The 58,214-nt window shown below is 43.6% G+C and overlaps 1 long non-coding RNA gene across 1 annotated transcript; it reads right to left on the bottom strand.

The window, feature by feature from the left end:
- Positions 1 to 14,549: 14,549 nt before the first annotated feature.
- LOC122544372 (uncharacterized) lies at positions 14,550 to 30,139 on the bottom strand. Its single transcript, XR_006310329.2, has 3 exons — positions 29,944 to 30,139; positions 15,695 to 15,846; positions 14,550 to 14,656 (listed from the first exon to the last, which is right to left on the bottom strand). It is a non-coding gene; the product is annotated as an uncharacterized LOC122544372 (long non-coding RNA).
- Between the last annotated feature and the right edge of the window lie 28,075 nt (positions 30,140 to 58,214).

Here is a 58,214-nt window from a genome sequence, read left to right as displayed (position 1 = left end):
TGGGTACTGGTTGATGTGTTGGTGTTCCCTACTCCAGTAAACCAACCTGAATCAATTGGAGGATCCATTATCTTCAAAAGTGGATCAAATCTGGAGGGGATCATTTGATATGTATGGAATGGTGTAGAAAGGGAGCAGTCATCTGTAGCGGGGTGCTGGCTGTGAATGGGGAGCTCAATTTTCTTTTATTTATTGCATGGGTTTGGGTTTCACTGGTTATGACAACATCACCACACTTCCCTAATTTCCCAGAGTGCAGGTAAGAGTCAACCAGTTTGTTGTGGTTCTGGAGTCAGTTGCAAGCAAGCCAAGATAAAGAGGATAATTTCGTACCTAAAGGACACTAGTGAGTGAGAGTTGTTTTCCATTGACAACTGATCACTCATCATTATTTGAAATCAGATATCTACATTATTAGTGAATTGAATTTCCAACATCAGAAATTGTGGACATCAAACTCAGCTCCCAAGAACATTATCGACAGCTCCTAATTAATAGTGATTTATCCATTGGCGAATGTCTCCTCTAATCTTTGGCACTGGCCTGAATCTACAGAAGCAGGTCTTGTGACCAAGCCACAGTACATACTTGGGTGTCCTCAAAAAGCTGTGTTACAATTCTCATGATCTCCACGGCGAGTTCTGGGTAAAATATGGGGATTTTTATCCCCAGCTTGTACTCTATATCTGGGAGGGGAGGGGTCTCTGTACAGAAGGAGATGGCCTCGGTGAGGAAACATGAGCCTGGACATCAGGCAGGAAACTTTGCTTAATCCCAGGTAAAGTGTGTAACTTCCAAACCATCTATTTGCAATGACAAATCCTGCATGGATTCAGATTTCATTTGGGTGGGGTCTGCAGTGTATAGTCTTGGACAAGTGGGGGTGTCTGTACCAAACTTTGAATTTCTTTTGATTGTGGTGTTTATCCAACCTGGGATATGGCAGTTGCATTCACTGCTGAATACTTCCATGGAACAGATTGTTAGGATGTTCAATTCTGTAGGAGAATGTGACGATTGCAAATGCTGGAGATCAGAGTCGAGAATAGATTTCTGGAAAAGCACAGTAGGTTAAGCAGCATCCAAGAAGCAGAGAATCGACGCTTTGGGCATGAGCCCTTCATCACACGAGGATAATCTCTTTTTTTATATTGTGCAGGACATCTATTCCTGAACATTGTGGATTGATTCAGTGGCCTGTACTGTAGTTGATATCATGTCGATATACTCTTCTGGATTAATCTGAGCAGTGGCGACTCCTTAACAAATTACAGGAATTGTGCAATCAATGTCAATATTATGTGTCTCCCATTCTTTGTTTTATTGATCCGTGGTGTCTTTGTGAGGATGTTGTGGTCTTATGGGAAACTCCAGCCAGTCACAGTAAATTATAAAGCAGGTGGAATAAACAGCTGCGGACCCTAATTAAGCACTGAGTACATGACCATGTTTCTCGGAGTAATCTGCTGATCATGTTCTTCCCTCTGTCTGTTAAAAGTGCAAATAATTCATTCAGAGAGAGTTTGCTGCTAAGGTTTAGAATTTTGAAACTTCGTTTGATATGGAATAGCAATTTTCACTTACTTTCTGGACTCAGGCACAGAGCTTATCTAAATTGTAACTTCAAGTTCTTTTTACTTTCTCTTACAGTTATTCTAGTGGCGATTGTATTCTTGACTGGGGGAAAGTGTGCACTTTCGAAATGCACCACTTGCTATCTGTTGGCCATGACATTGTCTGATCTGCTGTTCATTACTTTTGATGCTATACTTCATCGATTTCGTTACTATTATTATCCAACATGTTTCCTGGACATCACTCCTGTCTGTAGTATTATCTCTGTATTGAGCCTCTTGACCGTTGATTGTTCTGTCTGGTTCACTGCTGCTTTTTCGTTTGATCAATTTGTTGCCATTTGTTTTCATCAGATGAAAGCTAAATATTGCACAAAGAAAACTGCAATGAAAGTTGTAGCAACAATCTGCATTATCTTTTCTATAAAGAACATTCCCAACTACTTTCGATATAAACCTGGAAAGTTCATCAATAAAGTTCCGTGGTTCTGCTATATCAGGTCCAGTTATTACCGTGACCATCGGTGGGCAAGTTTTAAATATTTTGAACATTTTTTAACACCATTTGTGCCTTTCATTTTTGTTCTTTTTATCAACCTTCTGATTGTCAGGCATATATTTGAAGCCATTAAGATGCAAAAAGGGCTCAGGGGTCAGAGAAAAACAGTGAATGACCCAGAGGCAGAGACCAGACGGAATTCTAAAATTTTATTATTTTCCATATCCGCCAGTTTCCTATTTTTCTGGTTGATGTATATTTTATATAGCTTTCAAGCTGGTTATTCCTTGGATTCTGCTGCTTTGCACCTCTTTGAACAAGTCACATATATGCTGCGGGACTTAGGCTACTGCTCAAATGCACTTATTTGTGTGGTGACACAGAAAGCTTTCAGAGAACAGTTAAAATATACGATGAAAAGTCCAGTTATAAAAATAATTCAATTGATGAATATAAAATCCAAGTAACACCTGAAAGTCAACAATTAAATGCAGCAGATAATGGAGCGAACAGTCCACAAGAGGAATGGACCGAAAGGAAAATGAGTAGTAGCAACTTGGCAACATCCATTCCATGTGGGCAAGGAATGACTCAACCTGTTGAGTCTACCCTCTCTGACCCACTAAGCATATCCAGTTTTCTTCATTTTTATTTCACAGAACAGATTCCACTAAGTAAATAGTCGGAACAAAATTAATGTCAGACCACATCAGGAACACCTGTGCTCTCCATAGTTTCTTTATAAAATAATTCATTTGAGGGACTTGAGTGTCTCTGGCTGGCCAGCATTGATAGCCCATTCCTATTTGCCCTTGGGAAGGTGGTGGTGAGAGGTCTTCTTGAATCATTGTTGCCCACTAGCTGTGGTTTAACCCACAATGCTGCTAGGGAGGGAAATCCAGGACTTCACAAGTCAGTGTGGTGTGGCTTGGAGGGGAACTCGCAGGTAATGGTGTTCCCACATACCTGCTACCCTTGTCCTTCCAGATTGAATTAGTTGTGGGTTTGCAAAGTGCTGTCTATGGGTCTTTGGTGATTTTCTGCAGGGCATCTTACAGATAGTACATACTGCTACTACTGACAACTGGTGGTGGAGGGAATGAATGTTTGTGGATGTGGTGCCATAAAAGCACGCTGGTGTCAAGCTTCTTGAGTGTTGTTGGAGCTGCACCCATCCAGGCAAGTGGGGAGTATTCCATCACACTCCTGACGTATGCCTTGTTGATGGTGAATAGACTTTGGGGTGTCAGGAGGTGACTTACTGGCCGCAGTATCCCTAGTCTCTGACCCTGCTCTTGCAGCCACATGTAGGTAGCTTGCTCAGCATCACAGTCACAAGCATCCCCTGTCTCCACCGCCGACACTCAGCAACAACAGTGTTGACAATGGACAAGTTACACTGCAGAAACTCACCAAGTTACAGCACAGCTTCCAGACACACGGAATGATCGATTTGGTTCGGGTAAACCCACCGTGATGTAAGAGAAGGAGTTCCAAGATTTTCAACCAATGCCACTTCCATTTCACTTCCATCATTGTGAGTTTACCTGCCCCAAGTGGATAGCAACAGTTCAGGAAGGCAGCTCACTGACACTTCCTCCAGATCAGCTGTTTATGGGCAACAAATGCTGGCCCAGCCAGAAATGCCACAATCCCATGAATGAGTATAAATATAATATAATTCATAACTCTATATAACTGTGTCTGATATTTTATAAATTTATATGTATAAGTGTAATAAGTGATCAAAACTCTGAAAGGGTTTCAGCATATTGTCAGACCTGAAGACAGTGATTCTCGTTCTCGATCCAGAAGCAGCAAGAAGCCTTTCTCTCTATCCCAAAAGTGTCCATTCTTTTCTTTAAAATCTCAATTATTGCAACGTTTGTGAAGGTTTGTAGCTCTGGTTGAGGTTTAGGGTGTATGTTTGCTCGCTGAGCTGTAGGTTTGATATCCAGATGTTTAATTACCTGGCTAGGTCACATCATCAGTGGTGACCTCCAAGTGAAGCGAAGCTGTTGTCTCCTGTTTTTGATTTATATGTTTGTCCTGGATGGGGTTCCTGGGATTTGCGGTGATGTCATTTCCTGTTTTCTGAGGGGTTGATAGATAGTATCTAAATCTATGCGTTTGTTTATGGCGTTGTGGTTGGAGTGCCAGGCCTCTAGGAATTCTCTGGCATAGATAGATGTGTTGTCCCAGTCGAAATACCTGGAACACCAACTTATAGACTGGCCAAAGAACTACGTGCAAGACTGAAATACCTAGTACAAGAATCACAGCACTCCATCCACTCCAACCAGGAATTCCTAAAAATCATCAAAAACATCAAAATAGAGGAAGATGAAACAATGATCTCATTTGACGTAAGAGCACTGTTCACCTCCATGAACATCGACCTGGCAAAGGAAACACTTACCACACTTTTAGAAGCGACCACCACACACACCCCAACCACCATCAATCACATTACCAACGAAAACATCATGAAGCTAGTGGACCTGTGCCTCACCACCCACTTCACCTTCAACAACATAATCTACAAACAAACCAACGGCACACCCGTGGGATCTCCGCTATCTGGATTCATAGCAGAAGCGGTAATGCAAAGACTGGAACAAACAGCTCTACCAACCATCAAACCAAAAATCTGGGTCCGCTACGTAGATGACACCTGTGTCATCACAAAACAAAACAAGGTAGAAGAGACATTTAACATCATCAACAACACCCTCACAGGCATAAAGTTCACCAAGGAGGAAGAAATTGACAACAAACTCGCATTCCTGGACGTCACAGTCGAAAGAAAGGATAACGGAGAACTACAAACCTGCGTATACAGAAATCCGACAAACACTGACCAGCAACCATCCCAACACACACAAACGAAGCTGTATCAGAACACTATTCCAATGAGGCAGCACACACTGCAGCACAGACGAACTACGGAAAACAGAGGAGAACCACCTATACAACGTATTCATGAAGAATGGACACTCAAAAAATACAGTCCCCAGATTCCTCAAGAATAAACCACGACAAGCAGACCAAACACAGCCAAAAACCCTAACCAGCTTACCATAACTCAAAGAAGTTTCAGAAATGACAGCCAGACTACTAAAACCCCTCAGAATCCTAATAGCACACAAACCCACCAATACTCTCAAACAAAAACTAACAAACTTAAAAGACCCAGTACAGCCCATGGACAAAATCAACGTCGTCTGCAAAATTCCATGCAAGGACTGCCACAAACACTACGTAGGACAAACAGGAAGAAAGTTAGCCACCAGGATACACGAACACCAGCTAGCCACAAAAAGACATGACCCTCTCTCCCTCGTAGCCCTACACACAGATGAAAAAAAAACACCATTTCAATTGGGACAACACATCTATCCTGGGACAGGCTAAGCAAAGACATGCCAGAGAATTCCTAGAGGCCTGGCACTCCAACGACACCGCCATAAACAAACACATAGATCTAGATACCATCTATCAACCCCTCAGAAAACAAACAGGAAATGACATCACCACAAACCCCAGGAAACCCATCCAGGATAAACATATAAATAGAAAGCAGGAGACAACAGTTTCGCTTCACTTGGAGGTCGCCACTGATGATGTTACCGTGCCAGGTAAAGAAACGTCTGAATATCAAACCTACAGCTCAGCGAGCAAACCTACACCCTAGACCTGAATTATTTCAGATCCTTCTAAATTTCAGGAATACAAACCTGGGTGTGTGCCATTCACTCCGTCGCCATTGAACCCTTGCTGCCAGTTATCATTCTGGTGGATCCACACTTCACTCCAATTCGAGCAGACTCCCAACTCCCCACATTCTTTCTTGCTTTTCCCTATTTATAAAGTTAACGTCAGTGATGTGCTAACATGAAAGGCTGCCGTGAACAAACTTCCAACGGCTGACTGACTGACACCTTCTGAATCTTTCGTTTTGGCTTTTGAGGTTAAAACACAGCTAACACATTTTACATTATCATCTTGCAACTTCCTGCAGATTTAATACAGTGGTGATGTGAATATATGCTTTCTGGATGTTAAACTAATGATGGAAAATATAAACAAAATTTTACAATGTTAAACTAAGTGCAGGAACAGAAAAGGTCTAAATTTGACTCGAATTCTGTCAGCACAGGAGAGGGACAATTGTATTAAAAATTGTTTTCATTCAGATATTCTTACATTGCAGAAATGTCAAATTTGCTTTGCAAAAGCAGGGTATGGAAACTCTGTTCAAAAGGATATGCAAGTTTTAATTGATTAAGATGCAAATTCCAGAATCTTTTTAATGCTACTGCCCCTAGATAATTAAGTATTTCCAGCAGTACCTAACTTTCAAACATCAAACTGGCAGAAATATACAAAAGGTGACATTTCAGTCAGCTACTGAATGGTAATTGTGAGGTCTGGTTAGTCACAGAGATGTACAGCATGGAAACAGACCCTTCGGGCCAACCCGCCAACCTGATATCCCGACCCAATCTACTTCCACCTGAAGGCACCCGGCCCATATCCGTCCAAACTCTTCCTATTCATATACCCATCCAAATGCCTCTTAAATGTTGCAATTGTACCAGCCTTCACCACTTCCTCCGGCAGCTCATTCCATAGACGTATCACCCTCTGTGTGAAAAAGTTGCCCCTTAGGTCTCTTTTAAATCTTTTCCCTCTCAACCTAAACCTATGGCCTCTAGTTCTGGACTCCCCGACCCCAGGGAAAAAAACTCTGTCTACTTATGCTATTCATGCCCCTCATAATTTTGTAAACCTCTATAAGGTCACCCCTCAGCCTCCGATGCTCCAGCGAAAATAATCTCAGCCTGTTTTACTCCCTCCCTATAGCTCAAACCCTCCAACCCTGGCAACATCCTTGTAAATCTTTTCTGAACCCTTTCAAGTTTCACATCTTTCCGATAGGAAGGAGACCAGAAATGCAAGCAATATTCCAATACTGGCCTAACCAATGTCCTGTACAGCCACAACATGACCTCCCAACTCTTGTACTCAGTATAATGATCAAAAATGGAAAGCATACCAAACGCCTTCTTCACTATCCTATCTACCTGCGACTCCACTTTTAAGGAGCTGTGATCCTGCACTCCAAAGTCTCTTTGTTCACCAACCCTCCGAGGACCTCACCATTAAGTGTATAAGTTCTGCTAAGATTTGCTTTCCCAAAATGCGGCACCTCGTATTTATCTGAATTAAACTCCATCTGCCACTTCTCAGCCCACTGGCCCATCTGATCAAGATCCTGTTGTAATCTGAGGTAACCTCCTTCGCTGTCCATTATACCTCCAATTTTGGTGTCAGCTACAAACTTACTAACTATACCTCTTTTGCTTGCAGTAATCTGTTTCAGATATTTATCCTGGAGTCATCACGAAAACAGGAATTTATAAAATGTCACATTTTCCTACTGGGAAATGTTGTGTGCTGTCTGCAATTTTAAAAGAAAGTATATTAGTAATAAAACACACCTGAATGGAATGATTCACCATATAGTTTGTGTGTGTGAGAGTGAGTGTGTGTTTTTGAGAGTGTGTGGCTGTGTGTGTGTATACAATGTAGGATTTTGTATGCGTCTGCAAAAGGAAAGAGATGTATTCTTCTCTAAAGTGGATTCACGAAAAGAATATTTGAATTTTAGTGCGTACTTGTGTGGGTGTGCTTCTGTCCGTGTGAAAATATGAGTACATGCATGTGTGAGTGCATGACTGAGGGTGCTTGTGGGTGTGAGCTTTTATGTGTCAGTTTCTGAGATTTAGTGTTTGTGTGTGAGTGATTGTGATTGAGATTGGTGTGTGAAAGGTTGACTGAATCTTTGTACGACAGTGTGACTACGTGTTACACTCTCTTCAATACCTTCAGTGAAATCTATACCTGACCTAGAGTGATTCAGAGCAAGAAGTCCTCACGTTCCTAATACAAGCTCCTGGAAATAACTGACAATGTATTATTTGCCCTCTGATTTGTTGGCTCTACCACTACGTTAACTACCTGATTTTTGTGTACAAGATCAGCCAAACCCTGGACAATACGGTTTCATATTGTCTCACAATTTTACACAGCAACATTCTCGTCTAACTTCAAAGAACCATACAACACAGGAACAGGCCTTATATCCCACCAAGCTTGTGCTGATTTTGAATATTTATTTAGACACGTTCCTTTCTCCCCATGCACTGTTTCTATCCCTCTGTTCGCCTCCCGTTCATGTGTCTATCAAATACACCTTAATCTTTGCTAACATGCCTACTTCAACCACCTCCCCTACCAGTGCGTTCCAGGTACCTTCCACCTTCTTTGTGAAAAATGTTTCCCACACTTTACCTCTAAATGTCCCGCCTCAACTTGAACCTGTGCCCTCTTACAGTCAGACAGCATAGCAACATATCCTTTTATCCAACTAGTCCATGCTGAAAATATCCCAAACTAAACTAGTCCTGTCTGTCTGCTCCTGGCTCAGATCCCTCCAACCTTTTCCAATTCTTGTACTTATCCCAATGTCTTTTAAACGCTGTAACTGTGCCCAGATCCACCACTTCCACAGGAAGTTCCTTCCACATGCGAACCACCCTCTGTGTAATAAAAAACAATTGTCCCCATTTCTTTTTGAATCTCTCTTTAAAAATGTGGCCCCTCGTCTTGGAATTCCCCATCCTGCGCCTCTGTCTGTGAAATCAGTCCACGTTTAAGCAACCTCTCCTCAGAACTAAAAGTCTTCAGACCTGGCAACATCATGGTAAATCTTCTCTGCGCCTTCTCCAATTTATCCACATCCTTCTAGCAATGTGGCGAGCACAACTGCACACAATATTCTAAATGTAACCGAACTGAAGTTTTGTAAAGTGGTAACATAAATTGGCAACTTTTACATTCGATGCTTGGGTCAATGAAAGCAAACGTCTGTGTGCTTTCTTGACCACCTTGTTGCCACTTTCAGTAATCTGTGGACCTGTATGCCCAGATCCCTCGGTATGTCAATGCTCCTTCGGGTCTGCCATTTATTGTATAATTCGCACCTGAATTTGATTGTCCAAATGCATCATGTCCCATTTGCGTAAATTAAACTCCATCCACCCTTCTTTTGTCCAAATCTGCAATCTATCTATTTCCGTGATATGTTTTGCCAGTCCACCAATTTTGGTGTCATCTGCAAACTTACAAATCAGCCAAATTACATTTTCCTCCACATCATTGATATGTATTACAATCAACAAAGTTACTAACACTGATCCCTCTGGAACATCGACTGGCTACTGAACCCCATTCGGTACAAAACCATTTCACTGGTATTCGCTGTCTTCTGTGACCAAGTCAGTTCTATATTCATCTGGCCAACATACCCCGGATCCCATGAGACTCGACGTCCTGCACCAGCTTGCCATGAGGCACTTTCTCAAATTCTTTGCTAATGCCCATCTCGATAGCACCTAGCATGAATTACATCACCGTGTTAGTTTCAGTCTGACAGTGTTTGAAATATACTTCAAACGATATAGACAGCCAAAATGATGGTATGATGGAATGTAGCAAAGTCTGTTACACTCAGTATCTTAATGCTGCAGTGTAGTAATATCTCGTCAGAAAACTGTGCTCCCTCAGTGTCAAAATTTCACTGGGTCTAGAAATTTGGTAAGGGCAGGTAACATGATGTTTAATTGCTCACTGAGTTAGTATGGAAATCTCTCCTGCAAAGGAATATTTCTCGACATTACACTCCATCTGCTAATTAGTTGACAACTCAGTGAAGCTCTCCATATCGGTACACAGCCTCTTTAGTCGTCCCCACAGTTTTCTCTCCAAACCAATGTGGGTCTTGGTCAGTGAACCTGGGGAAATCCCAAATAAAGATAGGTCATTTGGCCCCTCGAGCATGTCCTGTTATCCAAAATAATCAAGGCTAATCATCAAGCTTAAATCCTGAAACCCACCCTCCTTCCCATATCCCCTGGTCCCATGGGACACCAGAAGGGCATCTAGAACGTGTATGAGAGAGATCGATTTCGTGGGATTGTGCAAGAGATTCAATAGGATTGTGTGAGAGAGATAATGGAATTATGCAAGAGAGATAGCGGGATTTGTGAGACAGAGATAGCGAGATTCCACATGAGAGAGGTAGGGAGTTTGTGTATGAGACAGGGATAGCAAGAGTGTGTGTGAGAGAGAGAGACAGCAAGAGTGTGTGTGAGAGAGAGAGAGACAGCAAGAGTCAGTATGAGAGAGATTAACTGTAAGAGATGGCGAGATTTTCCATGTCCCTCTCATGTACAGATTGTATGAGTTTGAGAGATGGTGAGATTGAGTATGAAGGAGAGGATGAGTGTGTCTCTATGTGTCACGTGTGTCCCTTCATATGTGTGTGTTTATATATATGTGCATCTGTTTGCTTGATTGTGCGTCTGTGTATCTGAATCTGTGTGGATCTGTGTTTGCTCCTGGATTGCAGTGAGTTTCTCTGTATCTGTCTTTCGCTGTGTGTGTGTGAAAACATGTATGTATCTGCTCGTGTGTCTCTGTATGTGTATTACTGTGTTTCTCTCTGTGTCTGTGTCTCTGTGCAATGGGATCCCGGCTGTCTTCAGTGTTGTGTCGATTGAAATTGTGCTTTAAAAACCCTCTATTTCGTTCCCTCTCAGTCCTTCCTCTGTTTACATTGATACAACGTCGTTGGTCATGTTCATGTGTGTCTCTGAGTCTGTGCGTTTGTGTGTTTGCACACACACACGGGCGTGTGTGCAACTATCTTATTCCACAATGTGATACAGTATGTTCAAGAGTGTAGGCTGAAGGAATATATGATTGAATTTGAAAAGGTGACGAACCAATTCCTCGAACTGTCTCTGTGCCTATCCCTCTTGTGTTTAATGTGATACAATTCAACCCTCTGCTGGCCTCCCTGTGCCACAGAAAAATAGGCAGTTCATTTTTCTGGGACAATTTGCTCCTGCCTGCTAGCCACTCTATTATTTATTAACTGCAGTCACTGTTCCCAGTCCAAAAATAGTGAATGGAAATACAGATGGATATATACAGATTGCTTTATCTCTCTGAGTGTGTATAAAATTTTAGCCTAGTTCTATGAACTGTGAAAAGATGTGGTTTATTTTCTTAAGTGTTCTGAGCAATCACACGATCCATCAATAATAAAGAGAAAGCAAGTTCATGATCACTAAACATACTGTCACATTGCTTCCAATTTCTGCTTGTTCATGTCACATGAAAGCTACCGTTTATGCAAAAATTTGCTCATGTCTTTTTTAAATCTCTCTCCTTTCTCCTTAAAAGTGTGTCCCATTCTCTTGGAATTGCCCATCCTCGGTAACAGATAACTACCATTAACTCTATCTATACCTCTTATCACTTTATAAACTTATATCAGATCGCCTCTCAAACTCCTACGCTACAGTGGAAAAACGATTTCAGACAATCCACACTTCTTTATATGTTGAGGGCTGTTATGGTGCAGTGATAGTGTGCTTACCTCTGAGACAGGAGATCCTGGTTCAGGACCCACCTGTTCCAGAGGTGTGCTCTTAAATCTCTATTTAGGGGCGGCTCAGTGGTTATCAACGCAGCCTCACAGCACCAGGGACCCAGGTTCGAGTCCAGCCTCGGGTTACTGTCTGTATGGAGTTTGTACATTCTCCCTGTGTCTGCGTCGGGTTCCTCTGGGTCCTCCAGTTTCCTTCCACAGTCCAAAGATGTGCAGGTCAGGTGGATTGGCCATGCTAAATTGCCCATAGTGTTAGGTGCATCAGTCAGAGGGGAATGGGTGCGGGTGGGTTACTCTTCGGAGGATCAGTGTGGATTTGATGTGCCAAACGGCCTGATTCCACATTGTAGGGAATCTAATCTAACCATAACACAAGCCTTCCATTTCTGGTAACATCCTGGTAAATTTCTTCTAGACCATCTCAGCTTAATAATATCCTTCCTATAACTAGGCGCTGGCCACTTCGAAGCTCCTGTTTTTGAACTATATTTTGAGCTTTTGTGGATATGATATTTCAATACTCCCATAACCTCTATCCAAATAAGCTTTTGGAAATGCTTAGCTATTATTTTGGTTTTCAGTGTAAGCTGCGTCTAGCTGCTTAAACAGAACAATTCCTGTGAAGGAATCCTGAAACCCTGCATTTACCATGGCCAAGCCACCCAGTGTGCACATCCCTGGATGGTGTGCGAATATTAATGTTAAATGTTTTCATCCTTCAGTGGTTCCTAAAACTTAGTCATTTCCTGTCTTGTAGCACTGAAGTAATTAATTAATTTTGCTATTTCAGGAGGTGTCTGTTGCCTTATTCCAGAATGATGAAAAGAGAATATAGGATCCAGTGCGACATTTATCTTAAAAAATCGTGCTTCATTCATTCAGAGAGTGGCTGCTGATTCCTCCTCCAGACCTCCAGAGGGAGCCACTCTGCAACACTTTACAGCCTGTCCGGAGTCACCTCTTGCCTAATCCCACACCCTCCTTCTCCGTCCTTCCCCATAGGGGAGGTCATTTTGGGGTGACGTCACTACGCAGACCCTTGCGCCTTTGTGTCACTCAGTGTGACACTTCCAGAAATAATAGAATATCAGGAGCACATTGTCCTTCAAAAAAAACCTTCCGCTTGTGCAGTGGCGAGAGGCGGCCAGCAGAGGGTGGCATTGCATCACTTTAAACACAACAGGGACAGACAAGACATTGATTCATCAGAGTTATTTCATTCATTCATTTAAACTTCCCTCCAGGACAAACTGTGTCCCATTGCAGGCAGAGGACATGTCAACATGACCAACAGCATTGTATCAATTTAAATACACGAAGAATAGATTGAAGACAGACAGATTTTTGAATAACCCTATTTAATGGATACAGTGCCCGAAACAACTGCGAACCCACTGCACAGAGACACAGGCCCAAAGTGGCACACTAAGATAGAGACACACGTGAATGCACGCACTGAGACAAACTAACACACACGTGCACACAGATAGTCAGAGATAGTCAGAAAGATCAGAAACACAGACACAGAGCCAGAAATACACATGAATATACAAACACACACATATCCATAGAGATGCATACGTAAAGACACACATATATGGTCTGTGTGCTGTAACTTACACTGCGCTGAGATTAACCATCTATAACACAATCTTTGTCAATCAGCTCATTCCCAGATTTTTGAGATGAAATTTCGAAACAGTCACGTGATGTCCCTCAGCCTATTGTCAGGTAAGATGTGAACTTGTTTAAAATCTCATGGACATTTGCACAATTAACAGACTTGTATAACAGAACAATTGTGCTCTCCATGTTTAAGTAGAATAAACTTGCTGTGCCACTTTCTCGGAATCACAACTATAAACATTCCCTGTCTCCACCACCAACACTCAGTGGCAGCAGTGTGTACCATAGACAAGATGCACTGCAGAAATTCACCAAGGTTCCTCATAGAGCAGCTTCCAGACCCACGGCATGATCACCTGGAGTGCCAAGCAGAGCAGATAAACGGGAGCACTACCAGTTGACAATTCCACGTCAAGCCACTTGCCACCCTGGCTTGGAAAAACATCTCAACACTACAAGTGACATTAGGTGAAAAATCCTGAAACTCCTTCCCTTTCATCATTGTGGATTTAGCCAACCAAACTCACCTGCTCCTCAGCAGAGCAACTGTGTCACAGCCAGCAATGGCCCATGCACATTAATGATTCATAAAAGATAAGATTCACTATTTGGCAGACAGGATGCTCCAATGCTGAGTATTGGAATAAATTGGGTCTATATTTTAGCAAGTTGAAAGGCAGTTACATTGGAATGTAAATAATTCTGAAGAAGCAGGTGCTTGAATGCTCGGAACTTGTTCCGACAAGCCTGGGAATCTTAAACAAAAAGAATACTGTCTCAAAATAAAGAGCAGATTATTTATGACAAATATGAGGAGACAGCACTTCACTCAAAGGCCTCTGAATCTTTAATATTCTTAATTCCAGAGGAAAGCGGATGCGCCATCACGAAATAAATATCAAATTGGAATAGACGGATTGCTGGTGTCTCAGGGAATCATGGCATATGGGGAGTGGACAGGACACCGGTTTTGAAACCTAAAATCAGCTCTGATTGGGTTGACTGGTCGAACAGATGGAACAGTTTGAACAGTCTGTGCGGTCTGCTCCTTCTCCAATTTCCTGAACAGTTAGAATTCACCTGAACCAATTCCCAATCATTTTGTTCCATGAAACCGTTTGTTATTAAACATCTTCAGCCTCCACACTATTACAAACCATCTAATTTATTGTTCAGAACCACCCTCATTCCAATTGCTCAGAAATTATTACTTCCCTAACTTTATTCTGTTCTCCTAAAACCCCCTACCCCCCCATAACACATGGGTTAACCTTTCTCCTGCCAGCAGCTGACCACACCCTTCTCTCCTTTCTGTAGATTCTGCTTACCTTGTCAGTTTTCTCAGCAAGGGCTATATATTTTTCAGAGGGAATGCTGTCTACCTTTTACTCTTTCTGCGAGAGGATATGGTCTCCAATCCGATACATTCATATTCTGTTTATTTAAAGAGAAACAAGGTACTGCTCTGTCGAAATTTATAACTTGCTAAGGGCGTCAATGTACTGTGATGAAAATATATTAAAAGTAAAACATTTTAAACCAAGTGAAATTCATCAGGAAATAATATGTTACAATTGAGTCTGTAAGGGGCAGGAAGTCAATCCGCTCTCAGATATTGTTGCTGTATGCAATGCACCTCAACCCAACAATACACAGATCTGACTGCATGTACGACTCTCCATGCATCTCTTTCAGAATGAAGTCAATAATAACGTCAATAATAAAACAAAATGCAAAATGTGATGGATGTTGCACGTCGGGAGTCATCGTGCTGTAGAGTGTTTACAGCGCTGGAATTAGGCTGTTGGGCCCATCATTCACACGCTGGTCTAAAAGTGTGGACTCTGTCTCTAAACCTCTCCAATTACTCAGGCCCCTGCCTGATTTAAGACTGTCTGTGTTGAGTTTGCATATTCTCTGCATGTCTGCGTGGGTTTCGTCTGAGTGCTTCCACAGTCCAAAGTAGTGCAGGTCAGGTGGAATGGCCATGATGATGCCCAGGGATGTGTCCAGGGATGTGTCCGTTTGGTAGATTAGCTGGGCGGCACGGTGGCACAGTGGTTAGCACTGCTGCCTCACAGCACCAGAGACCTGGGTTCAATTCCCGCCTCGGGTGACTGACTGTGTGGAGTTTGCACGTTCTCCCCGTGTCTGCGTGGGTTTCCTCCGGGTGCTCCGGTTTCCTCCCACAGTCCAAAGATGTGCAGGTCAGGTGAATTGGCCATGCTAAATTGCCCATAGTGTTAGGTAAGGGGTAAACGTAGGGGCATAGGTAGGTTGCGCTTTGGCGGGTCGGTGTGGACTTGTTGGGCTGAAGGGCCTGTTTCCACACTGTAATGTAATCTAATCAAAGGCAAGGTTAGAGGATTAGAGTAGGGGCTGACTCTAGGCGGGATTATCACAGCATCAGATTGGACCTGATGGTGCAAATGGCCTGTTTCCACATTGTTGGGATTTTATGATTCTCTGTACCTTCATGTCTGCCGCTATAAGTGAGGTGGACTGTCACTTGACACAATATAACCTTGAATGGCTCCATATCAGGTCCATTTGGAACTGCAGATACTGGAAATCTGAAAGACAGCATAGAAACTGTTGTTGAAACTCTTCAGGTCTGGCAGCATCTGTGGGGATAAAGCAGAGGCATGCTTCAGTACCAAGTGAATCTTTTTCAGAACTTAACAGTTTGTTTTTATTTCAGCCCCATTCAATAGTCATGATCAGGTTCTTGTTAAATGAAACACTGAATAGTTCCAATAGCTTCTGTTGCAATGGGGAAGGGGGATCAATGGGTCAAATCGCTTCAAGGTTAAAATAAATTTGAGCCACAAAACAATCATGAAATTACATGAAATTAACGCTTTCTATATTTCAACATTTTCAGACCAATGCCCTTTTTTTTCTTTTTGCAAATGATTGAAATGTAACTGAACAGGCTCACAAATGTCTAAAAATAATTCTTCATTGTGTACAATCAATCAGATATTTTATTTTTCAATCTTAATGTGTTCAAAAGTGAGTAGTCAGTGTACAGGCAGAATCTTGTTGCTCATATGAGTTGCTTCATTCACCCTATTAAAATCACACAACATCAGCTTATAGTCCAACAGGTTTATCTGTAAGTACAAGCTCTCAATGCATTGCTCCTTTATCAGGTAGCGAGTGGGACAGAGTCATAGGAAACACAAATAAAGGCGAGTAACCGGTCAGACTATAATAAGGTGCTGTGTTATTTTCAACATTGTCCACCGCATTCCAACAACAACACCTCCACATCATTAACCCGGACAGTACATTGCATTGCCCAACACCTCCACATCACTAATCCTGACAGAACATCCCTATGAGCAACACCTCTACATCATTAACCTGGACAGAATATCTCTATGACTCTACGACCAACACCTCCGCATCATTAACACTGACAGTACATTTCTACGACCAGCACCTCCACATCGTTAGCCCGGAAAGTACATCTCTGAGTTTATGACCAGCATTTCCACGTCATTAATTCTGACAGAACATCTCTATGGTCAGCATCTCAACATCATTAACACTGAGTCTACATCACTATGACCAGCACCTCCACACCATTAGCCTGGACAATACATCTCTGACTCTATGACCAGCAACTTCACATCATTAACCCTGACAGCACATCTCTATGGCCTGCACCTCCACATTATTAACCCTGACATTACATCTCTATGACTCTATGACCAGCACCTCCATACAATTAAACCTGACAGCACATCTCTATGACAGAGCACCTCCACACATTAACCCTGAAAGCACATCTCTATGATGAGCACCGACACATCATTAACACTGACAGTAAATGTCTATGACCAGCAGCTCCACATCATTATCCCTGACAGTTCATCTATGACCAGCACCACCACATCACTAACCCTGACAGTACTACCCTATGACCAGCGCCTCCACATCATCTCTCTGACAGAGCACCTCCACAACAATGACCCTGACAGCACATCTCTGACCAGCAACTCCACATCATTAACCCTGACAGTACATCTCTGACCAGCAACTCCACATCATTAACCCTGACAGTACATCTCTGATCAGCACCTCCACATCATTAACCCTGACAGTAAATACCTATGACCAGCAACTCCATATCATTAAACCTGACAGAACGTCTCTATGATCAGCACATCCAAATCATTATCTCTGACAGTAAATACCTATGATCAGCACCTCCACATTATTATCCCTGACAGTACATCCTTTCGATCAGCACCTCCACATCATAAACACTGACAGTACATCTCCATGCTTAGCACCTCCACATCACTGACTCTAATAGTACATCCCTTTGATCAGCATCTCCACATCACTAACACTGACAGTACATACCTATGATCAGCACCATCACATCAATAAACCTGACAGTACATCCTTACGATCAGCACCTCCACATCATTAACCCAGACAGAACATACCTATGATCAGCACCTTCAAATCATAGCCCTGACTGTACTTTTCTATGATTATCATCTCCACATCATTAAGCCTGACTGTACATCAGCATGATGAGCATCTCTACACCAGTAACTGACTGTACATCTCGATGATCAGCACCTGGACATCATTAACCCTGACTGTACAACTCCAAGATGAGCACCCGAACATCACTGACCCTTAGAGTACATCCCCCTAATCAGCATCTCCACATCATTAACCAAGACAGAACATCCCTATGAACAGCACCTTCAAACCATTAGCCCTGACACTACATCCCTATGATCAGCACTTCCACATCATTAGCCCTGACTGTACATTTCTATGATCAGCATCTCCACATCAAGAACTCTGACTGTATATCCCTTTGATCAGTATCTCCACATCACTAACACTGACAGTACATCTCTATGATCAGCACCTCCACATCATTTATCGTGACACTACGTCACTACGTCCAGGAGCTCCAAATCATTTATCCTGATAGTACATCTCTATGATCAGCACCACTACATCATTAGCCCTGACAGTACATCTCTATGACCAGGAGCTCCACATCATTTATCCTGATAGTACATCTCTATGATCAGCACCACTACATCATTAGCCCTGACAGTACATTTCTATGACCAGTACCTCCACATCATCAACCATGACGCATGTTGCTATGACAGAGCAACTCCACATCATTAACCCTGTCAGTACAACTATGACCTGCATCTCCACATCATTAACCCTAACAGTACATCTCTATGACCAGCACCTCCACATCATTAACCCTGACAGTACATCTCTATGACCAGCACCTCCACATCGTTAACGTTGACAGTACCTCTCTATGACCAGCAACTCCACAACATTAATCCTGACAGTACCTCTCTATGACCAGGAGCTCCGCATCATTAATCCTGACAGTACCTCTCTATGACCAGGAGCTCCGCATCATTAATCCTGACAGTACATCTCTATGAACAGCACCTCCGCATCATTAATTATGACAGTACATATCTGAGGCTATGACCAGCACCTCCACATCATTAAACCTGACAGTACATCTCTATGACCAGCAACTCCACAACATTAACCCTGACAGTACATCTCGATGACCAGGACCTCCACACCATTAACCGTGAAAGTACATCTTCATGATTCTCTGACCAATACCTCCACGTTACTTACCCTGACAGCGCACCTCTACCACTATATGACCAATAGCTTCACATCATTAAACCGGACAGTACATCTCTCTGACCAGCACCTCCACATCATCTAACCTGAGAGTACATCTCGCTGACAGAGCACCTCCACATCATGACCCGGACAGCAAATCTCTATGACCAGCACCTCCACAACATTAACCCTGACAGTACATCTCGATGATCATCATCTCCACATCATTAACCCTGACAGTACATCACTATGATCAGCACCTCCACATCATTAACACTTACAGTACATCTCTATAAATCTATGACCAGCACATTCACATCATTAGCCCTGACAGTACATCTCGATGAATCGATGATCAGCATTCCACATCATTAGCCCTTACAGAACATCTCAATGACCAGCTCCGCCATATCATTAACCCTGACAGATCATCTCTATGACCAGCACATCTCTATGATCAGCAACTCCACAGCCTTAACCCTGACAGTACAACCCTATGATCAGCTCCTCCACATTATTAACCCTGACATTACATCCCTATGTTCAGTAGCTCCACATCGTTAATTCTGACAATATATCCCTACGATCAGCCCCTCCACATCATTAGCCCTGACTGTACATCCCTATGATTAGCCCCTCCACATCATTAACTCTGAGAGTACAAAACTATGACCAGCACCTCCACATTATTAACCCTGACAGTACATCTCTATGACCAGCACCTCCACATCATTAAAACTGACAGAACATCCCTACGATAAGCACCTACACATCATTTACCATGACAGAACATCCCTATGATCATCACCTCCACATCATTAGACCTGACAGTACATCTCTATGATCAGCACCTCCAAATCATTAGCCCTGACAGTAAATCCCTATGATCAGCACCTCTACATTATGATCCCTAACAGTACATCCCTATGATCAGCACCTGCACATCATTAATCCTGACAGTACATCTCCATGATGTGCACCCGAATGTCAATACCTTAACAGTACATCACCTTATCAGCATCTCCACATCAATAACCCTGACAGAACATCCCTATGATCAGCACCTCCACATCATTAGCCCTGACTGTAGAGTTCTATGATCAGCACCTCCACATCATTAGCCCTGAATGTACATTTCTATGATCAGCACCTCCACATTATTAACCCAGCCAATACATCCCTATGATCAGCACGTCCACATCATTAGCCCTGAGTGTACATCTCTGTGAACAGCACCTCCACATCATTAACTCTGACAGTACGTCCCTTTGATCAGCACCTCCACATAATTTCCTATGACCTTCAAATCCACATCATTAACCTTGACAGTACATCCCTGTGAACAGCACATGCACATCACTATCCCTGTCAGTACATGCCTATCATCAGCTCCTCCACAATAGTAACCCTGTCTGTACAACCCTATGATTAGCACCTTCACACCATTAACCTTGAGAGGGCACCTCTATAACCAGCACCTCCACATCATTAACCCTACCAATACCACCCTATGAGCAGCAGCTCCACATCATTCACCCTGACAGTACATCACGATGACCAGAACCTCCACATCATTAACCATGTCAGTGCATCCCTATGATCAGCACCTCCAAATCATTAGCCATGATAGTACATCTCTATGAATCCATGATCAGCACATCCACATCAGTAGCCCTGACAGTACATCTTTATGTTTAGCTCTTCCACATCAGCAGCCCTGACAGTACATCCTTATCACCAGCACCTCCACAGAATTAACACGGACAGTACAACCCTTTGATCAGCATCTCCACATCATTAACCCTGTCAGTGCATCCCTATGATCAGCACCTCAACACCAGTAGCCCTGACAGTGCATCTCTATGAATCCATGATTATCACCTCCACATCATTAACCCTGTCAGTGCATTCCTATGATCAGCACCTCAACACCAGTAGCCCTGACAGTGCATCTCTATGAATCCATGAACATCACCGCCACATCATTAACCCTGCCAGTACATCCCTATGACCTGCACCTTCACAGCGTTTTCCCTCAGAGTGCATCTCTATGATCAGCACCTTCACATCATTAACTCTGTCTGTACATCCCTGTGATCAGCACCTCCAAATCATTCACCCTGACAGTACGTCCCTTTGATCAGCACCTCCACATCATTTCCTATGATCTTCAAACCCACATCATTAATCTTGACAGTACATCCCTGTGAACAGCACATGCACATCATTATCCCTGTCAATACAACCCTATAGTCAGCTCCTCCACAATAGTAACCCTGACAGTACAAAACTATGATCAGCACCTCCACATCATTAGCCATGACAGTACATCCTTATGTTTAGCACTTCCACATCAGCAGCCCTGACAGTACATCCCTATGACCAGCAACTCCACAGCATTAACGTGGACAGTACAACCCTATGATCAGCACCTCCACATCATTAACCCTGTCAGTGCATCTCTATGACCAGCACCTCCAGATCATTAACTCTGACAGTTCAACCCTATGATCAGCACATCCACATCATTAGCCCAGACAGTGCATCTCTTTGAATCCATGATAATCACCTCCATATCATTAACCCTGAGAATACATTCCTTTGATCAGCACCTCCATATCATTATTCCTAGCAGTAAATCTCTATGATCAGCACCTCCACATTATGATCCCTAACAGTACATGGAGAAAGTGAGGACTGCAGACGCTGAAGACCAGAGTTGAAAAGTGTGGTGCTGGAAAAGCGCAGCAGGCCAGGCAGCAACCGAGGAGCAGGAGAATCGACTTTTCTGGCATAAGCCCTTCTTCAGGAATGAGGCTGGTGTGCCAAGCGGGATGAGATGAAAGGTGGGGGGGTGGGATGGGGTGGAAATCTCTATGACCAGCACCTCCACATCATTATCCCTGACAGTACATCTCTATGACCATCATCTCCACATAATTCACCTTGACAGTACATCCCTATGATCAGTACCTCCACTTCATTAACCCCGACAGAACATCTCTATGACCAGCAGCTCCACATCAATAACTCTGACACTTCATCCCTATCATTAGAATCTCCACATCATTAAACCTGACAATTCATCCCGATAATCAATCACCTTCACATCATTAACCCTAATTGAAATGTAACTGAACAGGCTCACAAATATCTAAAAGTGATTCTTCATTGTATACAATCAATCTGATATTTTATTTTTCAAACTTAATGTGTTCAAAAGTGAGTACTCAGTGTACAGGCAGAATCTTTTGTTCGTATGAGTTGCTTCGTTCACGCTATTAAACTCACACAACATCAGCTTATTGTCCAACAGGTTTATCTGTAAGTACAAGCTGTCAGTGTACTGCTCCTTCATCGCGTAGCGAGTGGGGCAGAATCATAGGAGACACAAATAAAGGCAAAATTTTTAAACCAACCTGTTGGACTATAACAAGGTGTTGTGTTATTTTAAAACATTGCCCACCGCATTCCAACAACAACACATCCACATCATTAACCCTGATAGTACATCGCTTTGCCCAATATCTCCTCATCATTAACCCTGACAGTAAATCCATATGAGCAGCACCTCCACATCATTAACCCGGATAGTATATCTCTGTGAATCTACGACCAACACCTCCACATCATTAACCCTGACAGGACGTCTACATTACGAACAACTGCGCATCATTAACACTGACAGTACATCTCTCCGACCAGCGCCTCCACATCTCTGAGTTTATGACCAGCATTTCCAAATCATTAACTCTGACAGAACATCTCTATGGTCATCATCTCAATAGCATTAACGCTGAAACTACATCACTATGATCAGCACCTCCACAACATTAACCGTGACAGTACATTCCTATGACTCTATGACCAGCAACTTCATACCATTAAACCTGACAGTGTATTTCTATGACCTGCACATCCACATCACCAATCCTGACAGTATATCACTAAGATCAGCATCGCCACATCAATAACCCAGACAGTACATCTCTATGACTCTGTGAACAGCACCTCCATACCATTCACCCTGACAGCGTATCTCAATGACAGAGCACCGACACATCATTAGCCCTGACAGGACATCTCTATGACAGAGCACCTAAACACCATTAATCCTGACAGCACATCTCCATGATCAGCACCTACACATCATTAACCCTGACAGGACATGTCCGAGTCTATGATCAGCACCTCCACATCATTAACCCTGACAGTACATCTCTATGATCATCATTTCCACATCATTAACCCTGACAGTAAATGTTTATGACCAGCACCTCGACATCATTATCCCTGACAGTTCATCTCGAGACCAGCACATCCACATCATTAACCCTAACAGTGTATCTGACCAGCCCCTGGACATCAGTTACCCTGACAGTACATGTCTATGATCATCATCTCCACATCATTCAGACTGATAGCACATCTCTATGATCATCATCTCCACATCATTAACACTGACAAGACATCTCTGTGCGTAGCACCTCCACATCATTAAACCTGACAGTACATCTCTATGACCATCACCTCCTCATAATTCACCCTGACAGTACATCCCTATGATCATCACCTACACATCACTAACCCTGACAATACAACCTTATGACCAGCACCTCCACATCAGTAACCTTGACAGCACATCCCAATGATCTGCACCTCCACATCATTAACTATGCCAGTACATACCTACCATCATGACCTGCACATCACGAACCCTGACAGGACATCTCAATGCTCAGCGCCTCCACACACTAACCCTGACTTTACAACACTATGATCAGCACCTCCACTTCATTAACCCTGAAAGTTCATCCCTATGTTCAGCACCTCCACATCATTAACCCTGACAGAACATCTCTATGACCAGTAGCTCCACATCAATAACCCTAACAGTTCATCCCTACGATCAGAAACTCCACATCATTAACCCTGGCAGTACATCCTGACAATCATCAACTTCACATCATTAACACTGAGAGTACAAACCAGTGATCAGCATCCCCGCATCATTAGTCCTGACAGTACACCTCTATGAGTCCATGATCAACACCTCCTCTTCATTAACCCTGACAGTTCATCCCTATGATCAGCACCTCCACATCATTAACCCTGACAGAACATCTCTATGACCAGTATCTCCACATCAATAAACCTAACAGTTCATTCCTACGATCAGAATTTCCACATCATTAACCCTGGCAGTACAACCCGATAATCATCACCTTCACACTATTACCCCTGATAGTACATCCCGATGATTAACACCTCCACATCATTAACGCTGAGAGTACAACCCTATGGTCATCACCTCCACATCAACCACCATGACAGTGCATCCCCATGATCAACACCTCCACATCATTAAACATGACAGTGCATCCCTCGAATCACCACCTCCACATCACTAACTCTGAGAGTGCATCCCTCTGATCTGCACCTCCAAATCTCGAACCCTGATAGTGCATCCCTATCATCCGCACCACTACATCATTAACCCTGACAGTGCATCCCTATGATTATCACTTCCACATCATTAACCCTGATAGTACAACCTTATGATCAGCAACACCACATCACTAACCCTGACAATGCACCTCTATAGTCAGCACATTCACATTACTAAGTCTGACAGTGCATCCCTGTGATCAGCACCTCCACATCACGAACCCTGACAGTGAAACCCTATAATCTGCTTCTCCACATCACTAACCCTGACAGTTCATCCCTGTTATGAGCACCTCTAAATCACTAACCCTGACAGTGCATCCATATGATCAGCACCACCATAATCACTGACCCAAACAGTGCATTCATATGATCAGCTCCTCCACATCACTAAACCTAGCAGTGCTTCCTTATGAGCAGTACCTCCATATCACTAACACTGATGGTGCATCCTTATCATCAGCACCTCCACGTCACTAACCCAGACAGTACATCTCTATGACCATCACCTCCACATAATTCACCCTGACAGCACATGCCGATGATCAGCACCTCCACATCACTCATCGTGACAGTGCATCCCTATGATCAGAACCTCCACATCACTAACCCTGACAGTGCATCTCTCTGATTAACAACTCCACATCATTAAACCTGACATTGAACCCCTCTGTTCAGCACCTCCACATCACTCGTACTGACAGTGCATCCCTATGATCAGCGCTTCCACATCAATAATGAGAGTGCATCCCTGTGATCAGCACCTCCACATCACTAACCCTGACAGTGCATCCCTATGACCAGAACCTCCACATCTCTCGTCCTGGCAGTGCATCCCTATGATCAGTGCCTCACATCACTAACCCTGACAGTGCATCCCTATGATCAGTTCCTTCACAACATTAACCCTGTCTGTGCATCCCTATGATCAGCATCTTCACATCACTCGTCCTGACAGTGCACGCCTACGATCTTCACCTCCACGTCACTAATCCTGAGCGTGCATTCCACTGATCAGCACCTCCGCATCATTAACCATGACAGTGCATCCCTGTGATAAGCACATCCACATCACTGACCATGACAATGCAACACTATGATCAGCACCTCCACATCAAAAACCCTGACAGTACATCCCGATGATCATCACCTCCATGTCATTAACCCTGACAGTGCATCCCTATGATCAGCAACCCCACATCACTAAGCCTGAGAGTGCATCCCTAAGATCAGCACCTCCACTTCACTAACCCTGTCAGTGCATCCCTATGATCAGCTTCTCCACATTGCTAACACTGAACGTGCATCACTTTGATCAGCACTTCCACATCACTATCCCTGACTGTTCATCCCTGTTATGAGCATCTCTAAATCACTAACCCTTCAGTGCATTCATATGATCAGCAGCACCACATCACTGACCCTAACAGTGCATCCATATGATCAGCATCACGAAACCTAGCAGTGCTTCCCTATGATCAGCACCTCCATATCACTAACCCTGATAGTGCATACTTATGATCAGCATCTCCACGTCACTAACTCAGACAGTACATCTCTATGACGATCACCTCCACATAATTCACCCTGGCAGCACATCCCGATGATTAGCACATCCACAGCACTCGTACTGACAGTGCATCCCTATGACCAGCGCCTCCACATCACTAAACCTGACAGTGCATCTCTCTGATCAGCAGCTCCACATCACTTACCCTGGCAGTGCAAACTAGGATCAGCACCTCCACATCACTACCCCTGACACTCCATTCCTCTGATCAGCACCTCCACATCACTGACCATGACAGTGCATCCCTATGATCAGCACCTCCACATCAACCACCCAGACAGTGCATCCCTCAGATCAGCACCTCCACATGGCTAACCCTGGCAGTGCAAACTAAGATCAGCACCTCCACATCACTACCCCTGACACTGCATTCCTCTGATCAGCTCCTCCACCACACTAACCCTGTCTGTGCATCCCTATGATCAGCACCTCCACATCACTAATCCTGACATTGCAGCCCTATAGTCAGCACCTCCACATCACTAACCTTGTCAGTGAATCCCAAAGATTGGCACCTCCACATTCCTCACCCTGACAGTGCATTCCTATGTTCAGCACCTCCTCATCAGTAACTCTAACAGTGCATAACCATGATCAACTCCTCCACATCACTAACCCTGACAGCGCATCCCTAAGAGCAGCACCTCCACATCACTATCCCTGACATTGCATCAGGATGATCAGCCCCTCCAAATCACTATTCCTGACAGTGCCTTCCCATGATCAGCAACTCCAATCACAAACACTAACAGTGCATCCCTGTGATCAGCAGCTCCACTTCACTAACTCTGACAGTGCATCACTATGATCAGCACCTCCATATCAGTAACCCTGACAGTGCATCTCTATGGTCAGCGCCTCCACATCTCTTACCCTCTGAATCTCTCTGGTCATCACGTCCACATCACTTACCCTGAAAGTTCATCCCTATGGTCGGAACTTCCACATCACTAACGCTGACAGTGCATCCCGACAATCATCACCTCCACATCACCAAATCTGTTAGATCATCCCAATGATCAGCACGTCCACATCACTCACCCTGACAGTGCATCTCTTAGATCAGTACCTACACATCACAAACCCAGACAGTGCATCCCTATGATCAGGTCCTCCACATCAGTAACCCTGAAAATGCATCCCTATGATCAGCACCTCCACATTGCTAACCCTAACAGTGCACCCCTATGATCAGCAACCCCACTTCACTAACCCTAACAGTGAGTCTCTGTGATCAGCACCTCCACATTACAAACCTTGACAGTGCATCCCTTTGATCAGCACCTCCACATCATTAACCCTGACAGAGCACCCTATGATCAGCACTTCCACATCACTAACCCTGACAGTGCGTCCCTATGATCAGCTCCCCCACATCACTAACCCTGACAGTGCATCCCTATGATCAGCACTTCCACATCACTAACCCTGACAGTGCGTCCCTATGATCAGCTCCCCCACATCACTAACCCTGACAGTGCATCCCTATGATCAGCACTTCCACATCACTAACCCTGACAGAGCACCCTATGATCAGCACTTCCACATCATTAACCCTGACAGTGCGTCCCTATGATCAGCTCCCCCACATCACTAACCCTGACAGTGCGTCCCTATGATCAGCACTTCCACATCAATAACCCTGACAGAGCACCCTATGATCAGCACTTCCACATCATTAACCCTGACAGTGCGTCCCTATGATCAGCTCCCCCACATCACTAACCCTGACAGTGCATCCCTATGATCAGGGCTTCAATATCACTAACCATGAAAGTGCATTGCTATGCTCATCACCTCCACATCTCTAAGTATGACAGTGCATCCCTATGATCAGCACCTCCACATCACTGACCCAGACATTGCATCCATATGATCAGCAACTCCACATCACTCACCCTGACAGTGCACCCAATGATCATCACCTCCACATCACTAACACTGACCGTGCATCCCCATGATCAGCACCTCCACATCCCTCATCCTGACGATGCACCCTATGATCAGCATCTCTACATCTCTACCCCAGACAGTGCATCCCTATAATCAGCACCTCCACTTCACTAACCCTGACAGTGAATCCCTATGATCAGCTCCTCCACATTACAAACCTTGACAGTGCATCCCTTTGATCAGCACCTCCACATCACTAACCCTGGAAGTTCATTCCTTTTATGAGCATCTCCACATCACTAACCCTGACAGTGCATCCCCATGATTAGCACCTCCACATCACTACCCTGACAGTGCATCCCCATGATTAGCACCTCCACATCACCAACTCTGACAGTGCATCCCCATGATCAGCACCTCCACATCACTAACCCTGACAGTGCATCCCCATGATTAGCACCTCCACATCACTACCCTGACAGTGCATCCCCATGATCAGCTCCTCCTCATCACTGACCCAGACATTGCATCCATATGATCAGCAACTCCACATCACTCACCCTGACAGTGCACCCAATGATCATCACCTCCACGTCACTAACCCTGACAGTGCATCCCCATGATCAGCACCTCCACATCACTAACCCTGGAAGTTAATTGCTTTTCTGAGCATCTCCACATCACTAACCCTGACAGTGCATCCCCATGATTAGCACCTCCACATCACTACCCTGACAGTGCATCCCCATGATCAGCTCCTCCTCATCACTGACCCAGACATTGCATCCATATGATCAGCAACTCCACATCACTCACCCTGACAGTGCACCCAATGATCATCACCTCCACGTCACTAACCCTGACAGTGCATCCCCATGATCAGCACCTCCACATCCCTCATCCTGACGATGCACCCTATGATCAGCATCTCTACATCTCTACCCCAGACAGTGCATCCCTATAATCAGCACCTCCACTTCACTAACCCTGACAGTGAATCCCTATGATCAGCTCCTCCACATCACTAACCCTGGAAGTTAATTCCTTTTCTGAGCATCTCCACATCACTAACCCTGACAGTGCATCCCCATGATTAGCACCTCCACATCACTACCCTGACAGTGCATCCCCATGATTAGTACCTCCACATCACCAACCCTGACAGTGCATCTCTATGATCAGCTCATCCATATCACTAACCCTGACAGTGCATCACTATGCTCATCACTTCCACATCACACACCCTGACAGTGCGTCCCTATGATCAGCACCTCCACATCACTAACCCTGACAATGCAGCCCTATGATCAGCACCTCCAGATCACTATCCCAGACAGTACATCCCTATGATCATCCCCTACACATCACTACCCCAGACAGTGCATCCATATGATCAGCAACTCCACATCACTAACCTTGACAGTGCATCCCAACAATCATCACCTCCACATCACTAACACTGACTGTACATCCCCATGATCAGCTCCTCCTCATCACTAACCCTGACAGTGCATCCATATGATCAGCAACTCCACATCACTCACCCTGACAGTGCACCCAATGATCAGCACCTCCACAACACTAACCCTGACATTGCATCCCAACAATCATCACCTCCACATCACTAACACTGACCGTGCATCCCCATGATCAGCTCCTCCTCATCACTAACCCTGATCGTGCATCCCTATGATCAGCATTTCCACTTCACTAACCCTGACAGTGAATCCCTGTGATCAGCTCCTCCACATTACAAACACTGACAGAGCATCCCCATGATTAGCACCTCCACATCACTACCCTGACAGTGCATCACTTTGCTCATCACTTCCACATCACACACCCTGACAGTGCGTCCCTATGATCAGCACCTCCACATCACTAACCCTGTCAGTGCATCCCTATGATAAACACCTCCACATCACTCATACTGACAGTGCATTCCTATGATCAGACCCTCCACCTCACTAATACTGAGTGTGTCCCTATGATCAGCTCCTCTACATCACTAACAATAACAGTGCAACCGTATGATCAGCACCTCCACATCGCTAACCCTCAGAATGCATCCCTATGATCAGCACCTCCACATCGTTGGCCCTGGCAGTACATCCCGGATCAGGAAGATGGAGGCAAGACTGGGGCCGGTTTTTATTACCATTCCAACGTTGCGAAATGGGATTGACTCCAGCGGAATCTCTTCTCTCCGCCTCCACCCCCAACAACTAACATCATTCCATTACGAACGTCACTTTGTTCAGACAGTCGGCCCTCCGGACACTCCGCATTAACCACCATCATTATTATTATTTTCAGGAACGGCACTTTGTTGACACAGTCCGCTCTTCCGCCGAGGCTGCCCCTTTCTGGTTGTGGCCGGCCGCCGCCAATTTAGCTCCAAGCCCCGCCCCCTCAGGCCCCGCGCGCGGGAGATGGCGGTTAACGGCTGCCGCCAATTTAGCTCGAGGCCCCACCCCCTCAGGCCCCGCGCGCGGGAGATGGCGGTTAACGGCCGCCTCGTGCCCCAAGTGACCGTTGGCAGCTGCTTCAGGGAAAAACTCCCCGTTCAAGAGAAATAACCCCTTTCAGGAGAGAATACAAATACGGAAAATGTGCCGCCTCCGGGTGTCACCAAACACAATAATATGGATCAGAATGAGAAATCCTCACAGACAGAGAGGGGAAAGTGATGCAGAAACTGTGCGTCGAAGCACGAAGTCCCAAAGCGCTCTCTCCCCGAAGGACGGCCGCCCCCGGACTCCAAAAGATGTCTCAGCCCTCAGCTTCTAATCATGCAGCTCTCCCTCAGTTCTGACAGCATCACATTGAGGTATTGCGTCGGAACCAATCCTCTGACAAAGTGGCATACTCTGAGCGATGAATTCCTCACAGTAAGGCGGACCCTCTGATCATGAGGCCTTCCCTCGCAACTGACTTTCTGAGAATGAGGCAGTCCTTTAGCACTGACCCTCTGATGGAGATACAATACCCTGGTACTGGCCACCTAATTGTGAGGCCCAACTTCAAAGAGAACAAAGAGGGAATCGCCTGACAGAACTGGAACAGGCCCTTCGGCCCTCCAAGCCTCTAAGCTGGGTCAGTCTATTGGCAGTAACGCATTACTGGGAAGGTTAGTCCTGACAGTTCCTCATAGTCAGAGGGACAATACAGAGGAAATGCCTCATAGTTGTAGGGACAATACTGCGATATGGCTACAAAATAACAGGGTCAGAGGATCAACGCACTCAAAACTGACAAATGTGTGTTGCCTCAGGAATGCCCTTTGACAATATGGCACTCGATCAAATCTGACCATATTAAGATGCACATTGTCTTTTTAGACTCTCCACTGTGTGGAAACAGGCCATTAGGCTCAACAAAGTCCACACCGACAGTCCGAAGAGTGACCCACCCAGAACTATTCCTCTACCCAAATACTCTACTTTTACCCCTAACTAATGTACCTGACCGACACATCCTTGAACACCCATGGGCAATTTATGTGGCCATTTCACTAACCTTCACATCTTTAGATTGTGGGAGGAAACCAGAGCACCCAAAGGAAACCCATGCAGATATGGGGAGATTGTTCAAATTCCACACTGACAGTGGCCTGAGGCAGAAATTTAACATGCGTTCCTGCGGCTGTGAGGCAGCAATGCCAACCACTGTGGGTCGGTATCGAGAATTTGAAGTTGATCATGTCTGAGGGAGGGCCTCATTGTCAGTACTGAAAGAGTGCCTCATTGTTAGAGGGTCAGTCCTGAAGAAGTGTCTCATTGTAAGCTGGTCAGAACTGAGGAAATGCCTCACAATTATGGGGACAGTACTGAGGAATTCCCATAGCTCCGTCACAGGTTCAGTCCGAGGGAGTTCCTGTTTGTCGAAGGGTCAGTTCAGATTAAGTGCTTTCTTTGCCAGATGGTTAAAAAATGAGTCAGTGCCTCCTTGTAAGACAGTCAGAATTGAGGGTGTGTCTCCTATTTAGAATGCCAGTCCTAAGGTAGTGCAGCTCTGTCAGGAGGCCAGTGCTTATGCTGTGCTGCACTGACAGAGGGTCAGTACTGAGGGAGTGCATTATGATTAGAGAGTCAATATTGAGAAGGTACCTCATTGTTAGAGATTCAGTTCTGAAAATATGCCAAATTTTCAGAAATTATGTTCTGAGGCTATACCTCAACATAATGGGATCAGAATTGAGAGAGTGCTGTGTGATTAGATAAGTAAAACTGAGAAATTGCAACACTGTCAGTTTATCAGTTCTGAGGGAGGGTCTTGTTATCAGTGTTTCAGTCTTGAGGGATTGCATCATGATAAGTGAGTCAGAATTGAGTGTGCGTCTCATGAAATGCTGGTCAGTACTGGGGAACTGCAAGTCTATCAGAGGGTCAGTACTGAGGGTCTGCCTTTTGTTAGAGAGTCATTACTGAGGGAGGGCCTCATTCTCAACATGACAGTGCTGAGTAAGGGAGTGCCTTATTGTCAGATGATCAGCACTCTCTTAATATCAGCCCTTCAACAATAGAAAATAGACAATAGGTGCAGGAGTAGGCCATTCTACCCTTCGAGCTTGCACCACCATTCAATATGATCATGGCTGATCATCCTTAATTAGTATCCTGTTCTTGCCTTATCTCCATAACGACATGTGGTAATGGGGTCTGAATTGAGATCGTACCTCATGATCAGAGGTTAGTACTGAGGTATTGCATCTCTGTCAGAGAGTCAGTACTGTGTGCGGGCATCCTTGTCAGTGGATCTATTTGAGCCAGTGCCTCATTTCAATTGAGTCAGAATTGAGAGAGTGATGCATGTTTCCAGGATCAGCATTGAGGTAGTGCACAATGTCAGACGGTCTGTACTGAGGGAATGCCTATTTGTTAGAAGGTCAGTTTGAGGCACTGCCTCTTTGGCAGTGGGTGAGCACTATCTGTGTTGACCCACTGACAGTGCAGCATTCTCTTAATATCAGCCCTTCAACAGTTCAGAGTTCCGTCAGTGATGACACTGAAAATGCAGCACTCCCTCAGCACTGAGTCTGTGAAAGTTCAGCACCCTATCATCAGTGACTTACTAACAGTGCAGCAATCTCTGAGCACTGACTTTCCAACAGTACAGCAAACCCTCAGTACTGACTCTCCGGCAGTGCAGCATGACCTGTGTACTGATTCTCCGGCAGTGCAGCACTCTCTTAGTACTGAGTCTCCGAAAATATAGCATTTGCTTCGTGCTGCTGTCAGAGGAACAGAACTGTCAGAGTGTATTATTTTCAGAGGGTAAATACTGAGGAATGCCTCAATTTTTAAGTGTCAGTTCTGAGGCAGTGCCGCCTTGTCACATGGTCCGTTCTGAGGCAGTGCATTTGTCACAGTGTCAGTTCTGAGGGAGTGCATGAGTCAGAGACAATCAATACTGAGGCGGTGCCTCAATAAACAATAGAAAATAGACAATAGGTGCAGGAGTAGGCCATTCTACCCTTCGAGCTTGCACCACCATTCAATATGATCATGGCTGATCATCCTTAATTAGTATCCTGTTCTTGCCTTATCTCCATAACCCTTGATTCCACTATCTTTGAGAGCTCTCTCCAACTCTTTCTTAAATGAGTCCAGAGACTGGCCCTCCACTGTCCTCTGGGGCAGAGCATTCCACACAGCCACCAATCTCTGGGTGAAGAAGTTTCTCTTCATCTCCGTCCTAAATGGTCTACCCAGTATTTTTAAGCTGTGTCCTCTGGTTTGGCCCTCACCCATCAGCAGAAACATGTTTCCTGCCTCCAGAGTGTCCAATCCTTTAATATAAGAAAGTCAGCTGTCAGAATGTAGGGAGTGCTATTGACTACAAGGTCAGTGCTGAGGGAGAGCTATATTGTCATCGGTTCAGCTCGAGGGGATTAACTCATTGTTAAATGGTCAATACTATGGCAGTGCAGCACTCCTTCAGTACTCAGCCCCTGAAAATACAGCATCCCCTCAGTACTGCGAACAGACAGTGTGCCACTGTCATAGTAACATAACTGTCAGATTATGCTATTTTCGGTGGGTAAGTACTGAGAGATGCCTCATTGTTAATGGTCAGCCCTGAGGCAGTACATTGTTTGAGGTTCCATACTTAAGGAGTGATTCATTAGATAAAGGGTCAGTTCTGAGGCAGTGCCTCTTTGTTAGAATGTTAATTCTGGCAGAGAGCATTTACTGATGCCCTGGCCTTATTCTAACATTTAGAGGAGATCTTCTCCAGTGCTCTAATTTAGTGGCACTGTGCCCCAATTCTCCCATTTACTGATGTCCTGCTCTAATTATCCCAGTTAGTGGTGCTGTATACTAATTGAAGGAGGCCACATGCTTAGCTGGTCAGGAATGTCAGATGGTCAGAACTGTGAGAGGGCATTGTTGTCAGGTGGTTAATATTGAAGGAATATATCATTGTCAGATGACCAACGCTGTGGTAGTGCTTCAATGTGAGGGTATTTAGGGAATGTCACGCGATGAGAGGGTCAGTATTGAAGTATGGTAGCACTGTCAGAGTGTCAGACTGATGGAGTGACATTTAACATTGAGGCATTGCCTCTGAGCTGACCCAGTGACAATCTCAGGACTGACGATCCAATGCCTGATATATGCTCAATTCTGACTGCCTTCCAATAGGCACTCCCTCAGTACTAACTCTCTGATAAAAATGCAGTGCCCCAGCACACGTTTGGAGCACAGTCTTAGAATAGAATCTCTTAATAGTACGGCGCTCTCACAATCTTGCCCCTCTGATTATGAGGCTCTTCTTCAGGATGACAGTCCTCAGGACTGATGCTTTGAGCATGTGACACATCATCAGTTCTCATCCCTTACAATGGGACACTGTCTCAGCATCAACTCTCTAACAAACAGGCACTGCCTCATTACTGACACTATGATAATATAGCACTGCCCCTCACCTAACCTGCTGACAGCGCTGTAATACCCCAGTACTGACCCTGTAATGATTTGTCACTCGGTTAATGCTGACACCCTGAAATTGAGGCATTGCCTGTGAGAGTGCTGCAAGGTGAGTTCGCCATCACTCACATTTTAAAAGATTATGATGTGAGGTGAGCTTTTCTGGGTATTTTTATATAATTTAAAGAGGGGCTCGATGCCCGTATCATAACAATTAACAAAACTGGCAGCATAGAAATTCGTACAAACTGGAACTGAACAGCCAACAACTAAAACTTCAACCTTTGGTAGATGACCAAGCCTTTTTGTCTGTAAAAAACGTACAGCAATTATCATGGGAGATTTTAATCTATATATAGATTGGTCGAACTAGCTCAATTAGTGTAACCCTGAAGATGAGTTAGTTGAGTGTGTCCGTGACACTTTTCTTGAACGGTATGTAATGGAACCAACGAGGGAGCAAGCTATCCTGGATCTGGTCCGGTGTAATGAAACAAAAATAATTAATAACCTCATAGTTAGGGATCCTCTCGGAAGGGGTAATCACATTATGGTTGAATTTAGAATAAAGATGGAGAGTGTGAAGATTAAATCCAAGACCAGGCTCCTGTGCTTGAACAAGGGGGACCACAATAGAATGATGGAGAACTTGGCTAAAGTAAGCTGGAAACAAAGGTTTTATGATGAGACAGTTGACGAACAGTGGAGGACTTCCAAAGCAATTTTTGATGGGTCTCAGCAAAAGTATGTTCCAGTGAAAAGGAAGGACCGTAAGAAAAGTGTAATCTGACACTGATGTCTAAGGAAATAAGGGAAGCGAACAAATTGAAAGAGAAGACATACAACGTGGCCAAAAACAGCACGAAACTAGAAGTTTGGGAAATCATTAAATGTCAACAGAAAGGTAAGGTAGAACATGAAAGAATAACTAGCACAGAATATAAAGATTCATAGTGGAGGTTTCTATAAAATATAAAACGAAAAAGAGTGGCTAAAGTAAATATTGGTCCTTTAGAGGATGAGAAGGTGCATTTAATTATGGGATATGATGAATGGCCAAGCATTGAGTAGGTATTTTGTGCCGGTCTTCACAGTGGAGGACACTAATAACAAACCAGTAATTGACAAAGAGTAGGTGAGGACCTAGAAACAAGCATTATTATGGCAGTGGTAGTATTAAACAAGCTAGTGGATCTAAGAATAGTCAGGTCTCCTGTCCCTGATGGAATTCTTCCCAGGGTACTGAAAGAGATGGCGGGAGAAATAGTAGGTGCACTTGTGGTAATTTTCCAAAATTCGCTGGAATCTGGGGCAGTCCCAGGAGATTGAAAAACAGCACATATGATACCACTGTTTAAAAAGGGCGATAGGCAAAGGATGACGAATTATAGACCGGTTCGCTTATTCTCTGTTGTGGGGAAGATGCTTGAGATAATTATCAATGAAGAAATAATAGGGCATCTTGATAGAAGTTGTCCTATTGGGCAGATGCAGCATGGGTTCACGAAGGGCAGGCATTGCTTGATAAATCTTGTGGAATTCGATGGAGAAACTATGAGCAATGTAGACAGTGGGAACCCAATGATTGTGGTGTACCTAGATTTTGAAAAGGCCTTTGACAAGTAGCCACACAAGAGGCTTCGGCATAAGAGAAGGATGCAGGCATTGAGGCAAAGTATTAGCATGGATAGTGGATTTGTAGACTAACAGGAATCAAAGGATGAGGATAAATGAGTACTATTCCGGCTAGTAATCAGTGATGAGTGGTGTGCCAGAGAAATCAGTGTGGGGACGGCAATTATTCACAATCTATAGATGATTTGGAGTTGGGACCATGTGTAGTATGTCAAAGTTTGCAGATGACACTAAGATGAGTGGAAAAGCAAAGTGTGCAGAGGACTGTGAAACTTTGTTGAGGAGCATAGATACATTGAGTGAGTGGGCAAGGGTCTGGCAAATGCAATACAATTTAAATAAATGCGAGGTCATACATTTTGTTAGGAGTAATATTAAAAAAGGATTATTACATGAATAGTGGGCGGCACGGTGGCACAGTGGTTAGCACTGCTGCCTCACAGCGCCAGAGACCCGGGTTCAATTCCCGCCTCAGGCGACTGACTGTGTGGAGTTTGCACGTTCTCCCCGTGTCTGCATGGGTTTCCTCCGGGTGCTCCGGTTTCCTCCCACCATCCAAAGATGTGCAGGGTCAGGTGAATTGGCCATACTAAATTGCCTGTAGTGTTAGGTAAGGGGTAGATGTAGGGGTATGGGTGGGTTTCGCTTCGGCGGGTCGGTGTGGACTTGTTGGGCCAAAGGGCCTGTTTCTACACTGTAATCTAATCTAATCTAAATCTAAATGAATGGTAAAAATTTGAGCATGCTGCAGAGGGACGTGGATGCCCTTGTGCATGAATCACAGAAGGTTGGTCTGAAGGTATGATAAGTAATTAGCAAGGCAAATGGAATTATTTCCTTCATTGCTAAAAGGATTGAGTTTAAAACAGGGAGTTTATGTTGCAGCTGTACAAAGTGCTTATGAGGCCACATCTGGAGTACTGTGTGCAGCTTTGGTCTCCTTACCTGAGAAAGGATGTACTGGCACTGGGGAAGGGTGTGGGTGCAGAGGAGATTCACGAGGTTGATTCTGGAGTTGAGGAAGTTAATTTATGAGGAGAGACTCAGTAGATTGGGATTATGTTCTTTGGAAATCAGAATAATTAGTGGTGGTGGTGGTGGGGGGGGTGGAATCTTATGGAATCATAAAATTATGAAGGGAATAGATACAATAGAAGTAGAGGGGATATTTCCACTACCAGGTGAAGCTTGGACAAGCGGGCATAGCCTCAAGATTAGATGGAGCAGATTTTGGACTGAATTGAGAAGGAACTTCTTCACCTAGAGGGTTGCTAATGTATAGAATTCTTGCCCAGGGAAGTTTTTGGCACTAATGCAGTAAGCGTTTTTAAAGCAAGTTAGACGTTTGTTTGAAAAATAAAGGAATTAAGGGAAACGGTGAGAGCGTGGGCAAGTGGATCAAAAAGATCAGCAATGGTCTTATGGAATGGTGGAGCAGGCTCGAAAGACCAGATGGTCGACTCCTGCTACTAGTTTTAACGTTTGCATTGTCAACCTAACACACCACATCGATGACCATAGAATCAGATAATCATAGGATGTATACGAGGGCCTTTGGTCAATAAAGTTGAATTGACTTATCTACACTAGTTCCACCTTCCAGCACTTATCCTATAGCTTTGAATGCGATGATATTGCAAATGATCTGCCACGATCTCTTTAAAGGTTGTATAGTTTCCTTCTGTCCTTCCTTCATTTCTTTCTCTCTTTCTTTTCATTTTGTTTCTTTTGACTTCCTTTCTCTTTTTGCTGTTTCTCTCTCTTTTCTTTCCTTCTCGCTTCCATCCTTCGCTCCATGATTCTGTCGGTGGCTCAGCCACCACGTATTGCCTCTTGTTAATTGCCATGAGAAGGTGGTAAGTATCTTTCTTGCACGATTGCAGTCTGTGTGGTGTACGGCTTGAAGTAAAGTCTCGAGGGTTTAACGATTTAATGACAATGAAGTCCCCTTCTCTAATATCTCTGATGCCCCTTCTTACAGGCAAAACTTTGGTTCTGGCACACACGGTCAATTGTTATGACCCTGCCTCATTCGAACATCAATCATTCAATCCTCCAGCGCCTGACTGGGACATACATTCCGACTGAAAACGAAAGGCACTATTAAGTGAGTGCATGAGATGGAGTTGTGTCCCAGAGTTCAGTTTATGTAGACGGGATGCAGCATTTGGAATGAGTAATTTGGGGAGCCTCTGCTTTGTTCGCATAGTCTCAGCCCATGGGAGTGGGATTGAAGCCAGGACAGATAGTACAGCCCGTGTTTATGGTCAATGATGCTATACACCTAATATATTAATGACATTGCTGACAGAATAGAAAGCAGTATCCAGGTTTTGGTGGCACAGAGTGGGGTGATGCGGTAAAGGGGATTAATAGAACCATCAATTCAGAGACAGTGATAGATTATGTGAATGAATCAAGGAGCAACAAACAGATTGTAAAGCATCCCATTTCCTTAATTCATTCACAGGATACAGGTAAGGCAGTATTTATTACCCAGAAGGTGATGAAGAGCAAACCACATTGCTGTGGGTCTAGAATCAGAGGTAGGCCAGATTCTATGGGAATGACGGTTTCTTTCCCTAAAGGACATCAGTGAATCCGGAGAGGTTTTCCATCTCTGACAATCATTAACAGTTTCATGGTGATCAGTAAACTCCAGAGCTATTATTGAATTTAGATTCCACCAATTGCCACAGGGGAATTTGAGCAACTGACACCAGATCATGACTTGGGTCTGCGGGACTAACAGTCTAGTGACAGTAACACTCAGTCATCATTCCCACCCACACGAGCACATTGCTTGAATCTGGAAAGCTAGAACAGCAACTTCAGAGTCCGATCGCCATATCGACTGATGGCACAGGCTAGAGGGGCTGAATGGTTTGTTCCCAATTCGATATTTCCGTGTCATTGAATAAAACACTAGGCTGATAGGAGAGGAGAGGGCAACATGGAGTTCAAGTCATTGCACTAAGCGAGGAGACAATAGGTTCATGGAGTTCAATGAAGATATTGACATGATTTGAGAATTGTACCTGTGAGGAATGATTGGATTGACTGATTGACTGGACGTTGGAGGGCGGTGGGAAGGTGTCCAGGTTTGGATGCTTTATTGTTTGAATGAGGGATTGACCTCAGTAGAGACTTTATTAAGCAGGGTGTGTGAATTGGAATGAACTGGCAGTCGTACATGAGGAGGGACAAGGACACATCTCCTCATCCAGAGACTGGTGAGGTTCTGGGGGCCTGATAAAAGATTGGAGGAAAGCAGACATTATTTTGAAAGATCCAAGCCAATGCAATCCAATTGCCATCCCTTATGTGGCTAGGGACAAAGAGCTGGAAAGTGAGATTGATATTTTCTGGTTGGAACAGACACAGGCTGAAAGGCTTCTTTCCTTGTCAACATTTATCGGTGTTTCTGCGTTGAAACTGTGGGCTATCAAAGGGACTTCGTAACTGCTGGGCTATTCAGTATGATCATTGCTAATCATCCAATTCAGTACCCCGCTCCCTCTCTCTTCCATACCTCTCCATCGCTTTTTCCCTCAGAACTTTATCCATTTCTTTCTTCAGAACATTCAATGCTCTGGCCATGGCCACATTCTGTAGCAGAGACTTCTATAATTCACCACTCTCTGTGTGGAGATATTTCTCCTCATGTAACTCTTCAATATCCTGAGCCTCTTTCTGCTGGTTCTGGACATCTCAGTCATTGGGAACATCTCGTCTTCGGGTGGAATTTCACAGCAAAGTACTATAGGGGGATCTGAAGTCGAGTCACTGGACCCGAAACATTATGATTTGTCTCCAGGGCTATGGGATGACATTATCAAGGTTTATGAAATCATGAGGCACATGGATAGGGTAAGTAGACAAGGTCGTTTCTCTAGCGTGAGCAAACAAAAACTAGAGGAACATAGGTTTAAGATGAGAGGGAACGATAAAAAGAGAAATAAGGGGCAATTATTTTCACGCAGAGCGAAGTGCGTGCATGGAATGAGAATGAGCTGTCAGAGGAAGTGGTGGTGGCTGGTAAAATTACAACATTTAAAAAGCATCTGGATGGGTTAATGAATAGGAAGGGTTTAGATGGATATGGGCTTAATGCTGGCCAATATGAATAGATTAATGTAGGAAATCTGTTTGGCACCAACACCTTAGACTGAAGGGTCTGTTTCCATGCTGTCTACCCCTATGACTCTATGCTGCCAGAACTGTTAACATTTTCCAGCAAAGTCTCTTTGAGATACCCCCTGCCATTTCTCCACCTCCAGCGAATACAATCCGAACTGATTGATTCTCTCTTCGTAAATCAAACTTGCCATCCCCAGAAAACAGTAAAGTAATCTTCTGATGCACTTCCTACATCGTCAGAACATCCTTCCTCAGATAAAGAAACCAAAACTGCCCACAATACTCCATGGTGTGGAGGAGCCACGTTTGGACTGGGGTGAGCAAGGTTAAAAATCAAGCTACACAGGGTAATAGTCCAACAGATTTGTTTGGAAACATTAGCTTTCGGAGCGCTGGTCCTTCAGCAGTTGGTTTTGGAGTATAAGATCGGAAAACATAGAATTTATACCAAAAGATTACAGTGTCATACAGTGATACATTGAATAAACATAGATTGTGAAGTCTTTCATCTTTTAGAATGGATTGCAGATTATGGTTCATTAATATATAAATCTCAGAACATCTTTTAAGTCACTTTCTCAAGATAACGTAAGGTTTAATAACAAAAGGTGATATCTCAGCTCAGAAGGTGAGGTCCGAGCCTTTGTGTATCCCACTCTTAGTCACACTGGTTATTTTTCCAAAGTGGAATTTATAAAATATTACATGGATTGACTGCCTGCAGATTGTGCATTTTTTGAGCAAAATAGAATGTATCTGCAAATATAATTCTGCAAATACAACTTCACCTCATAAAATTATTTATGTGTGTGTGCATGAGAGAGAGTAAGTATGTTCATGTGAGTGTGTGCACATGAATGCTCATGAGAGAGTTTATGTTTGCATCTGTGAAAGTTTGGTAAAGTGTGTGTGTGTGGGTGTGTTAGAATATAAGCCTGTGAGGGGGTGTGGGCGTGGGTGTGAGTCAGAGGTATGTACGTATGTGTGTATGAGCGAAATTGTATGTGAGAGAGAGCCTGCATAAGTGTGTGAGTATGTAAGAGGGTTTGTGTTTGTTTACTTATGCATTTGTGTGTGTGTCTGTGTCTCCGTGTGTCTGTCTGTCTGTCTCTGTGTGTGTGTGTGTGTGTGTGAGAGAGAGAGAGAGAGTCTCATACATTGAGGGCATCCTCATAAATGCCTAACTTAGCTATCAGCCTCTGCTGGGCCACTCTGCATTGTTGCACATCCCGAAATTCGCCTTTGAGGATGATCACCCCAAGTTTGAGGCCAAATGCCCTTGACCGCTGATGTGCTCCCCGACTGAGAGGGATCACCCCTGTGTAATGATTGCTGTATGGCGTCCATTCATCTGTTTCCATAGCATCTGCTTGCTCTCGCCATTGCAGCATGCTTCGGGACATCCTTGCCTGCAGCAAATGAGATAGACAACGTTGGCTGCTTCACATGAGTATCTGCCATGAACATGGTGGGTGGTGTCCCCATGGATAACGATGGTATCCATGTGGACATTCTGACACGTTTCGTAGTGGTTGCCATGACAGTGTTGTACAGTGTTTTATTTGATGTTGTCCTAAAGGCTGGCCAGGTTGCTGTGAACAATGGTCTGCTTAAGATTTGGCGGTTGTTTAAAGGCTAGAAGTGGAGGCATGGGCAAGGTCTTGCCGAGGTGCTCATCCTCATTGATAATGTGTTCAAGCTGCAAAAAACATGGTGTAGTTTTTCGGCTCCAGGGGAGTACTGGATAACGAAGTGTACCCTATCAGTTGCATCCTGTGTCTCTCTCCTGAGGAGGTCACTACGGTTTCTCACTGTGGCATGTCAGAAATGGTGAGTTATGAGTTGAGCATCGTAGCCCCTTCTTAAAAAGGGCGTCCTTGACCACTTTCAGATGTTCGCCATGTTCCTTCTCATCTGAGCAGATCCTGTGTATCCGTAGGACTTGTGCTTAGGAGATGGCTGTTTTGCTATGATCAGGGTGCAAGCTAGAGAAATGTATCTTCATGAAGTTATCTGTGGTTTCAGAAGAAAGTCAGGTACTGAGGTGCCCATCCTTGATGGAGATCCAAATGTTTAAGAATGAGACATATTAAAGAGTAGTCCATGGTGAGTCTGATGGTGGGATGAAAGTCGTTGATATCACTGTGTAGTTGTTTCAGTGACTCCTCGCCAGGGATCCAGAGGAAGAAAATGTCGGCAATGACTCAGAGGTCAGAGGTCCTGTGCAACAAAGAAGACTTTTTCAAACTTGTGCATAAAAAGGTTGCCTCTCGTTGTGCAAAATTGATCCTCATGGCTGTTTCGTGTGTCTGGATGAAGAACAGATGATGAAAGGTAAAAATATTGTGGTTGAGGATGAAGAAGATGAGTTGTAGCATTGTGCTTTGAGATTGACAGTTGTTGGTGTTGAGTACTGCAATGTCGTCATGGTGGGGGATGCTGATGTAGGCTACTGAAACATCGATTGTGACCAGCAGTGTTCCCAGATCGACTGGTCCGTGGATGCTGAGTTTCTCTAAAAAATCTTTCCCCTTTCACACTAAAACTATGTGGTCTACTTTTGGACTCCCTCACCCTAGAAAAGGGCTTCAGATATTCACCGTCTCGATGACCCTCATGATATTATGAAACTGTATTAGGTCACCCCTCAGCTTCTGATGCTCCATTCCAGAAGGTTGACACGTCTGTGTCAAGAAGAGGGAATGTACTCGTGGGATTGTCAGTGAGCTTTTCATCTGGAAACACAGGGATTGTCCTGGGGGCCCGGGTTTGAATCCTGTCACTGCCAATGCTGGAATTTGAATTCAATGAAGAAATGCAGCTTAAATTAAAATTCAATTGATGCCCATCAGCAAACGGTCATGAAATTAATTTGCAGGAAAAGGCTCGAATTGATTGGTATGGATGCGCTAGGCAAACCTTTACTGAAGTGTAATCCATTAAGAGTGAAACAGTCCTTTTTATAAGTAAACCCCTTACTGACAAATCGTTTTCATTATTGTAGCTGAGAGGATGAGGAAGCAGAAAATAGGGGCAAGAGCAGGCTATTCGGCCCATCAAGCCTGCTTAACTATTCAAGGTAATCATGAATGATCCGTTATCTCAATGTCAAGTTCCCATTGTCAACTCTTGACACCTTTAATCCAGAAATCTATCTATTCCTGTTTTAATTATATTCAGCGAATTAGCTCCACAGCTTTATATGGTGGAGAATTCCACAGGGTCAGCAGACTCTGAATGAAGACAGTTATTCTCACATCATTTTGACATGATCTGCCATCGCTATTGATGAAATGGAAAACATTTCCTGTGGATTTTCTGCCATGACCAACTGGGTTCCTTCACCCTCCTGCCATTGAAATATTCTGGAAGATGAGGAAGGATGGAACAGGACTTTCACGGTCACAAGAAGGAGGATCAGAAGTCGGTGTTTTGGATCACTGAGTCTGATCCATTGTTTGATCAGATCACAGCTGATCTGATCATCCTCAATTGCATTTTCCTGCATTTACTTTATAACTTTTGATTCTCCTTATGATTAAAAATCTGTCCACCTCAGCCTTGGATGTAATTACAGACCCAACCTCGACAGCCCTCTGCAGTAAAGAATCACACACATTCACTCCCCTCAGAGACAAGAGGTTGCTCTTCATCTCTATCTTTAACATACAATCCCTGATTCTGAGATTATGCTCTCATTTCATGGACTTTCCTACAACGGGAAATAATCTCTCCATATCCAACCTGGCAAGACCTTGAAGAATCTTGTATGCTTCCATAAAGCTGCCTCTCATTTGTCTAGAATCCAATCCAGGCCCAAACTCATCAACCTCTCCTCATTGGACAACTGCTCAATTCTTAGCATCAACTGAGTGAACCTTCTCAGGACTGCCTTCAAGGTCAGGATATCTTTCGTGAGATAAGGGGCTCAAAACTGTTCACAATAATCCAGGGGCATCCTGACCAGTGCCTTGTACAGTTTTAACATGACCTCCCTCTTTCTATATTCCTTTCTCGTAGAAAAAAAGTTCACCTGCGCATTGTCCTTCCCTATTATCCATTGAGTTTGGTTGTTCCCGTTTCTGACTCTTGAATCCTTCTGTGCTCTAGCTTTCTTCAGGCTGTCTCTGCAGAAACATTCAACTATTCGTCCTATCAACGAGCCTCAAGTGTTCTTGTGCAAACTCTAATTCAGCTTTGCCTCAAAGATAGACCATGACAGGAGGAGGCACTCAGCCCTTTGCGCCTGCTCTGTCTTTCAATATGATCCTGCCTGATCCTTTATCTCAATGTCGTACTCCCACTTTCTCCCCATGCATCTTGATGCTTTAAATCACAACATTTATCCATCTATTCCTCAAATATACTCAGTGACCCAGCCTCGACAGTCTTCTGTGAGAGAGAATTCTACAGGTTGATCAACCTCTGAGTGAAGAAATGTTTCCTCAGCTCAGTCCTCATTGGCTTATCCCATATCCTGAGACAGTGACCTTTCATCTAGACTCCCCCATCAGGGGGAAACATCTTTCCTGAATCTCCTCTATATATTTCAGGCAGATCCAATCATATCCTTCTGAACCCTGGTGAATACACGTCCAGTTGAACCAGTCTCTCCTTCCAGGACATTCCTGTCCTCCCCAGTATCAGCCTTTGCTGCACTCCCTCTATGACAAGGATAACATCTCTCAGGGAGGGAGAGCAAACTCACACACAATACGCCAGGTGCTGTCTTACCAAAGTCCTGTATAACTGCAGTATGTAATCCCTCTGTCTTATACTCACTGTCCCTTGAATTGTCGCGAACATCATTAGGACTATTAATCATGGGATAGGGAAAGGGGTTAATGTAGGAGCGGATAGAAAGCAGGCGGGAAAGGTGTTGAGAACAGCCAAATATGCAGGGCAACGTCGGTATTGTTTCCAAAAATCTGGACAGGCGATGGCCTTGTGGTATATTTGATGAGTATTCATTCTAAGACCCTGGGAGTCGTTGTTGTAACAAGGTCAGTCAGGTGAACTGCATAGAAAATGAGTTCCCTGATTGGGGCTTTTACCTGGCCCAAACAGGGAGTCCTGTCTTACAGATACAAATGGGAACACAGAACATTGAACAGTTCAGCACAGGAATGGGACCATCAGCCCAAGATGCTGTGCCGAACATGACGCCAAATTAAACTAATCCATTCTGGCTTCCCTTGGTCCACACCCATCCATTCCTTGCATATTCATGTGCTTATCTAAAAGCACCTTAAAGGTCCCTCTCGTATCTGCCTCCACCACTACCCCCGGCATTGTGTTCCAGACTCCTACCACTCTCTCTGTAAAAACTTGCCCCTCACATCTCCTTTGAACTTTCACCTCTCTCACCTTAAATGCATGTCCTCAAGTGTGCGACATTTCAACTGTGGGAAAAAAGATTTTAACCTTCAATCCTATCTGTGCATCTCATAATTTTCGACACTTCTATCAAGTCTCACCCCTGCCTCCGCCACTCCAGAAAGAAAGACCTGAGTCATTCTAGCCTCTCCTTATAGCTCATCACCTGTAATTCAGGCAGTATCCTGTTAAATCTCTTCTACACCCTCTCCAAAGCCTCCATAGCCTTCCTATACTCTGGTGATCCGAATTGAACATAATACTCTTAGAGGGGCCGAACCAAAATCTTACAAGCTGCAACATGACATCGTGATTCTTGGACTCAATTCCCCGATCCGTAAAGGCAAGCATGCCTTACGCCTCCATTACCACCCTATTTACTTGCATGGCCTATTTCAGGGAGCTAGGGACTTGAACTCCAAGATCCCTCTGTACATCAGTGTTGTTCAGGAACCTGCCATTATCTGTATGCTTTTCCTTCACGTGTAATCTCCCAAAGTGCAACACCTCGCACTCACCCAGATTAAGCTTCATCTGCCACTTCTCCCACCCTTAGGGATAAGACCTTGTCCATTTGTCCTATCAATACCCCCCATGATTTTAGAAAATGAGGTGACTCCTCAACATCCAATGCTCCATGTAATCAGGGGTTGTAGAGTGTTCTCCCACTGGAAGGTCAGTCACATGGACAGGCTCATTAGCCATTACAAGGCCCAGTACTGCCCCTCCTCCAATTGGACCATCCACATACTATAAGGGGTTCTGCACATCTGAGAGCTGGCTCTGAGGAAGCTGGACCAGGGGCTGGTTACCATGCACCTGGAAATAAAGGGAGACTTGGTGATGGGATATCGCCCTCGGGGGATTTATTTCACTGTGGACCTCGGTTCGAATTCCACCTCAGTAAATGGGGGAATGGGAATTTAATACAAATCTGTCAATCATTGGAAAACCGTGTCTGGTTCATTAACTTTCAGGAAGGAACTTGCCCTACTTACCTGGTCTGACCAAAATGTGACCCCAGCCCCACAGCAATGTGGGCCCTCTGGGCAATTAAAAACAGACAGGAAATGACACCCACATCCCAGAAATTATGTTTTTCAAAATGAAGTAAGAGGGCACCAGTGATCCCAAGGAAAGTTTGGAGACTCCTCTTAAGAAACAGTGCATCCCTGCCGAGTGTGCTCTGATCATCGAAACCCCAAATAAACCCCGAGGGAAACGCAGGGGAAGTGACACAGAGTTACACACTGACAGACTTGAGCAGAAACATCGACGTTTACACATACTGATCCCCAACCCTGGAGTCATATCTGGTGTCAGGCAATTCCCAGAGTAACTCAGCTCTCCTTTCGTTGTCCCAGTGTGACTCTCCATAAGCAGCAGACATCACAATGTTGCCCCGTGACTGGGATCACAGGATCTGAGCCACTCATTCAGTTGGGAATGTGCCCCTACCGAGGTTGTAAAAATGTTCATCATTCACCGTTTTCCTGCTGCCTAAACATTTTCCATCAGGTCCTTTCCCATGTGCAAAGACTCAAAATATGCCCTTCAGAGGAGAGGAGACCAGGGCAGTTTGAAAAGATCGAGGTAGTAAAAAGTATCAATTAGTTCATTTTGGTCAATTCACAAAAAAGACAATATAATGAAAAACAAACAATTCTAAAGCGGTTACAGGATTACTGGGGCCTGACCAGTTTAGACATTTGTCATTTAAGGTGAAAGAGCCAGTGCAGCAAATGTACACAAGGCTGATATCAGGGATGAAAGGGCTGCTATGTGAAGAGAGATTGGTGCAACTGGGCACCAAAAGGATGAGAGGCATAGAGTTGCTCTGAAGTTATTGGAAACCCAAGGCTTTATCCCTTAGAGCAAGTGAGAAACAAGGAAGAGTCTAGTGTTTGGTTTTTAATGCAATGGAGACATGAGCACAAAAAATCGAGAGATGGGCATTACTCTTCAGCAGAAGGAAGAAGGTGTACTGAAGGTTTAATTCCGTTCTTGAATGATAAGGTATCCGGGTGGAGATGTTGAAAAACACTGCTCCCCATGATGGCAGCATTGCAAACGCATTAACACAGAATTGAAACCATTGGAAAAAGAAGCAATGGAGATACGAGAAAAACAGTTAATTGGTTGTGTCAAGATGCACTGCCTCAGACTATGGTGGAGGAAAATTCAACTGAAGCATTTGGGAGAGCATTGGATCATTTACAAACACGCCAGCACAAACACAACATCTCAATGGCTTTCTTCTGTGCTGTAACAATTCAGTGATCCTTGTTATGGAACAGACTATACCCTCTGTAAACGTATATCAAAGATAACTGAGACCTGAACTTTTCTCTTACTTAAAGGCAAGCGTAAAGTGTTGTTTACCAGGTGTGATTCATTTGGTAGAACTGCCAGACTTTCAGCAAAAGCCATTTTATTTGTACACCACAGTTAAAATACAAAGAATTTTTTAAAAAATCACATAACTTTAACTCTTTTGAAATACATTACAAAATAATACATTATTTAACTACTGCTCACCAGCAGTTCAAATATAGCAGTATCCCCACTAGTTAGAGGATACTCAGGTGTGCGATGGAATCCCGTCCACGCTTACCCCTGCCTGGACGGAATTTCACATTGGCCCCAGGGTCCCGTACTTCCTGCGGGAAACTGTGCCCCACAGCCTGAGCCACCTCTGGAATTTTAGTTTTGTCCCCTTCAGGGATGTAACACCGCGGACCTTCTATTAACTGCTGCCGCACACCATCTGCCTCTTTTCGTTCATCCACTGCTCAGACACACCTTGGTGTGCCCATTTGGCATCGGTCAGTGGGGATTCCCTGTGGAGGGCTCGCCACGTGCGAGTCCTCCACCTTTCTTTCGGAAATCTGGGGTGGAGGGGGCTGCATGCGATGGTTCATGGACTCCTAGCCTAACTGCTGCTTGTTTTGTGGTGCTGTGGAGTCCGTGGACCATGTATATGTGTTATGCACTCCCTTTTTAGTTTTCCAGAAAAAATATTCTCCTCTGCTTTTGGTTGAATTTCAGTCCCACGTTTTTGATCTTCGGGCACTCAGTACAGAGGAGTGAAAGTAGGTCACAGGATCTCCTGGTGCGCCTGCTCCTGGGTCTGGCCAAATTAGCCATAAATAGGTCCAGGCAGCAAGCCAAGGTGGGTATCGTTATGGACAATTGCCTGCCCCTTATCCGTGATTAAGTCTGTGTCCAAGTGTCCCTGGAGAAGAAACATGCTGTGTCCACCAACACCCTCGTGGTTTTCAGGGAGAGGTGGGAACCACAAGAATGTGCAGTATATTATTTTGCCCTCCAACTCTATTTTGATTTAATGCCTTCCCTCCCTTCACTTCTTTTGAACAGATAGCATTGACCTTTGATGAGAAGGGCTTTGTTTGTCACTGGCCACTCCTGTGTTTCCTTTCTTCCTGGTGGTGAAATGGAATACAGATTTGTACACCTATTGTTTTTCACTGTGTCTCACACTTGCACACACACAACATGGGTGCTGGGGAAATTTTTGCACTACCGCTGTAGGAAAAGAAAATGAAAAAAAAGCAGAATCCCTTAAACACATCTTTAGCAAAGGGAAATTCAGCACACAGAAATTTCCCTCACTTAACTGTCTCCTCCAGTCCAGGAGAAGGATTACCCACAGTATGAATTAAGCAGCAGAGAGAAAACTCAAACTTTTTTTCCAGCAGAGTGAGAGAGCTGTATGTAGCAACTTCAAATTGAAAAAATTACAACTTCAACTTGTGAGAGCAAAAAACGAAATCCCTGTGTCTGAGTGAGCCTGATTCCACCCACTCATGCTTCATTTGTCTCCTTTCAAGCCTGTGTCTGTCAAAACAATGATTTTGCTGCTTGAATCCCAATTTCCGGCACATAGCGTAGTGCGCCTTGACATTCTAAGGGCATACCTAAACACTTATAAAATATTTTCTGGGATTCGGTGCAGAAAACATAGAGGCAGTGAGTTTCAGACTCCCACCAGTCACTGGATGAGAAGTACTTGCTCACATTTCCTGTCAACCTCCTGCTGATTAACTGAAATAAATGTCACCGGTCATCGATCACTCAATCAAGAAGAAAATATATTTTTCTGTCTACTCCGTATATGCCCCTCATAGTTCCACACTTATCAATTCTATACCATATTAATCTCCCCTGCTCTAAAGAAAATAATCCAGCCGATCCAATCTGACTTTTATCTGAAACTCTCCAGCCCAGGAAACATCCCAGTAACTTCCCTTTCCATATTATCTTGTAAAGTCACGTCCTTTCTAAAATGTGGATTCCAGAACTACACGTCAGACATGAGCTAAGATCGAAGCAGTGTTTAAGGCAGTTCCAACATCACCTCCCTGCAATTAAACTCTACGTCTTGACTAATAAAGGCAAATATCCCATGTGCCTTCTCAAACACTTTATCCATCTGACCTGATATGTTAAGAAATTAAGGATGTTGCACATCAATGCCCCTCTGATCTTCTGAGCTTCCCAGGGTCTGATACTACGCTTCTGATTAGAGAGAAAATGTATGTGTCATGTTTTTATTTGTGTATTTGAAGTGGACCATGAGATTGAAAATGTTGGGAATTATTCACCTTGATTCTATTTTGTTCCCGTCCATCTGTTCATCATGTATTCCCGAGCCTTGTTTGCACATCCAAGTACATCATATCACATTGATCCCGATTGAATTCTATTTGACACGGTCTGCCCTTCTGATCAACTGTCTACATGCTCCTGTAATGTAAAGCTATCCTCCTCATTATTCACCACCACACCAATTCTTGTCTCATTTGCAAACTTACTGATCAACCCATTTAAATCATTTCAATAAAACAAGAACCGTCAGAATCACACCGCTGATCCGATTGGGATACTGAACTTCAAATTGTTTTAAAAGAATCTTTGGACAGATAATCAAACAGAATGTCAAACGAAATGTTTTATTAATGTTGAATGTTGGCATGAAGTTTTTTTTTCAAATTCCTTTGACCACACCTGTTAAAGGATACATTATTCCATTCTTCAACTCTTCTCTTATTTTCCTCTGGGTAACTGCATAAGTAAAGGTGTTTGTGTAGCAACTTAGGAGCTGGAGCATGAAGCCAAACTCATTTACAAATGTTGGCAGAGGAACTGGATATCCCAAGTAATCAAATTGTTTCAATATGGAATAAGCAATACACACCACACATAACATGATAAAATTACCAGATATAATAAATAACGTAATCATGGATTTCCTCCGACTCCCCATCTCTGGGTCACTGGAACTGCCCCAGCCTTCTGAGCCCGAAGTATCCTGCGAACTGTGTTGCCTAATATAATGTTTCTGAATGTCAATGTGTTTCGCAGTAGAATCAAAATAAATGAAATGAGTGGTGTTATCGTGTAATGCATTAATTCAACAATAGACCAGACAACTGAAGTCAGTAGGTTTTGAGGAACTTTACAAAATCATGGACTATCAGAAAGCCAATATCGATTGTAATATATAAAATACCAGAAAACGTTTTTCATACAACTCAGCACAGTCACTGTTGCTAAAACCACAGCCGCTGTTTTTTTCGTGCAATGTTTACTTCTCAGCTTTTGGGAGCATATGACCACAAACTGATCAAAGGTGAACATGACTGTGAACCAGACACAGCTGTCTATAGCAGCATAAAGCAGAACAGTGTGGATGTTGCACACGTGGAGAGTATGCACAAACAGAAACTCCTCCTGATATGTGATAGGAATTTTCGTACTATCAGATCGAAGATAATGACCAGTAGATGTTCTGCTCCAAAGTCACCAGGTAATGAGTGACACATTTGGAAAGGCCACACTTTCCCCGAACCAGGATTGTTATCACAAACATATTAACTTTAAAGAATAGAAAAAATATACACATTTATAGCTCGGGTATAATGCAGAAATATTTTTCCCTTCATTTCCAGTAAAATATTGGAGAAAATTCTCAATGAGCATCCAATGTTTTTGTCAAAAATCAACTGCAAATTTATCACAAATTTGAAGTTTAACATTCCATTCAGCAATGATTCTAAATATTTTACCTGTCAGGAAATGGAAATAATGTGCAGTAAAAGTCAATGAAAACGCTGCAGTCGAAAACACAAAGGCATCTGTGACAATATAAACTTCACAAATTTCAAAACTGTTCATGGATTGAAAGAATCAACAAAGGATAACCTGTTAAATATTGAGGGAAGCAAAAATGCCTCTTGAATAGAGTGTCCCTTGAAACAAAAGGGAAAAGGAAAAGCTATTATAAAAGCAGTTACATGTGAGTTACCCATCCCTGGGAATGAGTTACAGAAACCAAAGGAGAGATAATACCTGCTTCAGAATTTGCTGCCTCATGACAAATGAACAACTGATCTGCCTGCAGAACTCTTGTTCGGAAGTAAAGAGCGTAGGAAACCGTGTGTTTTAAACAACTCACGCTGAATCAAACAAAGAACAACAGAGTTACTTTTGTTGAGAAGGCAAGCTATAAACTTAAGGTGGCCAAAAATGTAATCAGTGTTGGGGATGAAATAATCTATTGAATCATCAATAATGTCACATCACTCTCATGAAAGAGAGAACATTGAACAAGAATCCAACAGCAAAACAACTCACCTGCAGAACATCAATCGACAACACTGCACAGGGATCGAACCCTGGACACTTCCAGAGACAGGCTACTGCTGTTTGAAATCCGGTGCAGATGTCGTGATTAATCGGGTAATAACTCAGTTTGGTTGCATGGCTATACATGGGTACTTGAGGGATCTTAATAAAGTTGAAATTATTCTTTCAGGACTTGATTGTATCTGAGACTTTTTACTGAGTAGCCAACTTAAAGATGAATTATGTTGAATTTAGCCATGGATCAGTGAAACATGGTGAAAACAAGAAAACGTTTTTAAGTAAATATAAAAGAAGTAAATTTGTAATTTGGAACTAAATTTTCAAGCATTTGCAGAAATGCTGGAAGAGTAATGAACCATTCAGACACTTAGTTATTTTGCTCCATTCAGCAATTATATTTGTTTTGCAATTATTTTGCCTTATCCTTGCCTGAGAGGAAAAATTCTGAATGGCGATTTAGAAAGAAACAAAGTGGAATAGAGAACGAATGAAAAGCAGAGAGAAAGGAAGAAAAAGTACTGGAAGAAAGGAGGAAAGAAAGAAAGCAAGCAAGGAAAAAAGAGAGAGAAAGAAAGAAAGACTGAAAGAAACAAAGAGAAAGACAAAGAGAAAGAAAGAGAGAGTGAAAGAAAGAAAGCAATGACGGAAGGAAGGAAAGAAGGAATCCAAGTAAGGAAGAAGGAAAGACATATGGATAGATAGATGGATGGATTCATATTATGTTTTTACCCCAAATCTGATCTGATACTAATAAAGTCTTGAAGAAAAATAACATTCTTTTCGTAAAGTCAATGATGAAATGTAAAGAAAATCAATTAAAAAATATACTGGCACAAACATCAAGATGACTCATCTGCTTAAGTTCCATCTTTTGAAGAAATATGCCTCGAGTGTAACTTACCTGGACACCAATACCAGCTAAGACCAGGTAGTAAATCTTCTGTATATCATTAATCACCCACAGAATCTTCAACTTGATCAAAAAACCAAGAGCTGAAAAATGTGTTGCTGGGAAAGCGCAGCAGGTCAGGCATTCCCGAAGAAGGGCTTATGCCCGAAAGGTCGATTCTTCTGCTCCTTTGATGCTGCCTGACCTGCTGCGCTTTTCCAGCAACACATTTTTCAGCTGTGATCTCCAGCATCTGCAGTCCTCACTTTCTCCTCAAAAAACCAAGAGACATGTTTTCCCTTTTGTACTTAAGCTGTCTACACACTGACCAAGATAACACCTATCTGTTCTTCCACATTCAAGTCCTGTTTCAAAAATACACCTTAACAGGAAGGTCTATTTACCAGAATTGTAGCAAAAGTACGTTTGGCAAAAGCAAATAATGGGGCACAGGATGATTGAGTGTTATGAAATACAAAGAAAGTTAGGAAAGAGCACACTTAATACTGAACAATGGGATTTGAAATAATGAACATGGAGATTGTTTTTTCAGATTCCTTCTTCCCACCCTTCAAACATTGTGATAGAACATTCAGAAATTTTGCCAATTATGTTTATCATTTTCCGAATGTGATAGACAGTGTTTGAATCAGGAAGGCAATCAAGGTTCATGTGGAAAAGTCAAGGAAATAGATATGATCAGCCATGATCTCACTGAATTGTGTAACGTGCCCACAAGCAACAAGGGATAGGTCAGGAGTGTGATATTGAGTGTGACGCAATATATATACAGGCTGACGAGGGGAGAGGCCATTTTGGATTTGGTGCTCAGCAATGAGTCAGGACAGGTGTCAGATCTCGTAGCCACTTTGGTGACAGTGACCATAACTGCCTCACGTTTGCTATAGCTTTGGAGAGTGAAAGGAACAGTTAGCAAGGGAAGATATTTAATTGAGGAAAGGAAATGATGACGCTATCAGACAGGAGTTGGAAAGTACAGATTAGGAACAATTGTTCCACAGAAAGGGCACAACAGAAATATTTAAGGAACAGTTGTTGCGAGTGCTGCACAAAATTGTTCCACTGAGACTGGCAAGAAGGGGTAAGATTAAGGAGCCTTGGATGACGAGAACAGAGGAGCTTTTCATCAATGGGAAGAAGACAGCTTACATAAGGTGGAGGAAGCAAGCATCTAGCACAGCTTTAGAGCATTACAGACTTACTAGAAAGAAGCTCAGAAATGGAGTGAGGAGAGCCAGGAGGGGGCATGAAAACGGGGTGGCTGGAAGGAATGGGGGAGAACCCAAAGGTGTTTTACTCATATACGAGGAATAAAAGAATGATCAGGGAGAAGGTTGGGCTGGTAAGGGATATCACAGGGAACTTGTGCGTGGAGTGTGAGCAGATGGGGAAGCCCTAAATGAGTTTTTTGCTTCGGTTTTCATGAACGAAAGGGGATCTTGTTGTGAATGAGAACTTTGAGGAGCTGGCAAAGGCTTGAACAGATCAAGTTTGACGAAGTGATGTGCTGAAAAGTTTGGAAAACATTAAAATTGATGAGTCCCCAGGGCCAGACCACATTTATCCTAGGGTGCTCCGGGAAGCAAGAAAGGAGGTTGCTAAGCCACTGGCAAAGATCTTTGCTTACTTACTCTCCATGAGAGTATTACATTTGTGGTCAGCAAAATTTTGGAAAGAATTCTGAGGGATAGGATTTATGACTAATTGGCAAAGTATAGTGTGATTAAAGGTAGTCAGCATAGCTTGTGAGGGGCAGGTTATGCGTCACAAATCTTATTGAGTTCTTTGAGGAGTTGACTAGACAGGTCGACAAAGGTCGAGCAGTGGATGTGGTGTATACAGCCTTCAGCAAGGCATTTGATGAGGTTCCACATGGTAGTGGCTGCCTTTGGGTTCCATGGTGTAATGGTGAGAAATCTGGCCTCTGAATCCTGTGGTCCGAGTTCAAATCTCGGCGGACCTCTCTTCTGGCATCACGAGCAATCAGCTTTGAAAAAAACTATTAGCCTAACAAATGCCCCACCCATGATAGAAGTGGGCAAATTTTCAAATCGCAACAGTGCTTGCAATGCCCCTGTGCAAGCTCACTGGCTGGTTTTACTCTGACCTGAAACATGTATGTTTGCTTCAAAGAACGTACTCTGAGGCACAAATTGTGGATGAAATTACATATTAGATTTGACCACTGGAATTCTGAGACAACTTATCTGAAAACAACAGATTTTCCCTTCTTTCGCTTTTCTCAGAAACCATTACAGATTAGGAGTTTGAAATGCACTGCAAGTTCATATCACTGCAAATGGAGTTGTCCTACCATTTCAAACTCTCCCCTCACCTGATGCATGGGGACCCTCAGGTTAATCCACACTGGTCATCTCTCTTTCTAATGAGAGAGCAGTCCTATGATCCTCTGCATCCATGGTGTCTTGAACATCAATTAAACACTGATGTTAACACCAGAGCTGGTGGATTTTATTACCATCACAGATCTGGCCTTTTTGAGTTCAGTGACTGGGATGACAATCTTACGAATGTGTAAGTGTGAGACGATATTGGAGTATTAGTTTGTGTGTGTGTGGGTGGAGATATTGCCTGTAATCTGCAGGACGTGGACAATGTTTCCTGCAGATTTACGTCATCACCACCAGGAGCAGTTTGTCACGTTTCTTCACCGGCAATTTAAATATTCCAGAAGGATGGAACAGAAAAAGCAGGAACTCCACTTTCCTGACGTATACCCATAATGCTTGATTCCTTTGCTGACTAAAGATCTGTCTGTCGTAGCCATGAATATACTAAATAATTCTCGCCTGATGGCATTCTGTGGTATATAAATCCACAGATTTACTCCCTACTGAAAGAAAAAAATCCTCCTCATCTCTGTCTTAAGTGGATGACCACTCATTCTGAGATTATCCCTCTAGTGCCAGACTCACCCGCAAGGGCAAACAACTATCCCACATCTGCCCTCTCTCATCTCTTGAGAATGTTATACCGTTCACAATCTCTGCTCTCGTTGTTATAAACTCCAAGCTCAACATACTCAACCTCTCCTCACTGCAGATCCCTCCCTACCCGGGATCAGCCCGGTGAACCTTCTCTGGACTGCTTCCAATGCCAGCGCATTTATCTTTAGATAAGGGGCCCAAACTGCTGACATCATGCCAGGTACATCTTTAACATGTCCCTTGTATAATTGGAGCAAAACCACAAGGACAAATGATCGGAGTAGAATTTAAGGAGCTTCAAACAGACAAGTTAATGTCAAATATAACAGCAATCAAGGAATGCAAACTGCAGACTTAATTCTTCCAGCGGATCAGTCAACATCATCAATGAAAGAATTGAAAGGGTCATCAATAATATCGTATCATAAACAGGAAATAGTATAAAAATTCAATTCCGGGATTCGTTGTGGTCAGAACTCTGGAAAACTGCACAAGGTTTGAACCACGGAGATGCAGGTACAAATATTTTTGGTTAGAATTCGAGCTAAATATGAAAATAATTGGATAATAGCCAAGTTGCGTTGTGAGGTTTAAAATGCTGACTGGAGGGGTCTTATTTTCATTGCTATGCGCAATAGAATTTAAATAATAGTTTCACTGTTCGATTGCGTGTGCGATATCTTACTGTGCTGTCAAACTGAAGATACCTTATGACAATGTGTAGGAGTACAGAGAGAAGACCGTAGAGTGGCACTGTTTGAATTGTTCCCTTTCATTGACAGAATATCTGAATGGTCTCTGTCTGTGTTGTAACAATTCAGTAATTCCATAATAAACACCCACAGTGATGACAGTGTGAACCCATGATGTGTTACTATTACGTTTTCATAACCACAACTTACTCCCACACTATCCCTGAACTGAAAGCTGGTGTTCCATTGTGTAAAGACACTCAGAGCTGTTCGGCTAGGATCAAGCGTACAGAAAGCCTGGGATCTCAGTTCAGAATCTTAATCCTGAGAAAATATGCATTTAGCGTTCCAAATATTAGTAAAAAAAAATCATTGCATTACTTTGACCAATTTTGTGAAGGGATACATTATTCAATTCTTCAACTCTTCTCTGAATTTCCTCTGGGTAACTGCATAAATAAAGGTGTTTATGTGCAACTCAGGAGCTGGAGCATGAAGTCAATCTTATTTAAAAATGTTGGCAGAGGAACTAGATATTCCAAGTAATCAAATCGCTTCAATATGGAATAAGCAATGAACACCACCCATAACATGATGAAATTGCCAGATATAATAAATACCATAATCATGGATTTCCTCCGACTCCCCATCTCTGGGTCACTGGCACTGTCAACCGTCCCCAGTTGTCTGAATGCGGAGTCTCCTGCGAGCTCTGTTGGCTAATGTAATGTTTCTGACTGTCAATGTGTTTAACAGTAGAATCAAAATAAATGAAATGAATGGTGTTATTATGTAATGCATTAATTCAACAATGGCCCAGACAATTTAATTACTTACATTTTGAGGTACCTTACAGAACCACGGGCTGTTAGCCCGATTGTAATGCAAGAAATACCAGAAAATGTTCTTCAAACCACTCAGCACAGTCACTGTTCCTAAAACCACACCCGCTGTTTTCTTGGTGCAATGTTTATTTCTCAGCTTTTGGCAACATATGGCCACAAACCGATCAAAGGTGAACGTGACCGTGAACCAGACAGAGCAGTCTGTGGCTGCATAAAGCAGAACTGCATGAATGTTGCACACGTAGACGAAATTCATAAAAATAAATTCCTCCCGATATGCAA

This window comes from Chiloscyllium plagiosum, unplaced genomic scaffold, assembly GCF_037043375.1.
Source record: "Chiloscyllium plagiosum isolate Xiang-an unplaced genomic scaffold, Cpla_swu_hap1 HiC_scaffold_44, whole genome shotgun sequence".
In the NCBI taxonomy this organism is placed as follows: Eukaryota; Metazoa; Chordata; class Chondrichthyes; order Orectolobiformes; family Hemiscylliidae; genus Chiloscyllium; species Chiloscyllium plagiosum.
Note: the sequence above shows the minus strand (reverse complement) of the source record. Positions and strands in the feature narration are given on the sequence as shown.